Here is a 72089-nt window from a genome sequence, read left to right as displayed (position 1 = left end):
TGTACTCCTCCAAAAGTTTCCTTAAACCTGGGACTTAAAAAACTTTTTGGCTTAAAACACCTCCAGAGGACCAGTGCCAACTTTAAAAACATATCCTAAGATGGTGCTTTGATGATTTACCAAGGATTCAGCCTCCTACCGTTCTGAGCATTTCATCAGCTCAAATTCAAATTAGGGGAAACTCATGAAGAAGGTATCTGGGCTTCCCGGGCCCTCTTTGGCCACAGCCTGCAGCCTTGCCCTGCTGGACATATGTGCTCCTAAAAAGTGACTAAGCCTAAATGTAGAAATCGTTACTGGGCAAAGGCTCTAAAAGTATCTGGCTCGACATGTGATTCAAATTTATCCTACTCAGAGAAATCCTGTCAAACACAGCTTCACAGAGACCTAGTCTGATGACTTGAAGCTCTCTTTGTCCCACTGAAGATTTTTTACGTCTATATCAAAGACTAAGTCCAAAGGTTAAACTTCTGACAGGGTTGAACCTGGTTTCTATATCCGGGCCACACTTGTTCTTCTTTAACTTGTGCCTAGATACCAGCTAATCATAGTCGCTGCTTAATGCTTTTTGGTGCTTTTTTTACATTTAAACTGTAAAACATTCATTAATCCAAAATCACTTCTTGGATTTTTGTTGCTTTGGTATCGCATCATTTATTAAAATGCACTTTATTTTTTTTAATTGGTTTGGGATTTTTCTTATGTTATTTTTGTCATTTACTACTGTTTTGGTACTGCATAAATACTTTCAACATTGCCTCTAATTTACGCCTGCCTGCTTTGTTGCTCAGCTACCAGGGAACTGAGCTGAGGTTAATTTTAGTGACATTAGTGGTTCACCCTGACAGGGAAAGTAATTATTATTTGAGTTGGTAACTCACCCCAACAAATTAATACTCCCAATTTCTTACGGGCACCAGCCATAAAGATGGGGTATGAGTCAGTGTGGTAGGCCTGGTCATGCTGGTGTGTGGAAATGGACCAAGAAACCAGTTTCATCTGGAGTGGTAAACATTCTTAATTTCCTTTAACATCATGAGAAGAAGGCCAATACATTCCACTCAGTGAACGTCTTTTGATCAGATATTCCATCAGGACACAAGACAAAGGAGGATTGACCAGCACCTTTTTTTAAAAAAGTTGTTGAAAGAGATCAAGCAGCTGATTCTTCCAATGCTACTCTACTCACACATCAGGCCCTCCCTTCAGTGCCCTTTTGATGTATAGTAGCATCATAAAATGGTGTACCCAGTACAGTTTGCATAGCATTAGTTCAAATATTTAAAAATGTTCAAATAACAAAATTACAGATACCACTGCAGTAAAGGTTTTACTAATGCGCTGAAATTGTTTAGGGTTTGGCTGTACAATTGAAGTTGTGCTGTTATGTCTCATTTCCTATAATATCAAGACCCCAAAGTAGGAGAAATAGGAGAAAGATTGTTTACTCCAGAGATAGGGATGTTTGAGATCTCTAGAGAGCCAGACCTGTGAGCTCAACAAACTGTCATGTGTTGCATAATGGGGGGTCCCGCTAGAACCTCCTTTAAATTTTGATGATAACAATGAAGATGGCAGAAGTGCTACCTAGCTGAATGAGAAGCCAGGAGTTATAAGAGTATTCAGGGAATGTGAAGCCAAAAGACATGATAAATGCTGCTGGAGGGTTGTGGTGATTAATTAAAGATGCCACTCAATGCACGCTGATGTCTTCACAGGTTTATTTACACAAAGAACAAGACACCTGGCTCCCTCACAGCCATGCACAACTCTCAATGGTTCTTACATTCAAATATGGAACCTTCAGACATAATAAGGAAGTGCTGTTAAGTTACACCAATTTCAGCATGACTAAGATTGGATAATTACAATATGTCACATCTCCACTTTTTAGCATATGCAAAAATGATGAACCTTATTTAAGTCTAACATGTTGTCTAAGGAACTAAGCAGGGCCCTAAATGAGACTACTACCCATGAAACCCTTCTTACAATTAAATAATACCAGACGCAGGCAGACATTTAACCCCACTACCACTCATAACAATTCACGACATATTAGGGCATACACATAGGTTTATACACTTAGGAAGGAGGACCCAAACCCACATAAAACTAAATTAAAAATGATAACAATACAGAATGAACTCAATCCTTACTTATACATATAAATAAATACACCTCTACTCAGTTCTGTGCATGAATTCAAGCAATAGCCAACATTAGATTTAGGATTTTTCTAACATGAATTCAAATCATAGCTAGCATTAAAGTTAGAGCTTATTCTAATAACAGACATGGTCTCCAAAATAATCTAATGTTTTCCTCATTCTACTTTTTCTTTCTGGTCACCCACAATATCTGGTTCACCTCTCTCTGTCATTGTGCTTCAGTATTTGCTTCTGACCTTGTATATTCCTTGTCATTCATGTGCAATCAAGGTGAACTCGTACTCCCACCAACCATATAATTATCCTGTACCTCACCTTGTTTCTGATACAAAGCCATCTTTCTCAGACTCAATGTATGTTCATTGTCCAACCTGACCTTATTTCACCAGTAGCCTTGGTTTTATATGGGCCTTTGACTTTCCTACACTCTGCCAAGTTTTCCCTGTTTAACTTTTACCTAGTCTGCCACTTCAATTAATCTCTTTTGAGCATCCATCTTCAGGGTTTTTCCATCACACAATCTCCAACCCCTTTTGGTGCTTGGCTGTCTTGTACACATCATTTTAATTGGACTTTTACCTGTTCCCGAATGTACAGTAGTGCGATAAGCCCATACATTATCTTGATGGCCTTTTGCACTTGAGGCCCAGCAGTACTGGCTAACTGCATTGTCCCTGTCACAATTTTGTTAATTCTCTCACATAAACAATTACCTTTGTGGTTATACAAAGAAGTAAAATCGTGTCTTACCCCAAGCTTTTAAAAAAACTAATCAATCTTGTGAGGTTCATTGTGTTTAATTGTCATTAAGTAATACAGCTGGAATGCCTTTCCTTCTTAACCCCTCATTCAAAACATTAATACTGGAGTCTGAGGCAATGACCTCAAAAAGACACCCTCCACCCACCTTTATTTTGCACCACCAATACTGCTGCACATCTTACACTGTCCTAAAATGGACCAATAAAATCCAAGCAAATTTTCTCTCAAGTATACTCTGCTTCAACTGCATGTTAAACTCCCTGACACCCACACGTAACCTTTTTTCTGATTCTTTGCAACTTTCACACTTTTCCACCCATTCCATAATTTGCTTATGCATGACTGGCCACCAAAACTTCTCTTTTACTTTCTTGATGGTCATAGTCAAAGCCTAAATGTCCCTCATGGGCAAGTCCAACCAACCTATCTCGAAGCGTTGAGGGTGGCACAAACCATTCATCTCTCATGACCAGCCATTCATCTTGCACAGACAACTCATCAATAACCATAAAGAATGGTCTAACCCCTTCCGGTATAGCACCCTCCTTTCTCACTACACCTGTAATCAATTTTACAACACTCAAGAATTTTATCTTGCTGCATTACAGTTTCTTTGATATCACACTCCTGAGACCTTCCGTAACATCATCCAAATTATCTATAACATCGCCCAGTTCCAAATCAGTGTGTTCTGCCTTTATATCAGGTAGTCTCGAGAGGCAGTCTGCTATCTTATTCTTCAATCCCGGTACAAGCTCTACCCCATAATTTCAATCTTATGGTCTCACGGCTAAATGTGCAACCTCTCTGAACAATTTTTAGGGCCGTCAGGTCCTGGTACTCAACAAAATGGTTAATGATCAGTGCGTAAAGTGATACACAACCTCATAGAAACACACAGAAATACCTAGAAGCCCAAGCAGCAGCCAGTGCTTCTCGTTCTATGACCGAGTAATTTCTGTCAGAGTCAGTCAAACAACGTGACGCAAAAGTCACACATTTTTTCTCTACCATGCATTTGTGCCAAAACTGCACCAATACGCACTGCACTGGCACACACAGTAAGTATGGTTTTCAGGCTAGATTGAAATTGTACTACTACTCCTGATCTAGTAATGTTTTGCTTAACCATATTGAAGCCTTCCTGCTGTAACTCACACTATATATCATCATTCCTTTCTGTGACAGTACTTATCCTAATGTTTTATTATGTTCCTCTTCATCTTTCCGAAAGACTAAAATGTCACTTTGGTAAAAAACAACTCCTGTCAGACCAGTCATGATAGGGGTTATATGATGCTGGAAAACACTCAGAGCCAAGCATAAACCAAAATGTAGCCTATTGAACGGAAATGTTGCTTCTGGTATTATAAATGCTGTGAAATGTTTGGATTGTGGACTAAGCTTCAGCTGATGGTAAGTGCTGTGTGAGTCCAGTTTTGAGAAATACTTTCCCCTGACAACATCAACATAATTCTGTTTATGTTGCGCAATGGAAAGTTATCCATTATCACATTCTCGTTTAGACTACGCAAATCTACACAGAAACATAACAACCCATCAGCCTTCTTGGTGATGACAACCAGAGCTAGCCATTCAGTTGCCTACACTGTCTCAATGATTTTATCCTCCAAGAGTTTCTGGATTATTTCCTTCACCTGCACCCTTGCTTCCTTGGGAATCCTCCTCGCAACATGATTAACTTGAACAGCATTCTCCCTTATTTTGATCTGATGCATGTAACCTTTTGCCTGCCCCAATTTGTTTTCAAATACTGTGAATTCTCGCACAAAATATTACTCAAGTTATTCTCATTGACCACCATGACCTGATGTTCTACTCTGGGATCCAGTTTTATGTGCAAGTCATATTGATGTGCCCATCCTAAATTGGTCAGGTCAACCAGAACAATATATATCTTCTCAACTGTCTGTCTTCCTGTGAATTTAATTGTAGCATTAATGAAACCTATCACCCAAATACCTGCACCTTGTTCCATTTTTAATACCACATTCAATGCAGTAAATTCCTGCTTCTTTTATGTTGCCTCATTGGTTTTCATTGGTATTATGGTGTATAAGGAGACTTTATCCACCATACCTTTACATTTACTTAAGAGTCTGCCTTCCAGCAATTTTTCTTCTTTTTCTGTTATATAGCATCATATTCCCCCTTTATTATTAGCACCTTGTGTTCTGGCTCCTCATCATCCACTGGAGCTATTAATTTACTACTGGGGTAAACATCCTTTACAACGCAACTTTTACCACGCAGTGCCTTTACGACGCAACTTTTACAACGCAAACTATTACAACGCATTGCGCTGGGGCGCTCTAGGATAGGGAATAGGTTTAATGTACTATCCAACACCTTCCCTACTATCCACGGGGACTGGAGTTGGAATAGTCAATAAAACTATTCACTATCCAGCGCCTAAAAGCACTATGCGTTGTAAAGGTATGCGTTGTAAAACTTGCGATGTAAAGGTAGGTGTTGTAAAAGTATGCGTTGTAACGTCATACATCCACTACTGGCTTTGAACATTCAGGCATTCAGGAAAAAGGGTATTTCTTCCCACACTTGTGACAATCTTTTCCTTTTGTGAAACAATTCGTGGAATCTGCTGCATGATAGGTATTGTCAAACCTATAACAAACTCTAGAGGTACTCTTTCCAAAAGCATTACCAAATGTGGTACCCTTTGTACCTTTATGTTTGCTGACAGAGCCTGCTGCAAGTTGATTTTTATTTTTTAACCACATTTGCCAGGTCATCCTCAGACTGCATCACAACTTCATCTGGATTTTGTTTTTGTGACTGAGTCTTCATCTCCCTCATGCATTTTTCAGGCACTTCCATCACTTAGCAGTACTTGCAGCCCACAGCCTTTCCTGTACCTTCTTACTATTGGTTAGGACAATCAACTGGTCCCTTTTCATCTCATTGGTCAATTTAGCCAATAGTTCACACAGTCTGAGCACAACTTCATCCACAGTTTCCCTTGGCCTTTGTGGTTGGGTATAAAACTTGTGTCAACACCACCACATTTTCTTTTTTAGCAAACCATATTCTCAACTTCACAACAGCGTCATTGTACAGATCTTCCACCTCCTCCCTAGCCACGGGAAGGTAATTAAATATGTGTTGTCCTTTTTTTCCTAATGCTTGCACCAATATTGCTTTTTTCCTTAGTACTAACCCTGGGCGTAGTTCACAAAGTAGCGCTACGCGAAGCTACGCGAAGTGCACTTCGCACTACGTGAACTTCACGTAGCACTACGCGAGCTGCGTAGTAGCAAGTTCGCACTGTGCAAGATGCATTTTCAATGATTGCACAGTGCCGGATGCTTGTTCGCACTGTGCAATCATTGAAAACTGCATCTTGCACAGTGCAAGCTAAAGTTTTCTGCCGCTCGAGTAGATTTTTACTCGAGCGGAAGCTTTCTCAACGCGAACTGGTAGTTTCCCATCGCGAGCGGTCGCAAGCATGCACGACCACTCGCAATGAGAAACCTGACCTCCCCGCGTTGAGAGTCTCGCCGGGATGTCATTTTGCTTGCTCGCGGTCGCGAACATGACGTTGAGGACCGCGAACAAGCAAAAAATTACCGCTGCACTACGCTACACTGCGCTACGCGTGTTCGCACTGTGCTACGTGCAGCTCGCGTAGTGCAAAGTTGCGCAAACTTCACAAACTACGCGAGCGTAGCGTAGTGCTTCGCCCAGGGTTGCTTAGTACTGAAAATCAGCTGCCATCCAGAGCCACTATAACAATTTAATAGCAATCAATCCAGTCATCCCATTCTATTGGTGGATCCCCTGCTGTTGCTACAAATGGTGGTGGAATTGTTACTGCTTTGATAACATTAATTTTCACGTTTATACAGTTTTTCCTGAGATTATATGCTTTTGCTTCATGTACCTACAGGGGCCAACATCTCTCCAAAACTCACTCTCCTTGCCGGCTTGTCCTTTAGATACCTCAACCAATAGGAACGGACACTCTATCGTTCTTCCCCCAGACTTCATGTACACGCTTCACAGTCTTAGAGTGTCAGCACAACAGGCTTTATGGCTCCTCGCCTGCTCACACACGGTAAGCTACCCTTTCCAATCCTGCTACATTTCAGCTCTGTACTGTGCTTGATTCTTCTAAGCATTGCTACACGGAAGGCTCATTTGTTCTCTCCCACATGCCTGCGGCTTAACATGTCGTTCTTTAATTGGGGTCACATGCGCTGTTACAGTGAGCCTGGACACGGTGTTTCCTCTGTGTACCTAGTGCTCCCTGCTGCGCGCTTGTCGTGCTGAGAGGTTATGATCTTCAACAGTTCAACTTCTGATGCCTTATCCGCTGTACACTTTCCTTTTCTGCCTGACGCAGCCCCTGTCTCACTTATGCCACAAAATTACACAGCAAATACATCCCCTTTGGGTTAACCAGCCTGCCAGAGACCTCATTTGAATCTCTCAGTTTCCACACATGGTGACCTATGGTGCACTTCGCCTGTCCTTTCAGCCAGTACACATACAGTGCGCCCGTTGCCTTGTAAGTCCATCTTGTAACTTGCAGCGTGGGTCTTCGCACAATACTTTTATTATCAACTAGTGTGCTCCCTCACAACAGTTTGATTCTGATCAATTGTAAGCACATAGATTCCTTTCGGTGTCTTCTCAGTCTTTGTGTCCTTAGTACTCCTGGCCCAATGAATAGTTCAAAAACTTAGAACCTTCAGAGACTTGATGTTGCCTGGAGGAGGGCCCCTTTGAGTATCATACCACCCTTGAGAAGATAAGACGTAACCTCGTAACATAAGGTGTATCTGGCCAAGTAAAACACTGTGAGCTGCACAACATCGGCTCCAGACTGTCTTGTGGGAAGGTGTGAGACCTTCCGAAGTAAGAAAACTCTTCACATCCTAAAAAATACTGTTTCAGGCCTCATTTAGAATGTTGTGTTTGTAGCAAGCCCCACCTCCTAAAGGATCGAGGAATTCATATTTTATTTTAGACCGTGGTCTGTTAAGCAAGATAAGTATAAAACAATATAATGCCCCAAAATGTTATCATAAAACCAACATAAAGTTAAATACAGCTTTACATTTATACACTTCCATACCAAACAACCTATCCCACATGCCACAACAAAGAATCACATTTGATATAATAAAAAATGTGCATAGTTTCTCAAATAGTTACACCATACTTAAAAAGAAACTGCTTTAGAAATCGCATATGAAATCTACTTAAAAAGGTAGTCTAATAAACTATGCTCACTCGTACATTTGCAACCTAAAGTACACATACAGAAACATCTCTTGACTTGTAGTTTGTTTCATAAGGTTACATTTGTGAAGTAAGCATTAAGGCCAATTTGGATTTTGAAAATGTCATAGTACATGTGATAATCAAGCACCTTTGGATATACGTATGAAAAATGTTGACCTTTTACTCCAATGTTTCTGAATAGGGTGATTGAGAGATTTAAGTACAAGCATTTCCGATTCCTTATTTCTGGGGAAGCAGTTATTTTCATTTTTATAATTAGATTTGCAGCATTTTCAGGGCATTTCTGGAGTGTTTACTTCATAACTACTCCTGTGCCCAGCATATTCAATATTTCGTTCAGCAGGGTAGAGTGATTGTATTATTGACTAGAGGAATTGCATGTTCACTCCCACACTTTTGGACTGATGCTGCTGGTTTTTCGTCTCTGATAGTCCACTGAGGCCTGCTAACTAGACCTCAGTGCCAGTGTTCATACCCTTACAAAATGTATGTCGAATTGTCTAACAAGGAAGATGCCACAGAGTGAGGTGTTACTTTCTTGCCCAGGAAGACCATTCAGAGTTTTATCCAAAAAGGCAAGCCTCAAAGGAGAAGCCACCTTTGAAGGGTCACCTGCAATAACACTGCCAAGCAGGATGCCTTTTGCTCCTGCAGACAAGTTGGATACAGGACAGGGAGGGAGAACCCATTCCCAAACCAGTTTTCCCGTTGGCGTGTAGTCCACAGGTAGCCACAACTCTAGGGTGGGCTACCGAGCTCCTCATCACTGAGGAATGTTTCTGACATTTTAAGAGTGACTAGAATAGTGCACTCTGGGATAGGCATCCACACATTGCAGGATACGCGGTACCAGAAGGGAGGGAACCCAGTAGTTCATTGGCTAGTAACAGCGTGGGCCCCTCAAGGCACTTTTCTGGATTAAATATGGCACCCCTGGCACCCTACTCCTCAGATCACATTGGATTTGAAGAAGGGACCAAAGAGCTGTCCTGCTGTCCTCGACTCAGCACATAGAGAGGCTGCACCGTCGAAAGTGCTGTACCTGCTGCAATGTGGGCTAGTAAATTTTGGACGGTGCCTGCAGTTCTTGACCTGTGGAAAAGTTGCATCCCGGCTCCAGATCAAAGAAGTGACTCCAAGAATCAGGTGGCTAATCCGCTGGAACTAGCTCTAGGGAAACAAGAGCTGAAGAAGCCCAAAATAACAAGTCGGTGGCCACTACAGACGTTTGCCGCTACCAGTTGCCAAAGAACCAATTTGAGACAGCTAAAAGTTGCACTCATGTCCTACTGGACCCTGGAGTTCTATCAGAATTCAGATTCATTGTACTCAGAGAATGCTAGTCCCCACTTAAGGATTTCACTCTAACTGTGGTGGAAGGAGAACCACTCTAACTGCGGTACAAGGAGACCAGTAGCTTCGCACTGACTGGCCCATTTCTGCAATGTAGAGGACTTAGAGGGACCCCTATCTCTGTGGTCAAAGTCACCCCTCATCACTCATGGACTCAGGGACCACCACAAAGACACCCCAACCAGAGAGTCCTTGAGCAGGTTTGGCCTGTATCCTCAGCATCAGGTCAACTCCGTTTCAGTGTATGGTGGTCATCATGTAAAGTTTGGAACTTGCCTTTAAAAAGTTCTGGTGGCCAAGTAATTGCACAAAGTATCCTCTCTGGCCACTGGTCACACAAGCAGGGCCAAAGTTACCAAACTACCTTTCAAACTTTTCAAAATTATACAAACTTTTTGTTGACAAATCCTTGCTTGCTTTTTCATTTAAAAAGTATATATCCTTACAAATCTGTATTTCAAGAACCCTCCAGTGGATTGTGATCATCAAGGTCTCTAAAAATTAATACAAATATGCTCCATTTTTATAAATTGTTCAAGTGGCTCTTTTTTGTTGGGTGACCTTTTTTTATCTGTTAAATGTTTTACACTAAAGGCCTCCTTAACAAGAGTTCTGTGCCAACAGAGCGTCGCTTTTAATGATGATCGGGTGGCTCAAGCTTCTCAAACATAACTACAAGGATATATAAATGCCACAGAAAGTCATTCTTTGTGGCTTTTTATGTCCTCGCAGATATGGTGTGAGGCAACATGGTGCCTGGGTGCCTGTGTTTGCGCTAGGCAGCTATTTATGCACCATGGCACTAGAAGAACAGGAATGCGCCCCATCTCATAGATACAGTGCACTCCTGCCCTTTTCTTTTGACATAGGGCAGTGCAGCATGAATGCTTGCAGTGCTGCCCTATGCCAAAAATAGGGAAATGAGGCTCTAAGTTCCTTTGTCAAACCTTGCTGCTCAAAGCCTCAACTACCCAGGGTTGAGCAAAGGTGAAACAAACAAGCCTGACTCGTCCCAAGATAGTTTTTGCGAGTGTATTACATGATAAATCCCCACAGCCATATCCTATATACACCCAAATCCTCAAATTGGTACATAGCGGTGGGAACAAGAAGTTGTGTTTAGTTGTTAACTAATAAATTAGTATCCACTGAAAGAGACTGACAAGTTGTCATCGAGGCAAAGTTGCCAAGTTCTGAAATTCTGAAGGCACCTGTTCTTCAGAGGAAATGTTTCAAGTAACAAAAGTTTGTGTTACAAAGTCTTCACAGATGGAGAGTAGGGAAATCGACATGCCTCCCTGCCCACACTCAAGATTAACACCCTGAGGTCACTGTGCAGGGAGAGATGAATATTCCCAGGAAATGCTGCATCTCAGGACGGACTGGAGAAAGCCCTCAAAGCTTGGGAGGAATCCAGGAGGGGCCAGATTCAATTGGAAGCGGAGATCACCACCAGTGACAGTGGAGAAGAGGGGGATGATGGACATTTTGAGGAAACAGAAGGGAACAATGAAAGTGGATACTCCACGATTTGTTCAAGGGTCAACTCCCTGTCTGGGAGTGAAAGGAGCTCTTTCTCAGGGAGAAATCCACAGAACTTAACAGCCCAGCTTAACCTCCTAGAGATCAACAGGAGAAAGAGTGCACTGAAAGAGAAGAAGGTGGCCCTAGAGGAGAAAAGTGTGAACCTGGGGATGAAACCCCAAGAACGTGATGGCAGTAACGGAGAAATAGAAATGATCCAAGGTGGTTCCTATGATCCCAGGTTACCCAAGGGTATTGCTCCAAAATATACAGAAGGGGATGACATAGACAAGTGGCTGGCGTCCTATGAGAGAGGTCTAAGGATGAGAAGGGTGGGGGCACAGCATTGAGGATACTTACTTTGCAAGCGTACACCAACAAGGGGAGATATATTACTAACACTTGAGGATGAGGTGGCACAGTCTTACACCTACATGACAGAGGCACTCAGTGAACTCTCTGGGTTTACCCCATTTGAGAATAGACATAAATATAGGAGCATACACAAGGGAGCAACACAGACATGAGTGGACTTTGTTGATACCTTTGTGAAGTAACTGTAAGGATGGAATAATGGTAACAAGGTGAATACCTATGAGGGGCTTTCCAATTTAGCGGTAAAAGATCATATACTTGAATGAATGAATGAATGAATGAGTGAATGAATGAATAAAGGTATGGGACACTTATAGAGCGCACGGCTACCTCCAACAGAGGTGTCCCGGCGCTAGCAATGGATCCAGTAGAGGAGGAAGAGAGAAAGAGGGCTAAGAGCTGGTAACAACCAGGTCTTCAAGGATTTCTGAATAGTTGTTCTGTCTCTGCCTTACAAAGGTGGTCAGGCATGGAGTTCCAAAGAGATGCAGTTCTCCCTGAGGAGGTTCGACCACCGATCCTGGCTTTGGCAAGACTGGGGATACTAAGAAGTTGCTGGAGATTGGATCTCAGGGGCTGGTCTGGTGATATTTCTGGAGTCTCTGCCTCAGGTACACAGGGCGCTTATCCCTGGATGCTCTGTAGACAATGGTCAGCACCTTAAACTCTATCCTCCTTTTAACCGGCATCCAGTGTAGGCTCCGCAGATGGAGAGAGAAGCGGTGACGCAACAGCACATTTCTAATGAGTCTGGCCACATCATTTTAAATACCCTGCAGTCTGTGGGTCAGGTAAGCTGGAGGACTCGGGTACAGGCTATTTGCGTAATCCAGCTTTGAGGTAACCATAGCATAGACCATAGTCTTCCCACAGTCCATAGGAAGGAGATGCAGGATTCTCCACAAGGTTCTTAGTTTCCAGAAGCAGGCCAAGGAAACTTGGCAGATCTGGGCTTTGCAAGAGATGAGGGTATCACATTTAAACCCAAGATTCCTAGACGAAACCACTCGGACTGAAGGAGGGTATAGCTCTGCTGGCCACCAAAGATTGAAGGTCAGAGGAGAGGGTTGGTTAAAAAATAATACCTGCATTTTGTCTGCCTTTAATTTCAGGCAGCAATCCATCATTCAGAGATGTTAATCAGACAGTTCTTAAAGTTGTTGAATGCTGCCTCCGAGTGCTCTATAAAATAGAACACTAGCTGAGTATCATCAGCGTAGGAGATCATTTTCACTCCCCATAGCTCGCCTTGAGAAGCAAGTGGGGTCAGATAAACATTAAACAATGTGGGGTTCAGAGCGGAACCCTGGGGAACCCCACACAGAAAAGGTTTGGGTGAGGGATGTGGGGACGGAGCAGTACTTTCTGCAACCAGCCCTCTAAAAATGAGCAGAACTAGGCCAGCGTGGTACCTGACACCCCCAGAAGGTCATGTCTGTCCAGTAGGATATGGTGAGACACCATATCAAATGGTGTGGATAAATACAACAGCACAAGCATTGCGGAGTTGCCCTAGTCTAAGGCTTCACATATAGATGCTGCTGCTTCCAAAAGGGTTGTCTCTGTACTATTACCAAATCTAAATCCAGATTGGGAGTCGTGAAGACAGTTGTTGGATTCTAGGAAATTAGACAGTTGCTTCTGGACTTCCTTCTCAAGGATTTTGGCCGGGACAGGCAGGCGAGAGATAGGCCTAAAATTCTTGATCTCCGCTGGATTGGCGTCAGCTTTTTTCAGGATTGGCAAGACTTAGGCCTCATTCCTGGTTGTAGGGTAAATGCTCGTCATCAGGGAGGAGTTCCAAATGGGGTTGAGTTGCTGATTGAGCCACTCGGCAATCAGTTTAAAATACTTGGTCGGGCAAGGACCACCTGGCGAACCTGATTTACATTTGCTCAGTTCCAGCTTTGAGGCCTCTGGGCTAAATGCACTGAACTCGGACCAGATTCCAGGCTTGTCCTGAGCAGAAATTGCTGTAGTGGGAGACCCAGCTGAGGAGAAAGAGGAATAAATAGATTGAACTTTCTCCTGAAAATAAAAGTGGATAAGTCCTCCACAGAGAAGCCGTGGTAAGGATAGTGCCTCAGGAAACTTACCCCACCATCTGGTAGACTCTACGTTATCTAGCCTTGGAGATCTGTGGAAGATAGCTGATGAGTGGGTACACGTTAAGGTACCCAAGAAGCCCCAAGGTGGTAAACACCTCCAGGAGAATAATGGGGACAAGTTTGAAAAGACAGAGAAAACCAAACAGACCCCAACAGCTGAGCATTGTGGGGAGCCCAAAGCCACATACCAATTGAAAGGGAAGGGGTAACAGGGAAAGAACTATGACCCTACAAATGCTAGGGGTGATTTGACTGTAGACTGTCAGGGCAAAAGAGTGAAGCCCCTACATGCACAAAGAAATCACCCACTGGTGATAGTTCCAAGGGTCATACCAGAGTAGAGATGGGAGTGACGATTGTCCCTGAGAGCAGCAGGGGTTATACTGAAGCCGCACTAGTTTCCCTGGGTTAGAAGGAAATTAAACCTTTGTTTTACTGGCCTGCCAGTATGGTAAAGTACAGACAGTAGCAAAATATATATGGGACAAAAGTCCAGGCCTTGAGGGATACAGGTGCCAGCATCACCATGGTCATGGCCAAGGTTGTTTAATTGAGGTCAAATAATACAAGATGTAGTGCCTCAAATAGTAAACTATGATAATGTAACAAAGTCACATCCCATAGCTGTGGTAGACTTTGAGTGGGGAGGAGTTACTGGCCGTAGAAAGGAGCTGTGCCCCCTGCCATCCCAATGGAGTGTTTTTCTAGGTATTGATTTAGAGGCTTCTGCATGGACAGAAGTGGAGAAAAAGACTCATGCAGCTTTGCATTGTCTCCATGAGTGGGGCTGTGTCTTTTCTTGAGCACAGAAGGCCTTAAGGGAGAGCCAGGGAGTAGTGGAGCCTAAAAGTAAGGCCCAACTCCTGAGTACCAATAAGAGCGATAGGGGCCTGGCAAGGCCATTTCTACAAGTCTGCAGAACAAGAAAGAGCATAACCCTCAGGGGAACGCCTGGTTCCTGAACAGGGGAATGTTCCTCCAAGAGACTTGTTTGACCTGGCAGAACATAGGACACAAAAGACTTGTCCTACTCTAGAGGGCCTAAGACCAAACAGCAGGAAAGTGATACCAGTGGTATCCATAAGGTATACTGATAGGAGGGAATCCTGCACAGTAGGGAAACCCAACACCAGGGGCAACCAGAAGAATCGTAGTCCTCCATCAGTACAGAGAATTCCTCCTTAACATAGCTTATATTATCCCCTTAGATGGACATTTGAGGCAGACTAAAACCTGGCACAAAAAGTGAAGGAGCTTTCTCGCTCCTGTGTTACTTGTCGGGCCAGTGGCAATGCAGTAAGTAAACAAAAGGCTCCCCTGATACTGCTACCTTTGTTGGGGACTCCTTTTGAGAGGGTTGCAATTGATATTGTTGGCCCCCTACACCCACCTGCTGCCTCTGGGCATAGGCTCACCTGATGCTAGTGGACCATACCACTAGGTATACAGAAGCCATTTCCCTTAGAACGGTCAGAGCCCCTGCAGTGGCTAAAGCCCAACCTTGCATTTCTACCAGAATGGGATTCCCTAAGGAGGTAATTTCAGATATGGACACAAGCTTTATGTCAGCCTGAAAGCAATGTGAGATGAGTGTGGAGTGACTTATAAGTTAACTACCCCTTGTTTTCCTTAGCCTACCCCTGCTAATCCTCCCTGGCCCTGTTTATTCTGCTCCCGAGTCCTCCCAGCACCAGGAAGCCGTTTGGCCATCGTGCGCTCAACAAATAATTTCATTCATTCATTCATTCATTCATTCATACCATCACCAAGGCAATGACCTTGTTGACTGGCATGATCATGGGTTTACCTGAGAAACTCAGATGGAGATGCGATGTGCTCCTGCCATCCCTTCTGACTGCCTACATGGAGGTTCCCCAAAATGGAGTTAGTTTCACACCTTATGAACTACTCTTTGGGCACCCCGTAAGAGGTTCTTTATGTTTGGTAATGGAAGGTTGGTAAAGTCCTCTCCAAGAGCCCAAACAAGACATATTGGAATATGTGCTAAGCCCTCGCTCTGGACTGGCTGAACGAATGAAAAAAGCAAATAGGAATCTGAAGGCCAGCCAGGAGCTGGTAAGGCACTGGCATAATCAGAAGTCTTCCACGGTGGAGTACCAGGATGGACAAATGGTGTGGGTCTTAGAGCCTGTGGCACAAAGAACCTTCCAGGAAAAATGAACTTGAACTTACCCTATCTTGGAAAAGGAGGGCGAAGTCACATACTTGGAGGATTTGGGTACCCCCCAAGAAACCCTCATAGGTTGACATTTGTGATTAGGCTCAAGATACATTATGAAAGAGCAGATATCCCAGTGCTCATGGTGATAGATGGTGGAGAAGAAGGGGAACCTCTCCAAGATCTACTGCTATCTAATATCAAAGATGACTCAGTGGATGGAGTAGCCCTCTCTTCCACTCTGACCAAGCAACAGCAAAATGACTGCTGCAATCTGCTCAGTCAGTCTGTTTAACTGTTTTCGTTGACCCCAGTTTTGACAACATGGTGCTCCCATGATGTGATGACACATGATAGTTAAGTTATCAAAAAAATATATACAGATTGTCAGACTAGGTCAAAGCTAGCATTAAAGCTGAGGTTGCAAAGATGATAGAGTTGGGAACTCTCCAGCAGTCCTTCGGCCAGCCCAGTGATTCTGGTGCCAAAACCAAACCCCAAAGCAAGAGAACAGAGTTAAGATTCTTTATGGACTACAGAGGCCTAAATGCAATCACCAAGACTGATGCCTACCTCATGCCAAGAGGTGATGACCTCGTAGGCAGGTTGGGGATGCAAAATATCAGAGTGCCTTTGACCTGATTCAGGTTATTGGCAGGTAGCCCTCACCCAAGGATCCAGGGAGAGGTCTGCCTTTTCAACCCCTAAAGGCCACTTTCAGTTTAAGGTGATACCCTTTGGATTGACAAATGCACCTGCCACCTTCCAGAGGTTGGTGAACAGAATGCTCTCAGGCTTGGAAAGCTTTTGCACAGCATATCTGGACTATTTTTCTGTCAGAATCTGAATTTTCTTTATTTGGCTTTAAACTGCCATAAAAGCATGCAAGATATGTGCAAAAATAACAATAGAATTCATACAAGTTATTAAAACATGCAAGTAAAATGCATAAAACCATCAGAATTGGGATATTAATGACCAACAATCTGGATAAAAACAGGCTGGGATGAACAAAGCTGAGATTAAAGTGAAGTTGAGTACTACTAATTCATCAATATACTAATATTAATCTAAAATCATTGACATCTGGGAGCGGAATGCAGCATTAAGAAACAGAGTCACATAACCGCACGTTTCATCATCTGGTAATGGCAATAATAAATAATATGATTGCATACAAAGCCGTAGATTCCTAAACTTCAAAGATGGTTTGAGGAATTATGTAATATACATTTTATAATATTCACAAAAGAAGAGGAAATGTTCCATCGTTTGTTTGTGCAAATTAGTACATGGGCATTCTCTAGAGTTGAGCTGGGGTTGGTGTTTAGCCTGAAAAAAAGGTACATATTTCACAATACCAGCCTGGAAGCTGAACAATAAAAGCAATTCCGAGATCCTATTAGTTTTCTGCAGATAGACCCGGGATTAAGATATAAATAATGCTTAACACTTGATTTTTGTCTTTGAGCCCTCATCCTCTCTTTTTTGGCTTGCTCTAGCAGCAAGAGCAGCCAATCCAATAGCTTCTAGAGATTTTTTGACATACGGTATCCAGGGGATCAAAAGACCCTTATCACAGGCCAAGCAGTCTAAAGCTATCTCTCAAGTTAATTTTGCTTCTTCTGAACTCCAGATAGAAAGCCACAAGAGAATTGGCGTGCTGCGAATAAAGTCGCTCAGAAAGTCTAAACCTTTTTGTGACAAATAAACCTGGAGGTTGATATGGGGCTAACAATACTGTGACAGAATTATTTTCCTCCCTTTGGAGCGTAGCCGAGACAGCCAGGCCCCATATGCCTGCCCCATAAGTTGCTATATAAACACATTGTGCTGCATATATTTGCAAGAGGGGTGTGAAAATCCTCTCTCCCTTGGGTGATGTCAGACTTAGCATAGAGCCAAAAGCCATAGAGATCTTGGTCCTACTTTGTTCAATTTGTGCAGACCATGTCCCAGATGACCTGGAAGAGAAGGAGCTGGTGCTTGATAACACTTCCTTACCCACCTTCATAGTTAAAGGTGCTTTTCAGCCACAAGTCCTTATAAAAGAGCGAGTGCAATAGTTAATAATATCAGCTTGCCATAAAATTGACAAAGAAGTGCTCTAGATGACACAAGGCTTTGGGGTACAACCAATTAACACTAGGGTCATACGCATACAATAATGCTAGTAGGAGGGCCTCCCTTTAACCATAGGCATGTAGGAGTCACACTTACTGAGCTCAGTATTAAAATCGTTTATTTACAACAACAAAAAAGAAGTGGGGCTAAAACGCACCCCTGGTGAACTACCAAAACAATGCTAAATTCATCAGTGACTTCTCCTTTTTTCCCAAACCTGACTCGAGCCTTAGTGTCCGTATGCAACAAGACCAACAAGTGGACTAGGGATGGATCTATTTGCAGTTTAATATGGGATTGCCACAATTTAGTCCGATAAACACAGTCAAAGGCACTTGTCAAATCAATAAAGGCTAGATATAGTACAAGCTGCTTGGCCACTGTGTATTTCTCAATGATCAAGTTTAAGTTGAGGCATTGATTGATCTTCCCTATGCCACTTCGGAATCCATATTGACATTTATTTAACATGTTATTTTCAGTGACCCAATCTACTACTCTATTACACTGGACTCTGCATAAGATTTTGGCTGGTATATCAAGCAGTTGATTTCGAGTGGTAACATTTAAGCTCTAAATAAAAATCTATTTTGCTGTCTTTAGTTCTACCTTGGAGAATCACTAAGTCCAACTCAAGGAAGTGCTTCAAGCCCATCAACAAGCAGGGATAACTTTTAAGGCAACAAAGTGCCAAGTAGGGCAAGGGTCTGTAGTATACTGGGGCTACAAAGTGGGTGGAGGTCATGTACAACCTGTCCAATCCAAAATCCAGACAATTCTGGCCTACGACTCTCCTAAGACACAGACCCAAGTCAGAGCCTTTCTTCGGCTGACTGGATACTACAGGATTTTTGTAAAAATGTATGGTACTATTGTAGTACCCTTGACAGAATGTACCTCCAAGAAACAACCAAGGATGGTCATCTGGACTGACCAGTCTCAAAAGGCCTTTGACACCTTTATGGGAGTTATGTGCTTAAATTGTATCCTGAAAGCACCTGACTTTAGCAAATAGTTTGTTGTCCAGGCTGATGCTGGGATAGAGACAGTGTTATCACAGCTAAATGACCGGGGTCGGGATCAACCAATTGCCTTTAACATCAGATGATTCCTCCCCAGAGACGGCTTTGGAGTGCCATTGAGAGGGAGGTCTTCACTGTGGTTTGGTCCCTGAAGAAGCTGAGATCCTATGTGTTTGGGACTCACTCCACAATTCAAACTGATCCCAGGCCTCTTAAATGGTTGATGCAGAGGAGAGTACCCCAAATTGTTGAGGTGGTCAATTTCCCTACATAATATGGACTTTACCTTGTAACACAGACCTAGGACTGGCCATGCCAGTCTAATTGACCTTTTCAGGTTCTTCCACTTAGATGATGAGACCTACCAGGATAAGGGTTAGATACTTATCACCTTTCATTTGGAGAGAGGCCATGCAAGGAAATGCCTCTTTTTGCATGTTTATCCCCCACATTTTTGGACTGATGCTGCAGGTTTTTAGATTCTGAGAATGCACTGTGGCCTACTACCCAGACTTCAGTGCCAGTGTTATTACCCTAACAGAGTGGAGGTTGAATTGGCTATATCCAATTGACAAGTACTGACTTACTTATAAGTCCCTAGTATATGGTATCCAGGGTAGGTAAGGCAGTGTGTACACACAGGGCGCATCAGTGTTTGTGCCACCCTGAGTGTTATAAAGGACAAAATGACTCCCAGTCTGCCACTGCAAACTTGAAGGACAGTGTGTGCAATGCTAGTTCTCCTTTGCCATTAAAACCAATGGCAAAGCCACTTCTCCCTTACGTATATGTAAGTGTCCTCTAAGGAAGGCCTATGGAGCCCAATAGCAGGTAGCTGTATATTGTTAAATAAGACATATATTTTTTCATATGTCTTAACAGCAAAACTTCAAAATAGTTGTTTTGCTGTGGAAAAGTTAGTAGCCTCATTGGCTAACACAGGGTTACCAGCTGGCATCCCAACCTGACTAACTTCTGAATGGGACTACCTAACTTGGTACTGTAGGTATCAAATCAATCCTGGCATTAAATCCAACTTGATGCCCACGTTGAGGTTTATATCACTTTTAAAGCTAAGCAACGTTTAGAGAATTGCCACTCTGTGTCCAGCTATTCCAGAGGTGTCACAAAGGCCTTAGCACACAGACAACTTGCTGCTGCCTGGGGAGACCGATGGAACAACTTCCATGCTAAGGAATAAAAGTAGTTGCCTCAGAGTGTGGTGTTACCTTCTCGCCCAGAAAGGCGTCTCAGGGTGTTAACCACTAAGGAGAGCTTCAACGGGAAGCCGCCTTTGATGAGTTATCTGCAACAATACTCCAGAGAAGGATGTTGTTTGTTCCTGCAGACAAGTTGGAGACAAGGACAGGGAGGGAAAACTGGCCCTCAAACCAGTTTTCCCATGGGCATGTAGCCCACAGGCAGCCACATCTCTAGGGTGGGCTATCGAGCTCCTGACGACTGAGTTAGGGTCCAGACATTTGGAGAGTGGCTAGAATAATGCCTCTGAGATCGCCAAATGCCACACAATGAAGGAAACACATCACCAGAAGGGAGGGGGCCCAGTAGCTCATTGGCTAGTGACTGCTTAGTCCTCTAAGGGAACTTTCTTGGGATAAATATGCCACCCCTGGCACCCTGCTCCTCAGATCATGTTGGATTGGAAGAAGGGACCAAAGAAGGACTGTCCTGATGCCCTTGACTCTACACCAAGAGAGGTTTCACCGTTTGAAGGACTGCACCTGTTGCACTGTGGGCTGGTAAAGTTTTGACTGTGTGGCTTCTGACACAGGGAAAAGTTGATTCCGGGCTCCAGATCAAAACATTGGCTCCAAAGATCAGGTGGCTGATCCCCTGGAACCAGCCCAAGGGACACAAGAGCTGCAAAATCGCAAACCAACAAGTTGGTAGCCACTGCAGACGTTTTGATGCTATTAGTTACCGGGCGCACCAAAGGACATATACGAGATAGCAAAAGTTGCACATGTGTCTGCTGGACCCAAGAGGGCTATCAGTATCTGAATTCATCATACTCAAGGACAGTAGCCCCCATCTAAGGATGTCACTCCAACGGCGTTGCAAGACCAGTAGCCCTGCACCAGCTGGCCGGCTAATTCACCGCAGAGGACTTCAAAGGATTGCTATCTTTGTGCCATTAGATAGAGTTCCAATCTAATAGCTTGGGTAATTGCTGCCTTGGGAGTGACAACAGACATTTTAAGCAATGCTTCTCCATTAGGATTCAGCCTACTTACTTTCTAGATTCAATATAATACTTGCAGCAGAATGTTAGCATATTATGCCAGAGTACGAGTAACCGTTGATACTTATAAAAATTATTTTCATCTTTCTGTTGATGACAGTGCTCAAATCTCCCATTTATTCTGATGACATGGCTATTTTAGATTTTTATGAAACACAATCCCTAATTATTTATACATTGTTAATCCTCAATTCTGCAATGACCCATATACCTTATAACATTGCTGTGCTAACATCCAAAAAATAAAGTAATTGTTAATATTTTTAGGAACAGTGGTTATACATGCTTGGTATTTTTTCTAGACCATCTATGTACCGTCCATGATTACCATTTCATCAGCAGGAGGCATGAGTCCCCCCGATGGAAACAAGAGTTCATTAACTCATCTTGAAATGCAGATTTCTCTGAGTGGGCACCTTTAATATCATACTCTACTCTCGCCCCAACTGTCAGTATGTAATTTCCTCAATATTAACAGTAGACCAGAAGGAATAGACATGCGGGTCATTTTTCTCACATGATATGCCAATTTACCAAACTGAATGCTGCCCTGAAATCTACCAAGCAGCAAACAGTCACCTTGGTGATCTATGGATATCTTTGCCATTGCCCAAAGACTGAAGCAATGATCTATAGTCACATGACCCTTCCTAAAGCTCCACATAGGAAGTTGGAGCCATGTCATTTGGAATTGCCATGGTGACCACACACAGGGATATATTATTGGTGCCTGAGCTTTTTATATAAGTTTGAATGAAATTGGATCAATGGCCAGTTTGGGTAACACTGGAGTTGAAGTATGAAGATCAATATTTTTTACCTCCCAGTAAGCCTGGGCATGGATATTCTGTCTCAAGTGCATTGCTTCCTTTAGCCTCTTTAAGCCATTTAGACAGTTTTAACACTCTATTACAATGTGGAAGTGGGTTCTCTGCACCAATTTCCTCACAAATCACTCCTGTATAAATTCACAGTCATACACACTTCTGCACAGTAGAACTATTGCTTCTGGGATTCATTGGAACCCTGAAGAGAGCTATGTTGAAGAGGAAGCATTCTTAAGTGTCTGAATTGCTGTTAATTAATGTGTAAAGCAGCTACTCGATGAGCGGAACCGTGATTTTCATTGCTTGATCACAAATCGCATCCGGTCTATCAGCTAACATCACTGTCTGGGTATTCAACTCACCCAAACACTTGTGGATGTACCATCTCCATCTCACACAAGGGCAGTACATGCTTTGCTACTGAATCATCCTTTGGGAGGGGACTGGGTACCATCAATCCATTGGGCAGAATCTGTGTAGGGCCTGATGTAAGAGGAGGACTGTTGAGGGTCCTGAGAAATGATGACCAACAACATTTTCTTTGCATTAATTTGAGCTCTTTTTAAGCCAGATTCCCTCTATTTTAATTTATGGGTAAATATGGAGAACTACTCTTGTAGGTGAAGTACATGAATTAAATCTACTGTGTTTTAAATTAACATCCATCAAACAATGAACTTACCAGTTCTTATCTAACCATTGCCATAGATCAAGTTATTTCTCTTCCTTTGTTACAATCATGAAATGAGTGGAGGTTTTTATTTTTCCCTATAATCTTGTATCTGAAAATATTAAAGGCAATACTAGGGTTTTAATTAACACAGAATATCAAGGAGGGAGTGTGGCCAGTTGTACATGGCAATGGATGCAAAATTCTGATGCTCGGCACCAGAGGCCCTCTGAACGTCAAATTGCAGTATGCACTCTTTTTCCCAGTCAGACTGAGGGTGGTGTATATGGGCCACTCCCACTTCTTCAATACAACTGCTGAGACATGGACATGGTTGGAAGGCAAGGGCTGCACGATGCCACTTACACAGGAGTCCCAGGAATATGACAGCTGGTGAACAACTATGTCACGACTTGGGTCACGCCGCACTTCGAAGGCAGCCCCAATGAAGGATTAAGGAGAGATTGAGAGGGCGAAAGTGGTGGTGATGTTGCAGCCAGATCATCCTCTCCCCATGAGCAACAGATGGGCAAAGATGGTGCAGTCTACAGAAGGCTCAGGAGAAGGATCCAAAGACTCCCAATGGAGCGGAGACGAATGACCTATGCCTGAGGTGACCCCCGTGATGGTGGACTTGTTGGTGTGAGGGTGGGGATACCTAGATAGACTCTGGGGACTGACGTGACTTCTTGGTCAACAAGTTGGACGAATGCACATGGTAATTAGATGGAATTACAATTGGTACTAACAAACTACTTGTAAGTTCCTAGTATATGGTAGGGCATGTAGGTTTAGAAGGCCAGTAGATTTAATGCACTTAAGTGTGCGCTGCTGTGGTGCCTGCTGTCATTTTAAAAGACAGCCCTGCCTTGCAGACTGCTTTTAAAATAAAACTATGTCAAAAGTCGACTTTCAAATTGAAGGTACTTCCAAAGTCGTAAACTATGTTATTTTACAGAAAGGTCAACCCTAAGGTCCTCCCCAGGTGCCCCCAGGGTTAGGATGCCACGTTAAAATAGGCAGGGATATTGTAAAATATGTTTTATATGTACTGGTGAGGGAAAAACTGCCATTTTATTGTTTCCCCATTGTAGTACATTACCTCTGTAGGCTAACATGGGAAGGCTTTATTTAATGTTAATAAAGTCTATCTTTTGACAGGAGTGAGCTAAAATAAAACTTTAAAGTAAATAATAATTCCAATAAACCCAGCACCTTGCCAAGGGTAGATTTATTATAACTATTGCATGAAAGACTTTATAGAACAAATTTCCTACATTTACCTAAAATCAGCCATGTAGCAGCCTCTTCTGATTGGCCAGGCTTTGACAGGCTGAGCCAAGCTGCTCTGATGAGGTGTGAAGTGGCCTGGGCTGAGACAAAGGAGACATCTGGTGGGAGGAGATATGCTACCTGCAGAGACCAGGACAGGAAGGGGGCTGGGTAGCCAAACTGGTCTTCAAAGGGTGAAAGACAGTTAGGACAGGATTCAGGCCCACCTCCACCTCCTGCAATACCCATCAGATGGTAGCCTATATACTTGAATTAGGAGAGGGGCTTGAAGGGAAATGTAGTTAGCCGCACCTGTGGGCTGAGTTAGCCTGACCTGAACCTCCAGGAGAGATTATTACCATTTTAATTTTTTTTAACTGTGCTTTCTGGTACAAAAATATGCCACACTTCTAAGGAAGTTGTCATCACAAAGAGTGGCACCCTGCACCCCATTGGTCAGGGGCACCTCCCTGCTTGCCAGCCCAGGAACCTGGATAAATATAGGAGAGCAGTCCAGCAACCTAGATCCCTGCCTGGAAATATCAAGAGAAGAAGGAATTCCCTCCTGATCCCTTGGTCTGCACCACAAGAGGATTGCACTCATAAGGCATGTGCCTGCTGCAAACTTTGGATTTTCTCTGCCTTCAAAAGGATTAAGGAGTGGATTTCTTTAAAGAAACAGATACAAAGGAGCTTCAAGAAGTCATCTGATTCAACTCCATCAAGACATGCAGAGCTGACCAGCTTCACATGAACTTTAAAGGATTTTATCAGGTGCGTTGTGGGAATTGTGGTCCCAAACCTCCAAGCGGCAAACCAGAGCTTCCAGAATCTTGGCTAGTGGTGTGACCCTCAGAGACCCAGAAGAAACATGTGGACAAGAAGTACTGCCCTGCTTGGACTGCATAAGAGAGGAATGCAGTCATAAGGACTGCACCTGTTGCACTCACAAGGCATCACAACAAAATAACTTTGCTTGTCTTAAAGAATAAGGAGCGGACACCATGATCAGCAACAGGCAGAAAAGTGCTGGAATGGCTACCTGCAACATCAACAAGGACACCTCCAGCTGACAAGCTTCACCTGGATTTTACTTGGATTGACCAGGTGCATTGTGGGGGTTGTAGTCCCAGGCCCCAGAGGAGAAACCATAGCTTCTGAACCCTTGACTGGTGCGATGGGCCACTTTCTTACATCTATGTATAAAGGTTTTACACTGTGGGTGGTCTGAACTCTTGGCTCCAGTGCACCTTTTTTAACCCTTTATATCTATTTGCTTCTTAGCACTACTTTTACTTTAATCTTTAAAAATTCAAATCTCCTGTTCCCTACATTTAATATTTGTCAAATATTTCCTAATTTTATATATTGGAGTTTTATTGTGTGCTGTGTCTTAATTATTTACTGTATTTGTGTTTTGAAATGCTTTACAGACTTTTCTCCTAAGTTAAGCCTGACTGCTCGTAAGCCAAGCTACCAAGGATCAAGGAATTATTGAGACTTGACTGGGCCTTATGTGCTATTACTAGCTGTAGGTAACAACCTGCACCTATTAATAAATGACCTTCCAACAATTTGCTTCCTATAGTTTAATCAGCAAGGCATACTGAGATGTGATTGCTTCTACAATTAAGAAATTCAGTATTTAGGTTATGCAACATAGTTCCACATGTCAAGCAAAGATACAGTGTGAAATTGTGCAATTGCTTATTATCAATTGCATTTGTTTGTGAGGGTGTTCTCAAGAATTAAAAGAATTATCCTGTTTGGAGTGGTACCACCCACTTTCTAAATTTGACAAATTACTCCTTGTTCAGCGTCTATTGCACTATTTTTCTGACATGGGGAGTGTTTTGCATGTTTTGACAGTCTCTCAACTTTATCATCTGCAGAAGATTTGTTAGATTTTTAACAAGATTTGGGTTTTAACATTTCATTTGAAGATAAAAGGCTTACATTGTTTTTGAGGTAATGTTTGACTGAATTCCAGACTCATATTGTAACAGAACTATGGAAAACTGTGAAAAAAAAGTGAATCATTAAGTCTCCAAGGGAGATTCCAGGAGGTTCTGTGAATGTTCTGCATGCTATGAATGTTAGTGTCGGGAGCTTGTTCCGCACTGAAAGGAGCATGAATGGCACCATGTAGCATACCAGAGGGCTCTGCTTCTTAAGTAGATTTTCTACCCAATCAGCATCTTGCTGATTGTGAACGGTAGCTACCGCCTGCAACCTGAAGGAAGTGGCCCAACTAGGGTCACCCGGGTCACTCTCAACCTCCTCTTGCATTCCAGTATTGAAGAGTCAATGAATACAACAAACTAGCTTATTCACAAAGTACACTGCAGTGGAGTCCAGTCTGACCAGCCTTCTATGATGACCGACGAGGGACTGACTTTCATCAGCATAAAGAGAATAATTATACATTTGAGCATCAGCACAAGACACACCCACCCAGTAACTTTCCACAGAGAGCAGTGAAGAACAAAGGGGCACACACAGATGAGCCAAGAGTCTGAGACCGGGCACACACTATCTCTTTGGTAAGGTCATACAGTCTGTTCTTGTAGCTGGAATAGAGGGAGCACCCTCTATCTCAGGAAAAAGGTATGCGTTAACAAGCAAATTTCTCATGTTTTAGTGGTGCATAAACTTGGAGATGCAAATGTATTCCAGCAGCTTTCTGCTAAGGCAAGCAACTTCAGACAAAAACTTGGTTACAGAGCAAGATGGCGCCAATACGATGGCACCATGAATGCTAACTTAAACAACACGGAATAGAATTTTAGCATAGCAAAGGGAGCATTTCAATTCTGTGCATTACAGAAATAACATTTCAAATCTACCAAACCAACCACGGCCATTCATGTTGGGGAAATTACATTGGATGCCCTCCTAGAGACTGAAAATCATGCTAGGGGACGTCAAATCTTGCTCGCACTTTCCATCTTACTATTGCAAACCGAGCATAAGAAAAAACTCTGCCACACGCCGGTTGGCAAGATTTGGCCGAAACTCCATGTTTCTTGCTTAACGCAGAGTGGCCAAAACTCTATCACTGTGCCGGCAGAGCAACATTCATAGCCCACACCTACTCTGTACATCAATCACATAAAAACTGGATGTGCTGTACATAGTGCAGTGTAGGTCATGGGTGATCACTATGCAGTGCATACATGCAGTCAGTTGTTTGGCTCCTTCACTAAGATGAAAGCATACATAATTCTATTTCATAAAAGCTTCTCATAAAGCATAAACAACAATTAAAATGTATAAAAGCATAGACGGACAGGTGTTCTATGGTCGGCAGTTATCTGCAACCTTTGCTCTCAGTTTAATGGTGGTAAAATTATATCTGGAGGGTTCTGAAACCTTCTCTCACAAATTAATGCCGGTAAATATTAGGTAAACAAACTTGCATAATGAGCCAAGTTCTTCTGAGTTTTAGTTGTTAAAGATATGTTCCAAGCATCCTTGCAGGTGGAAACCTAAAACATTGGCTTTAGTAAAGTGGGTCATGCATTGAGAAATTCCGGAAAGCAGCAGTGTAATAAATGGAGCATGGATTGTATCTTTCAGTTGAAAAACTTGCCAAGGCCAATCCTGTGTAGTCAGTGCACAGCCAGAGCGAAATTCGTTGATACCATCATTATTGTGCATGACATTTTTAGTCTGATCCCACTGCTTAGTAGTGATTTCAGGTGTGATTGTATTGCTGTTCCTCCAAAATATTTTGGAATCTTTGCAGCACAGCTGCATGCCTGAACCTGTTGAGATCAGCCTTCCATGAGAGAGACCGGGTATGTGTCATCAGTACGGATTTTGTATCTGAATGTGTGATTTATGCGGCAGTTAGAGTAGCCATATTCACCTTTAGGTCTTTTGCCACCCTTTTTAGGTACCACGAACACGGTTTATCAGGCTTAGAGAAGATATCCAGCAGCGCTGATTTCAAGGTATCAGGTTTAGCTGTGAAGCAGTGAACAACAGGTGTATTTTGGAAGGTGGAATAACCTTTTGTAAGTGTTGTATTGTAATCTGTCTAGAAGAGGAGCAATTTCGAGCAAATGTCCCTGGTAAGGTTTGATGTCCATTCAAGAGTGTTGGTAATAGTATGGTCCCTTAGACTCAGATTACGGCATCTGCTTATGGAGAATCAATCTGGGGGGCTTAATTCTCAAGGAGCTATCGCCGATTTAACAACACTTTATTGCAGCCAAAGTCACAATAAATGTATTGTCCCATTCACAAGCTGGTGCTAACAGCCCATAGCACCAGTTTACCTGCGATAGCAGCCGCAAAAAACATCACCACAGATGACCCCCGCAACTATCGCTAGTGAGAAGCAGAGTAAGCGTTCCCGAGCAAAAAGCCGCACAAACACCACTCCGCAGCATTCTCAACTACCAGCCAGATCACCGATAAGATCGCAAAACATGCCATAAGGCACGTTAGGAACAGGAAACTAACACCTGCTCTGACCTGGTGTAAAGTCAGAACACAGCAGCCTGCACCACAAAAGGGAGGCCAGCCCAGAGCCACACCTGAAGAACAAAAGATGCCATGGAGCCACTGATCATGCAACCCGGGCACCCAAGAAGGCCACAACACCCACCGCCACCACCCCCAGAACCAACCCGCACCCCCCGACCTCCACCGCCTCCCCGATCAACACAGAGGCAGCACAAAGTCAGCAATCCTCCAAAAATGCACCAACCTCACAGACCCAACACCAGAGAATGTCTTAGCCCATCACAGGCACAAGAGATCAACCATCCTCCGCATCCTGACCACCATTGCACACAGGCTGACAGTACCAACACAGCATACAACCAACATCCCACCGCAGACAAAGCTGCTAGCCGTGATGCACCTGTTGGCCACTGGTACCCTCCAAACAACATCCGCACGAGTCGGAGGAGTCACACAGCCAGCCAAATCCAAGTCCCTCACAACGGTCATGGATGACACCATCAGCTTGGTACCCCACTATCTATACTTCCCACACACTGCGCAGGAACATCTGGAGACCACAGCTGTCTTCTGGCATGTGTCAGGTGGCAATTGACTGCACACATGTCCGACTTGTGCCCCCTGGCAACACTGCACACAATATGCGCAACACAAAGTGCATGTATCCCACCAATGTCCAGGCAATATTGGACTTTGAGGAATCCCCATCAACATCGCTGCCAACCCTCCAGGCTGTGTGCATGAGACCTACACCTTCTGACAGTCCATCATCAACCTGCGCTACCAGGATGGCATCCACGGAAATCCGCTGCTCGTTGGCCAACATCAAATGAACACACGACAAACCTCAACTCCACAATCATGCAATCCACAACGCAGGAAATGCACACGTCACAAGCTCATATACAACATGCACACACCAGCCACAAATGCCAGAACCACTTACTGTGGGAACCTGGGCCAGCTGTGTACATTAGCCATCACCGGCATGGCACCTCAGGCACACAATAGCAGGATGTGGGAAGAGGTGAGAACCAGGCATGTGCGAAGGAGGAAAGTGACCCATGAATGAGAATGTACACAATGCCAAGTGTGGTGCGGATGTGCTGGACAGACTGTAGTATTCAGACCACACAAATATCCATGTCGACACACACCTCTGGTGTATGGAGTGTAATGGACAGTGGGCGGAACCATGTCACCCCAGCCAGTGGAGAGGAACGTTGAAATGTAGCTTGTTACAAACTCCCGTAAGCGTGAGCAGAGTGGGCTGGCCTGACGTATGCCAGGCCAGCGTAGGGGTGTGAATAAAAGGCACGTAGCTCTAGGTGTGGCTCTCTTCCGGAATGCCCATCGTCTGTGCCAGGGAGGCGCCCCTCACCCCACCACGAGGCCGAGGCCGTCGCCATGACGGAGTTGATATCGATCCTGTGGCGTGCTGCACCCCGGGATGCTTGGAAAGGGGAAGACAAGTGAACCCTACTCACAACGGAACCCGGGAAGTTAGTTTATAACAGGAAAACAATGGTTTCTGTGGAATAGTATACAACTATATAAAATTGTATTTGTGCGCAATCGCGATTAAAGGATTATATTGATGTCATAGAAAGAGGGACCAGACACACTACTGATTTCGTTTATACACATATGTTTGTATTATTAACACAATATATATCAACAATTTACAGCAAAAAAGAAGTAAAACACAGTTGTGAATAGGTGTCCCAAGTGAGGCATGAACCTAACAGTTTAGTGATAGTATTTACAAGGTTTCACTTAGTTAATTACTGAAAACAACCATATTTATAATTTCCTCTGAAAAATCTACAGCAAATTTAAATAATAATAAATGCTGTGATAGAGGTTAGCTTTAAAAAAAGTGTTGACTGCGTGTCGACCCTCTCTAGGATGTGGGGGTCTCATCAGGACCTGTGGTACTGAGAACATCTGGGAAAAAGAGTGAGAATAGTGTAAGAAAAATTACGGGTATCTTATCATATCGTACTAATAATTGCTAGGGGTATTCATTAAACGGACTGTTAACAGCACAGTATACGTAATGAAAAAGAAGTGCCAACCGTGAATAAATAGGAACAAATTACTTAAAGGGAAACCTAGCCGGGTTCTGTAGTGTATAGAAAAGAAAGAGAGAGTGGTTAGGGATAAATGGAAGGAAGAATGCTCAGATAATTAACCATTCATCGAGTGGGGGGCACTTACCCATGTGTGTGAGTAGTAAACCGACAGTCTTGATGAGGGAGAAAATTGTAGGTCAAGGTCTGGGGTGGGTTTCTGCGAAAAAGGATGGATAGTAAATGGTCGTGCTTTAGTAGCAGGGTTAAAGGCTAATGGTGAGCAGCCTATATTCTTACCGAATTGAAAGCTACACGGTCGTGACTAATGGGGGGAGCGGGCCAGCATAGGTAGGATATCCACTTAATAGTCTCAGAATTATATCTGAAATGAGAGGAACCAGTATGGTTAGCTGGAATAAACGTCCTGTATTAGCGGAGCAGTGTCTGTGGCAATTAGTCAGTGTCCTACCTAAATAGATGATGAAACCGCAATCCAAGATAGATGAGTGTTGACGGCAAGGCAGCAAGGTCCATATGCCGTGGTACAATGACGCCGAACCGGTGTACACGTGGGTTTTAGTATCGGAAGAAACGGGGAGGCATGCACAGGCAATTAGAGGATTGCCGTGAGTAAGATAATCTAGTTCTCGGTAATGTTGTGGGAAAGATCGTCTGTCTGCCTGATTAGAAGGGGAGGAGAACAAGGTAGTGTCCAGGATAGAAAAGTAAGAAGAGCGACTGGCTGGTCTGGTGTATAGTTAGGTTGGGACCACAATTATGTTTATGTCAGTTTGAAGGCAAGGGCATGGTTCAATTCACCCCGGGACGTGGTCCCCGAACAAGTCGTACCCGTACCTGCGCACCTAGGCCTCAATGCCCTCCTGCTGACACCGGCGTGTGTCGAAGAGGGCCCACCACGTGCCGGTGCAAGCTCCAGACACGAGGCCCGCGACCCTGGCAACATGCTACGACCATCACGCCCTCTGCGAGCAAGTCCCGCAGTACTCCTTTCTCGTTGATGTACTCTACAGGCATACACAGCATACTAGTAGCTCACACATTTGGAACTGATTCTTGATTACACTATGGTTGATGACGATGTGCATGGCTGAACTGAAGTCACTATACTCCCCTCGATGTGGTACCACCAAGTCTGTGCATAGCATTTCAACCACACGTGTCTGTGGTCCTACGCGGACTACTTCTCTCGGGCCACACTAAGCTTGAGTAGGTCACACATTTGGAAGTGAGTTTTGATCATGCAATGGCCGGGTACACATGGCAATGTAGACAATAAATCACTATACTCCCTTCGATGTGGTAACACCAAGCCTATGTATAGCATCACAACCACACGTTTTTGTGGCCCCTTGCTGGAAACGCCTACCGCCTACTCTGCGGTTGAGTTGGTCGCACAATTGGAACTGAGCATCGATTTTTAAATGGCAGAGTACATATTACACGCAATGAGAGGTGTAAGAGCATGACGTGTTGCAGTCAGGAGCAAAAAAGGATAATTGTTACGAAGGTGATCAAACACTACCGACAACTGCCCTGGTGTCACTAACACTGCGCATTGCAAGCCAATGACAGGTGGCTGTGGGCCACTGCTGACCGCTGCCTCCGGCCTACACTGCGGTCAAGTAGGTCACAGAGTCTTGATTTAGCAATGGCAGAGTTCATATCAGTGTACCGGCATCATCGCAGACTGCATTCCCTCTCAGCCCCGGTGCCACTAAGTCTGTTCCCCGACATTCATGGACACTCACTGGTCGTACATTGGTGGCACCTGAGTCTATGGACTGGGGGTAGTTTCATCCTCATGTAGCTGAAACTGAATTGTTTATGGCACTCCACCATTTGCTGCATCATTTGCTGTTTCCAGATAAAATCAGACCTTCCGCATCATGCCCTGCACAACACCTCCTACTGTCCCCTGCAGCCCTCCGCCACATTCACCTTCAAAATCGATGAGGACCCGCCCAGTCCGCGTGACCCTACCTCACTGCACAGCAAGTCACCGTCCCGTGACAGGGTGCCTGTGCCGGCCTCTGTACATCTGGGGCCACTAACTCTGTGCTGGTCAGGTCCGGGACCCCTTCTTCAGATATTGGATGACCTCTGAGGCGATGGCCTTGGGGTCATCAACACCATGTGTCTGTGGCCCTGCCCTGTCCGCTGCCTCTGGCCTCAACTGCAGCCCACCAGGGCTCACACATCCAATCGAGTCCTGATCAGCCCGGACGTCGCATCAACGTAGGAGGCACACTGCACCATCGCCAGGACCACCTCCAACGGTGGTACTGGCAGACTGACGGAGTTGCTTGCACCTGTTGTGGATGTCATATTCTGCCTGATTCCCCGCAGCACTGCAGGTGCCACTGACTCAGTGCACCGCAACCCATGGACCTTTACTGATTGAGTTTTGTGCTGTGGAGAGGTTGCGCAACTAATTCACCTCAAGCAGTGTGGAAGACCTGGGACGTTGATGAGGACGGAACACACCCCACTGCATCTGCATCAGGAATATCCCAAAGGGACACAGTCCTAGACTTTTTCTTCACATGAGCTCGCTCAGCTCTAGTGCCCCAACCTCAGTGCACTGCAACTCACGGACACTTCTGTTTGAATGTTGGGTGACCTCTGGACTTGCTCCAGCTCCCTCCATGTTGCTCAGCAGTTGGCTATGTTATGCCAGTGTTTTCTGTTTCCGTTGCCCTGGTGTTCACTGTTCAAGTTGTTGCAAGCACCGAGCACTCTGTACGGACTGGCTTACACTCACCCCACACACATCCAGCACATGCGTCACTGTACATGTGACCCTGCCAATAAAGGAGCTTGGCGCACGTGCCTGTGGCCTGTTCAACATTATATCTGCATTTGCCCCTGTGGTCTTGTTGTATGCATGAGGGCCCTGGGTCCCACAACACTACATTGTGCTGCGAACAGCGGGCGCAGACATGTCATTGCAGTCAGCGGGTTGGACATGTAGCTTTGTCGTCACCCACTCAATTCATAAGGGGAGTAGCCTGGGCCATCATACGCAGAGCCAAAGTTGGTGTCTGACTGCTATTTGTGTGCCCCTGGGCGTGGTTCTGTACTGTGAATGTGCATCTGCATGTGTCTCTATGGCAGTGTGGGTCTCCTTTGTGGGGTGTAGGTGGTCCCTGATGGATAATAGACACCAAAGAATGTGATCTACTTCGCCTTCCATGTGTTTGGACCCCACCCACACCTGTTTGGCCTCCTCCTTTTGGCGTGCTGACACCAGGTATTGTGCCATGTGTGGGTGGGTGAAGTCTTGTGCGCCAGCTCTGCTTGCGGATGCTTCCTCCTCTGTGGTCTGTTGGGGGGCCTGTGTTCTCCTCTAAGTAGTTTGGTTGCCCGAGTCCTGGTGGTGGGTTGCGTGGGATGTCCATGGGTTGTTGTAGGGCGTTGGTGTCGTAGGTGTGGTGGTCCTCGCCGGCATCACAGATGTGTTGTCTTCTCTGCTACGCTGGAGGTATTGTGTGCCCCTCTGCAATGTGAAAGAGAGATACATGTTGACATTGTGTTGACATGTATGTTGGTGCATTGTTCTAATTTACATGCAGACTGTATGACAATGTACATTGTGACTGTTTGTGAGGTGCTGAATATTGTAACAGTGTACATTTGGACTACATGATGGATGTGAGGTCGTACATGTACATTTCCATTTCACAGTTTCCATCTCTGTCAGATGAAATAGGCATGTTTCTGTGCGTGAGCGGAGCCAGTTGTGTCCTCTGTTCTGCAGTGTCGACTTTGTGCTTTTTACCATGTTGTCGCCAATGTGGGTGTGCTGTTCTTGCTATGTGTGTGCTCCAGTGTGCCACTGTGATCAGGAACATGATCCAGGTTAATTGTGGGTGTGCAGTGTACTACATCTCGCTGTGCATGAATGCCATTGTGCCCATCTCCCCCCGTTGCCCCAGTCGCTAGTCGTCACTCACCCTGTTGATGTTGTGTCAGGTCCTCTCGAGCTGTGTACCTATTCCCTACTCCTTGCACCATCTCCACACTAATGATTGTGGTCTCGGTTTCCTCCAGCTCTTCCTGTGGCGCAGGACTCCCACCTCCTGTCGCCATTGCAGCCTTCCTGTTGGCAGCGGGTTTGTGCCTGGTTGAGGTTGTCACATCATGCCAGCACCTCTTGGCCTTCTCGCCACTCTGACTGCATTCCAGGAGGTCTACTTGTGGGTCTGATGATGGTAGTGTTCTGTCACCTCTGTGACGCTGATCTGGTTTTGCTGCACTCCCTCTTCTCCTTGGCCATCCCCGTTGTTCCTTGCTGGTGGTCTGTGGGGGTTGTGGGGATCCCGATGGCCTCTGAGGTCGGTTAGGGTGCATCCATGTTGCTACTCGCTTTGGATTGTTTCTGGTGTCTTGTTTTTGAAGTGTTTATGGTGCATTTTCCTGCCAGACACGTGGGATTTGCAGGCCTGTCGTTTAATTTCGTTGCTTTTTGTCCCGTGACTGGCCTCATCGCAAGACTTTTTGTGTTCGCGTTTTGCATTTTTGCGGCATGGAGTTGATTTTAACACAGACATTTGACACGTTATCTGGAGACTATCACCATGCCATCCCAGTTTAGACTTGGCCATATACAAATCAGTCTTGACCCTGTGCCTCATGGGAACAGTCCAGCCCGAACTGCTCAGCCAGGTTCTCCCAGGACCGGAAACTAGCATCCTAGGACTCGTTTTGGGGATTCAGCCCTCATCAGCCAGGATAACTTGAATCCAGTGGCACAGTGAGCCTGCACCCAGGATGCTTGTGTCCAGGGAGAACCAGGCCTGCCAGTTCGGGCTGGACTGTTCCCATTGGGCGCAGGTTCAAGACTGATTTGCATATGGCTGGGTCCAAACTGGAATGGCATGGTGAGCAAAAAAACGATGGATTTAGGCCCAGATCTCTGTACTGGGGTGAATCTATGACATTGTTCTGCATTCTGTCCATCAATTGTTCTTTTTGCATTCATCAAAATAGTTGTGGCTTGTTGGAAGTCTAGATAGGCCAATCCTTTGTGGAATAGTTGTTGCCTTGGTGAGTGAGCGTCGTAAATCTGCAGTGTAAACGTTGAGCAGCACAGATGTGAAAACAAACCCTTGTTTTAAGCCTCGATTTAATGTGATTTCAGCTGTGGCTAAATGCTCCCTTCCTTCTTAATGTGGACCCAAGTATGTGTGTATAGGGAAATGATTGCCCTTAATAGCATAGCAGGAATTCCCCATTCCACTAATTTAGCCGATAGTTGGTTACGATCAACTCCTTTGAAGGGTGCTAAGTAGTTTACAAAGCATACATATAAGGCCGACTGAAATGGTCCAGAAGCCTAATGAAACAGAACACCGATATTATCCAGGGTTGAAGAGTGGCTCTAATTCCGATTTGATAAAAGGGGATAATCTTTGTACCACTGGCCCACTCCTCCAAATCCCATAATACGATTTTAGCACATACTTTCGCCTCTACATCCAGCAGTACATTTAAACGATAACTGCTTGAGATCGTGGGGTCCCCTCTTTTTAATAAATTAGGTGAAGAATAGATCCCTCCCATGAGTTGGGAACCTCAGCTCATGGAAAGTAGTCTGAGTAAAGAGAGATTAGTAAATCCACACAGAAGTCAATCTCCGATTAATAGAGTGATCCTGGGAGGCCGTTAGAGACTGATGCTACATTTTCTCTAATTGATTTAATTTGCACACACCTCACTTATTGACAACCTTTGTATGGTGCATATCAAAGTCAGTTTTGAGGATCTCGTGTCTGCAATCACTATTTATGTTTCCTTGTGAATCTTCTTCTGTATATAGCATGATGACATGCTTGATCCATTTTTCTAGAGAGGCGCCATTTTCTCTAATGCAGGATCTATTGCTCAAGCAATTAATATAGTTTGCAAACCTGTTTTGATTCTTGTGGGTTAGGAGTGAGTGCACCTAAAGCAATTCTGATTCTGTGTATCTTAATTTGGTGTTCCCAACAAAAGTGCTGTGGAATTGTCTTATTTTACTAAATTGTTGTTTGGTAGTCAATTTAGATTTTGTTTGGAGAAAATAAAACTTGTATCCAATGTTGTGCCTACTTTGATTAGAAGACATTTGGTGCAAATCCCTGTCAACCTTTATGAATAGATAGGGCTTTATATATAGATTAATGGGAGGCACAGTAGCGTGTAGCTTTATTTAGAATTACTTTAGTGCTATTTTCCCGGAAAAACAGGATTTTCATTGGAAAATAAGTCTCAAATATGCAATCTGCAGTAGTTTGCTGCACTTTTGTGACACAGAGCCAGTGCAAAGTGTTAGTAAGTCTGGGCTCTGTGGCTAATAATATTTCACTGGACAGGTTTTTCACCTGCTTCCTGGGCAGGCAAACACGATGCATTGCAGGCCATTAAGACTGCTATTCCGAAAATGTCACAAGAAGTATGGCACAAGCACAAGCACAAGCCATCTTCTTTCATCCACATTAGCCAAAGCCCAGATTTAATCTTAGACAAATAACACCAAGACCTAAAACAACAAAAAGCTGCTAAAAAAGACATCAGCAAATTGCCCTTTTTAATCTATATATAAAAAAATGAATGTATGTCTGTCCTTTATGCATTACTACACCATTCATCCGATCGCCATGAAACTTTGGGAAGTTGTTGAGTATACTCCCGCGAAGGTTTCTGGCATAATTATTTTTTAAATATCGCCCCCCCCAGAGCACTCATAATCTTTCGAATACTGATGTAGACAACAGACGGAAAAACAACAAATCGTGTATCCACAAGCACTCAAATAAATAAATAGAATTAAAACACCATTCACCCCATGGCCATGAAACTTTGGGAAGTTGTTGAGTACACTCCCGCAAAGGTTTCTGGCACACATTTTTCTTAAATATCAGCCCCCCAGGGCCCTCATAATCTTTCGAATACTGATGTACGCACAAGATGGAAAAACAAAAAATCGTGTATCCACAAGCACTCGAATAAATACATAGAATTAAAACAGCATTCATCTGATCGCCAGGAAACTTTGGGAAGTTGTTGAGTACACTCCCTCGAAGGTTACTGGCATAACATTTGTTTAAATATCGGCCCCCCCAGGGCCCTCATAATCTTTAAAATACTGATGTACGCACCAGACGGAAAAACAAAAAATTGTGTATCCACAAGCACACGAGTAAATAAATAGAATCAAAACGACACTTTGAAATGTTTTCCATATTAAAATGAATACGTTTCAATAGAAATGACACAATGTAATTTGAATGTTATCATAACGAGTTTCCTTGAATTTCCTTTCTTCGGAGATCGCAGCAACGCGCGACGAGTAAGCTAGTAATTACTAAAATTCAGGAGCTAATTACACTCAACACTCCATGCAAGTGCAAAAGGCAATTTATTAGGACAAGATTGCAATATACTCAAAAACAGTTCAACATTGATTACCTTAAACATCTTGAACAACATCTTCTCATTTGCCCGTCCATATTCTCTCTTCATCCCAACTTTTACCCATCACGTTGCTTCACTCTTCATCACTCCTCTTACTCCGTGAGCACTTTCCATCCCAAGAATCATTCTCCCTACTTTCCCCCCAGCATCCTTCCTTGAAATACTTCCTGGCCTATCCCAGGGCATAATGCACACTGTCATCCTTCGCATTTGTACATCCCCTACCTCCCCTCCCCCCCAGCCACCCCCGAGGGTGGGTAGGCCCTCATCTGACACCCCACCCCCTTTCTAAATATGGCAACCTAAGGTCTATGCAAAGACCCCCACCCAACACTGCAACCTTCCGGTGGCTGGGTGGTTGGCAACAGCTGAGGCCACAGGACAAACAGAATGAGCTAGAGAGATGCTGGCCCCCTCTATCCGTTCTTATATAACTAAATCCTAACATAAAACCCTTCCTGCCCACAACCTACCTATGCGTCCTTCCCTCGTCATCCCTCACACGAAGTCCCATGGGAAGACTAGGCTGCGCCCTCGCTTCCCATGGGACCGTTCATCAGTGACAATCAGATGTTTCGCATAGAACAGGCATGCCTAGTGAGATTCAGCAGTGTGTCACTGTTATAAAGGCAAGTCTAATGCTGCAGGCACAGGTTAAACCCCATATAAAATGGATGGGCTAACATTCATTTGAGCCTCCTGGGCACGGGGGCAACATCCAAAAATAAGGACTGAGGACGAAGAAGGTAACAATGTCAATGTCCCTGAGGAAAAAAGGAAATTATACTGTTTAAGTGAGGTCTTGCATCACAACATCAGAAACAGAATTGGGTAATGCGGTTGGGATTAAGCAACATCATGTAATGTTTTTAAAATATTCAAATACAAAACAGTCATGCTTTCTTTAAGCACACTATGTGATGCAAAAAACAGACATGCTTGTCTATTTACATAAATAGAAGCAGAGGTGGTGCGCTTATTACTTTGCAGTAAGCTCCCCATTCTCGAGCATATTTGGTGTTGTTGTTTGACAGACCAGTGCAAAACAAATTTACCATCAAAACTTTAGGAAGAAAACAATTCGACGGCTATGGTTGATACGGCTGTAAGCAGAAAAGTTAAGGATTTGTTATTGAATATAAGACATTCAGCAAGGAAGGCGACGAAACAACTAAATGAAAATGTCTGCCCAGGGCATCCATTCCCTTATTTATATTGCAAGCACATAGTGCTCGTTCTCTGGAGCACAGACTTCAAATAGACGCGAGGCTGCGCTGGAATTGTTAGCTGAAAACCACATTCGTTATCTGATGAGCAGCAGCATTCCTTTTAGCAGCATTATTTTTCTTGGTATTACATTTCTTTTTATACCATTGAAAGCTGCAATGATTGTGGAAGAGAGTTTTAAGAAGGACACATTTATTTTTTGTTCCTTTGTAATGCGCACATACAGCTTAAAACAGCTGCGTCAAAGCATGTTGGAGGAGAGGGGTGGGAATTGATCAATGGGATGGATGTTGCAACCAGAAGCAGACAATATTGAAGAAGGCAGACAAGTGGTAAGCTACTTGTACAAAGAGCTTGCAAGTACTATTCAATAAATATTAGAAGGGTATATGCAAACTTGCAGGTCTGCAGGTAGAAAGGTATTTTAAGATCGGAGCTAAGAACGAGAAACTTGGTTGCTGATCATATGGTTCAAACTTAATGTATACCTTCCTACTTTGACAAGGACGTTCCTTTTCCGGTTTAATAAAACACAGAGCAGGGTAGAGAAGTGCCACAGCTGACTCTTGAGAGATCGACTACCCTGTTCAACTGGCCTTGTTAGCAAAAGGCCAGTTATGCTGTAAGATTTCTAGGTAGGAGGCGATGGTAGTTGCATGATGTAGCAAGGCTGACATGTGACTCCTGTACTTAAAGAAGTAGAGACAGTTATAGGCTGGAACTTAAAAGTGATTGTCAATAGCAGGGTAGATTAGCCAGCCATGAGGGGTGAAATGTAGGATCCCCTTCTTTATTCCTCTAGGGTAGTTTTATTTTGAATCACTGTGCCTTAGATCAAGTAAATGAATTTAGTGAGGAGTGCACATGTCAACTTTGTGCTACTGCTTTCTTAGTTGTGTCTCAATCATCTTGCTTACTATGAGATGAATACCATCAACTTTCAATAAGGGCCCAATTACAAAAAACATTTATGAGTATGAGAAGTAATACTAGAATTCTTGTGATTTAGCCTGAACATCCCAACTTCCTGTTAGAAAAAAGAGTGAAGTGGGCAGAGTTATTTTTATTTGCACATTTTGTATATGAATATTTTCGGAGTATTCCCATTTTATTGCCAATGTCAAATGTTTTGTGGCCAATTCACCAAGGCATGTAAAAGCATTTAAAGAGTACTACAGGAATACTACTTTGTGTACTTCCAAATACCTCTCAGAATGGACCTCTTGGTCTTCAGGGTGAAAGCTCTTGCTTATTTGACCTCAGGCACATGCTGGAGGAGATTAAAGAGATGAGTCCTTAGCAACTTTAAATTTTAGTTGGCTTTGGAAAAATAATCGGCACATGTTCACTTGTTGTGTTTGTTTGTATTAGTAATGTGGGAGATATGGTGTGTTTTGTAAGTAGTCTACTCCCCCAAACATCGCAAATGTTGGTACTCTTGACAAAAGTCATTAATTTATTCATTTTGCTTTTTTTTTTACTTTTTTTTTTTATTTTTTTTTTTTTTGAATACCTTTATTCAACAGTTAAGGAGATACATGCATTGGCCCACGACCATATCGGTCGGCCGTAAAAACAATCAATGATAAACAGGAGCAAATCAATCCAATCAGCAAATATGATACGATAAGGTACAACAAAAGTGGTTACGGGGCCTGTAGCACCGGGTTGAAGGTTTCCATTTTTAAATTGAAGAAGGGGGGAGGCTGCAACATCAAGGACACAGCACCTCACATAAAGAACACAAAGAGACAAAAGGAACACACCCCAGTTGAAATTCGAGGCAGGCTATGACTGTAGGAACTAATAATCAAAGCAACCATGATAGGAATTCTAAATAACATGTCATAATACAGTAAGCAATGTTCCCAATATCACCTCAAAGAGCCCGCCCCAAGGAGGCGGAAAACAGGAGCTTTGAAGATGTCCGAAGAAGGACAGGGTGCAAGACCAAGAGACAGCCAACCCTACTAAAGAGGAAAGAACCCTCCCAAAGCCAGAAAAGAGCGATAGAGACCATAAAATAAAACAAACTAAAACAACAAACCCCCCCCACACCCTCCACCCTGCACCCCTGTAATGGCTACGGCCAACCCACTAACAGCGTGCCTGTCGCCCAGAAACGACCCCACAGAAAAGAAAAATACAAGAAATGGAGTAGGAGGAAATGAGTAACAAAGGAGGCAATATAGATTCGTTAAGATGACATATAGTCCGACCAGATAGCCGAGAGGGGGAGCCATACAAAGGATTATCTACAAATGGAACGACAACAAGCGGGAATTTGACGTGAACTATTACGAAAAGACACACAAACTCGGAATTGCATTAACGCACCATTCAGTGCCACGCCCAAGCGGAATATCACTATAGGAATCACATTCCAGCCTGTCCATGTATATCAGGATGTAAGAGAGTCAGCCTGTAGTATAGTGAGAAGAGTCCAGTGACATGCAATAAGGCAAAGCCACACGTGGAGCAAATCATGTAACAAACTATTCGCCCCCAAACAAGGGTAGAAGTGGAAAATGAAAACAGGACAAATAAGCATCCAACGGCTATGCACTAGAGATATTAACACTTCCACGGAATCAATAAACAATGCGAAAGAACAGGAACACAGGATGCAAAACCCCACCCGGAAAGGACAAGACCTGACCCACATCAAAACTCCGCTAACCCAACCAAGCACAGGACAGCCGCCATTAAGTGAGCGTGCTATAGGGAGAACAACAGGAAAACATAAGTCCGAAATGCAATCCCACCAAACCATAGTGACCCGCCCGTAAAGTAAGCTATATTAACAAATTGCATAAAACATGAAGACAGAAACAATAAACCTCCCAAGGAACCCAAACCCCTACTCCCAAGAGAAATAAAACCGGAGGAGGGCCAGTATTATGCGTCTGAAACATCAGTCAGGATATCCCCGGCCGCCCCACCCCCGACCCCGAAGCAAAGCATAACCATCTCCTAGCTCCCTCGGCCACCCATCCAGCAACAGTAGAGCAAAAAACAGGAAGCAGAAAGAAAAAACTTTTTTAGCCTTGTCCCTTTCGATCCAGCGGGCCAACAGGGTGCAATAATAAAACAGCTTTCCGGAACGACGCCAACAGCCGCCAGGACCACAACAGAGCGAGGCATCGTCCACCAATATCCGTCCAGGACAGAGTCATATAGTCCACAGATGAATAAAGAGGGCCAGTACTCATCCGCAATCTTCCAAAGTCAAACAGTCGAAGTAAAAGCAGCAAGCCCAGGACTCCATGGTAAGATTCACCAGCAGATCCCAAAAAAGTTGCAAGACATGGCGCCCGGAGGCGACCGCCCAGCCGCTGCAGCCGTCCGGGAATCCCACACTTCTCAACAGGAACTGCAGACAGGGTCGCAGTGGTATCAAGGTCTCTCACCTCCGGCGCTTCCATGCATCCCTGGATAGGCAGCTCACAATAATCGAATCCGGGGTGTGGCGAAGCGCACTGCAGTAGGACGCCATCTCGGGCAGTCGAGGATAGTGTGGTCAAAATGGCTTCCAATCGACCCCCTAGGTCCCGGGCATTATCGCACAGCACGGCTCGCAGGGCAGCCAGAGCGTCCAAAACCTCGCAAGTCTGCAAAGGCATCTCAGACATTTCACCCCGTTGCAGTGCAGCGTCGGGCGTTGTAAACACCCACAGCAGAAGGGCAGGCCAACAGATGCACTCGCAGATCGCTTGAAGAATGGCCCCCCTCACCGCACCGGAGAGTGAAAGGTTGAAAGAGACGATCAGGGTGAAGGATACAAATGTATCTCTGGCAGCTGCAACGTCGAGCCAGCGTAGAGGTAAAAAGGAGAGAAGGCGCTCTGCTGCGGAAAACTTGAGCGACAGCCGTCCTCCGCCGGCCGGGTCTGTTCTGCCTTCAGTGTCCGTCGTTGCCGTAGGCGGGGCCGGCCGGCTCCGAGAACAAAGACCCAGTCGCCGCCATTACACACCGGCGTGGAGACAAGGACGTTCTACCCTTCCTGTCACAGGGATTACGTCGGGGAGCACATCGGCGGATTCGGCATCACTTCCCACATCCAATACCGCGTCGTGAGTACAGGAGAAAGAGCAGGATGAGCAGCGGTATGGAAGGAAGACGAGCGGGACAGCGGAGCCGAGGGTTCAGGCGGCCATCATGGTTGCAGGCTAGGCTCCTCCTCTCATTTTGCTTTTTAAATATCTACTTTTAGACTACCAGCAAAACATGGTGCTACTCCTATTTCTTGGAAACTCTGTTCTTTTTAGAATTTTCATGAAATCGAATTCTACCCTTCTATGGAGTTGTTAGATTTAGTATGACCCTATAATCAAGCCGAGCAGCGATTCCACAACTGAATGTTAAAGCGTGGGAACAAGATGGACCTGATAAGTCACCCAAGTTCAAGAGTCCTCAAAGTAGTTGAGAGGTGCCACTTTAATTTTTATCATGTACTTCAACACTGGCGGTACGAAAGTTCATGTTGTGAGTTTTCTAATTTCGAATTGTAGTTTGCAGTCTGTGATATAATCTACACCCAGGGATATCTTCTGAATTTTCTGCCAAATTGCCAGGAAGAAGGGCAAATAATCCTCTGTATTGTTGTTTGGGGGTATGTTTTTAATTTTTAATTTTAATTTTATCATGGCCAATTTGAAATCAGTTATTTATTTCCGGGTACTTCGTTTTTTCAGAAATAACTGCCATAAATTCATCATAGGTTGAAGATTGTTTGTCAGCCACTACACCTGTTTGATGTATATTAGGTTGAAAGGATGTGGACACATTTTAAATGTCCTCTCCATTATCCATATAGCACTATATTCCAATGTTAGCAAGTTCTGTAGTGTTGAAAATATCAGTATATCTTTTTGGGAACCATGGTTATTGAAAAGGAGAAAAATAGTAATTATTAAAAGCTTTTTGAAGGTGCTCAGTAATGTTAATATCAAAAAAATGTTTGGGCTGCAAAGGTAGGTCTCTATTTTATTTTCAATGCCTATTAAATATTCATTTCAGATTGTGTATAGCCGGCATTCCAGCATCAACGTGTAGGGGTATGTTTGGGGATATGCTTTTTTTAATAGAACTACTTGGTTTACGGAAAACACTGGCAGGATTTCATTACAAGACCGGAGGCTACATTCTGCATTATCTTTTTAATGCAGTCACAAGCAGCCGCACTACATCATAATAAAACAATTCTAAAATGGAATAAACATAAGGTATTAAAGGCATATGCCACAAACAGACTGCCTCTATTAAATGCGTCTCACAAGCAGATAAGTTCTCTTTACCTTCTTTACTCTCATTACTATTGCTAGAATGTAATATTATATATATATATATATATATATATATATATATATATATATATATATATATATATATATATATATATCTATTATCTATTGTTGATATCACCCCTTGATTATTACTTTGTTTTAGCTCTCTCTAAATAGCCTTATTTGCTTAATTCCCTATGTGGGTCGCTTTACCCCCCCTTCCCCTCCTCCCTCCCTCTGATGTCCAATCTTTGGTCATCAGCCTACCCGCCCACCCCCCTCCCTCCTTCGAGGGTTTTTGCGGGTCGGCATCTCCTTACTTTCACCCCGAGTCCGCGGGCCGATTTCTCCTCCATGTCCTGCTGGAAGCCTTGACGCACACTCGCCCCACCTTGAAGCACGTCTTGAAACATATCCGTTTCGATGTTATGGTTGATTGACTTTTCTTAATTTTCTGACCGCTACTGTCTCGAGCGTCGGACATCGAGTCTTTACAAACTCGGAGGAGTGCCCCTTGGCAACAGCGACGCCACGCGCTCGCGTTTCCAAGGTGCATTACTCTCACCCCACACGGCTTCAGCTGCTCGAGCACTCTTGTCAGTTACTCGATTGTAGCTGACGCTGTAATTTTACCAATCTCTTGGAGCTTTTAATAGTTTGGCTCTTTTGGCACAAAAAAAAGGGGGAGATAATCAAATTTACATATATTATGGGCCATTTCTTACTATAACAAAAAAAGGAGGAGAGATAGTTTGAGCAAATTATTGAGATTATCTAAATTCATTTATATAACTGCCACATTACAAGACAACTAGAGATTGGTTCCTTTTTTAAGGAATCCTACTCCCTTATTGTCAGCACTTCAAAGTGATTAGAACTCCTCTGGGTATCACTACTTCCTTCCTCTTTTAGCAATCATGTCAGATCTTGATTCTGATGACGCTGCTCAGAGCTCCCCGAATATTACTGAGGATTCTTTGAAAAGCCTTATTCAGAAGGAGAAGAGGGCCGTTATGATGGACACTCTTAAAGAGGTTATGTCCTCTAAAAGGACCCTCTCCTTTGATCAGGGCGAAGCCCGTGAACACCTCACTGCCAACAACATCTCCTACGGGAAAACAGCTAAAAAATTGAATCATTCTGAGCCCTTAAGGAGCGCTATCGGAGGTCCTGCCACCTTAAATGCTTTGGGAGGTCCTTGCACCTCAAGTGTTCAAGGAGGTCCTCGCACCTCAATTCCTACTGGTGTCCCTAGCGGCACAATTTATCCTGATGTCCCACATGGCACAAATACTACGGCTGCCCTTCGCGGAACAAATAAGATGTGTGTCCCTAGCGGCACCAATTTTGAAAGCTTTCCAGACACTGATTCTGAAGATAAAAGGAATTTTCATAACCCGAATGACGAGTTTATACTCAATCTGGACGATGAGGTTGTAGACTTTGATACCCCTGATGACCAAAATGCATGCTTCTCAAAAGATGTTATCCTCAACCCTCTGGGTGAAGAGATGTTCTCTCCCCTCAATATCTCCCACCCAGAAGGTCTCAATGGTTTCCACAGGAACATGTGGTGAAGTTTATTCAGGGATGGATCAGAAATTCTCTAGAAAGGGACACTCGTAGTACCCATAGATCTGAGTGCCTTAGACCCTGATTTGATTAAGTTTCAATTTAAATTGGGTAGAGACCCGAGAAAAGGTTTGGAAAAAACTTTTAAAGGCTGTCAGGATCGCCTTTTAGACGTTCTGGGCCCCTTAAGCAGAATCTTGTATTTGGCAGAAGAATGTCATATCAATGACACTCCCCTTGATGTTGACCTTCTCAGAGGCTAGAGTCAAGGAGCTTTAGTACTACTAGGTAACGCTAATTCTAGCCTCAACAGTGAAAGACGTAGAGCCCTACTTACAAAGGTTAATCCAAAATTAGGCAACATGGCCGAAAAAGAACCTTCCATTAACCCTAAAGTACTACTTTTCGGGGAAGACATGATTAAGTGTATTGGCAAATATGTTTCCACTTTCACTGCCCTTGATAAGGCTCAATCTAATATCAAGAGAGTTTTCAACCCAAACCTTTTTGGACGAGCAAGGATTCGCACGTATAGCGCCTTGCTTGTATTCAAGAACCTCGAATAACCCTAAATAACTAACCAACCTGTTTGTCTTATTAATTTACTACGCGGGAATTTCTTCTGCGCATGCGTCGGTCATACCCATGTGACGTGACGTACTCGCAGTTCTGGTGGGAAGCCCTTTGAACTTGCGCAGTAGAATTAAGATGGCTGCTCTGTGTTCTCACATGCCTGAAGCTTGCATTGCTGCTTTTGCTATGCTGTTCGTACCGCTTAACCATTAAGGCTATAGTTATTATAAAGTAATGGGAGTAGTATAGTGATTCATGGTATACAGTTCATTCATTTTTTCTGTGTTCTAAAACTGTTTCTTTTCCATTTCATGGTACATTACGAAATATGGCCTGATATCCCCTGCTGTACTCCATTTTGCTTGAAACTGAGTCTGCGCAAGATCTGCGAGTCTCCACAGCAATGACCCTTGGAATTTTACCAAGTGGCAGTCCCAGCCAAGATGCGCCTGGAAAGACGTTTTCTCACCTAGTCGAAGAAGCAGAACTGTACCCAACAAAATACAATGTATTTAAAGATAAATTCCCCATTGTTATGTGTAAAGCATATGTCATGTGAACCTAGAATTCGATGGGTGTGTATAAAAATTCAAATTATGAGCTTGAGAAAGTCAAATCCTAGGAGGTGTTATGACCTGTCCTTTCTTTTGTCCAATCGAAATTGGGGATCCATACACTTGCATTATTTGGGGGGTGGAACATTGACCTGAAAACCATATAACCAGCCTAGGTTAACTAGAGAAATTGTCCGACTTCTCCGAATAGCTGACCTTTCACTGACCCAACGCACTCAATAGCTGATCGAGAAACAGGTGCTGTGGAGCACTCTGTCAGACAGATTCACAGACCCAATCGGGGTTTTTTGGGAACCTTAAAGTGCTGGCGAAGCACTTTGCTGGGGAATTCGAGAACCCAATCGGGGTTTTGACTATTAGCTGCAGAGAAGGTGTAGCGCAGGCGTTGCAACTGAACTGCGGGTGCTGGTCTCAACTTTGGTGGTCCTGTCCTGATCTTAATCTGGTTTTCCTGTCCTGGGTTTCCATTCTGCACCTGCTGGCCTACTGGCAACTGCATTTCCTTGGGGTTCCTACTGTCCCTAACTGACCCGTGGCCAGGGTTGGTCTCCACACCTTTCTAGGTAAATATAAGTGTGTGTGGCAAACACACTTGCGTTCTTTTTCCCTTACCCTTTTCCTTTGATCATTGCAAAAGTTATAATTGCATATGTTCCTTTTTTCCCCTTCCCTTGTGACAAAAATACCAAAGTCATGAAAGTGCCTTTTTGAGCATGTTCCATTTTTTCCCTACCTTATAGTTGGATACTAAAGTACTGTCTCTAAATAAATAGATGTTCCTTTTCTTTACCTTTCCTTTAGCTAAATATAAAGTGGTTGCTCTGAATTATTAGCGTGTTCCATTTTTCTTACCTTCCCTATAGTTACATGGTTATTTCAAAATGTTCGTCATTAAAAGTCAAGTTCCTTTTCCTAATTCCTATTTAGGGGTACTCAAACTGTGACATTCTAGCATGTTCCTTATTTTTCCCGTTCTTTAGACACCCATACCAAGTCTGATTTCTAGCATGTTCCCTGTTCTTACCTTCCCATTAGAGTACTAAATGGTTGGCATAATCTATTTTCTGCATGGTTATACGCTCTTCATGATTCTGGTCATTGATAGTTTGCTCGCTGTGAATTTCATGCTTTCAAATCTTGATGATGAATAGATAAAGGTTTTCTTATCTTCCTGAGTCTGTGGTTATTATAAAGAGTGCAAATCTTATTATAAATGTTATTATATTGTTGGTGACTGCTTATCTTTTCGGCTCTCTCCCTGATCCATTGTGATCATAGGTACGAGTGACAAGGATTGGTAAGTCGAGTATAATAGGTAATAGGTAGGAACGAACTGGGTTACTGGTAGTAGAGTGTAGGTTACCCGATTAGAACAAATATGGTAAATTAAATTTATGGGCCCAAGTGTTCATATGGTAAAATTATTAGTCGGGTGACCTGCGCGCTCTATCAGTAATTTTCTGGTAGCAGAGGCATGGTTAGGGACTAGTTAAGATAGGTAGGTAGGTAAACTGCTACTAACTGTGAAAATCAAAACTTGCTGCTAAATAAAGAATCGATCGATCAAATGAAAAAGGTATTTAATTGTTTTTTGAAATGTTATTAAATGTTTTAAAATTTTCTCTGATATGCTGCTATAGTGATATATGTATTAACCAAACTCGTTAGTGATTGTTATATGTTTGTCTGGAATCCCCGGGGGCAGAATAGCGAGTGGTAGAATAGAAGCCACGTCACATAGAGGTCACTTACGTTGAGGAAAATTGGTGCAGGTTGGGAAGAACTGGAAGCACTAATTAGGGTTTCTGTATAAATGTATGAATAAATGATAGCAAAGAGTGCGCTGGCAAAACTTCTATTGTGATATCACCTAGTAAGGGTCACACGGAAGGAGTAGCAGGTTCGTCTAAGCTTGATTGTTAGCAAAGGGGTTCGCTGGTGAAACTTTTGACTTAGTATATATCCCAGAGTGGATGAGTCGAAGGAGTAGCAGGTTCTCTAATGCTTGTGTGAAGAGTTGGCAGAAGGGATCTACTCGCAGTATATGAAAAGTAAACAGAAGGGATTTACTTGCAGTGAAACAAATCTTGTTCTTTCTAGATACTCGAGTACAGTGGTGAATGTTTTGCGTTGTAAAATAAACAGAGCACTTGCACTTTAAATAAAGAATTACATTTTACGATACCTTGTGAAGGAGGGAGTCAGTTGCGGAGCTGCGCTGACGTCACTCAGTGCCACGCTGTTATTGGTCGAAACAGCGGGCGTGTAGCTGAGATAGTATTGCAAAGGAGGGGTGAGCACAGGAGCGTGAGAACTCGTTTCACGAGAAACGCCGCGCACCCATTGGTTGAAATTGGTTGAAACTGCGCATTTGGTTGGTTGCAGAAAAATAAAAGACGTGCTAGTATTGGACGTGATTTTGTAAACAAAGTAATTTGCGGAAAAGGTATATGTGGTATCCAACTCATCCCGAGACTAGACCTGACCCGAGATATCAAGGTTTTGTGAGGGATCAATGGAAAAACGCTAGATATAACATTATGTATGGAAGCAAGAGGAAAATGACATTTGTAGACAAAGTAAAGAATTATTTCAAGAAAGACAAGCCTATCAAAACTAGAGAAGGAGTTATCATTCCACCACCTAATACTCCTGCATCATTTATGTTATTCGACAGAGGCTACCATGCTTGTGTATGGTTAGAAAATTGGGTGGAATATACTAAAGATGACGGAATTTTAGCATTTCCCTTAGAAGGTACATTTAATGGGAGAATTCTGTTTAATTTGAGGACCCAAATGAATGAATTGCATCCCAGACCTAGACTAACGCAATATGAGGCATTAGAAGAATGGGAAATAGAGGCTTTTGAGCGAGACAAACAGACCCAGAATTGACAAAGGGTTAGCTAAATTTTATCCGAAGGTAAAGAAGGAAACCCGAGAAAAAAAAATGAAAGAATGGAGACAGAACATGATGGTAGAAGGACTGTACCCTGTATTAACAGTAGAAGAGCTCATGGGAGGAAAAAGGACAGAGAAAACAAAACATTTAATGACCACGGGTGATTCGGATGATGAGTATCTGGAGGATTTGTTAATGAAAAATCCACCACCTTATAATGAGGAACCAAGATCTCTAAGTACGAGAAATCCATTCCTGAAACCTAATTATGGCGAGGGTCCAAGTATGACAAATCCAAGTGCCCTGAGTTATGGCCCTCCCTTAATTCCGCAGATAGTACATGAAACCTCCATGGATAAGGTACTGCAGGATAGAGAACGAGAGGCTTTAATTAAACAAAGGCCAGAACTAATTCAGAAAATCTCCCAATTGAATACCAGTCCTGAAGCTTTGACAATCCCAGTAACTATTGGACCAGTTGTTCCTTTGTACGGGGATAAGCAAAGTAGTCCGAAAACTTCAATTATAACCCCATCTGTAGTACAGCCGAGAAAAGAGCCCTTGATAGTAGATGATCAGGCAAGTGAATGTGAATCTGTGATTTCCTTGATGGATTTACCGATAAGGGAACCAGAAGGGAGTTCTCAGAGAAAGAACACTCTTTTTACCTCGAGAGAAGTTCAAATTGAGCCATCTTCCGGCACTAGAAGTGCTATGGTAGTGACTCCTGAAGAAATCGACAGATGGACCCGAGAATTAGAGAAACCAAATCCTCAGCCAAAGCCATTGGATATATACAAACTGAGAATAGAATTAGAGGAACTGATGGCTGGGAATGTGGGTTTGGATAGACTGAACACCCTTAGTGAAGATGAATTGTTATTTATTTGCAAAAGTATTACCCGTAATACCAGAGTGTATCATGAGAAAATAATGGACACTGCTGCTAGTATGGGAATAGACATTAGCCGATCTAAAGTGTTGCAAAAAACCTATAGAACAGAATTCTCAGACAAAGATTTGAAAAACATGAACGTGTCAGGGAAAAAGGTGCAAATAAGAGAATTGCTAAACCTGTTACAGAAATGGGGAGATTTAGAGAAATGGAAAGCCAGGTGGGCCAAGAAAAAGGAAGATAGTAGATCAAAGCAAATGACTTCTCAGTATGTCTTGAAAGAAGCAGAAAAAGTGGAAAAGTCATATCCTATGCGAGAAGTGCCAGGTGGAGGATATGTACATGTTCCATGGTCCCGAGTGGATATTGTGTCCTTTACAAATGACTTACCAAAATTGCGAGAAAAACCTGTAGAATGGTACAGACAGGTCGAGAGGTTTGTGAAAGTCCAAAAATGCCTCCTGAAAGATCTAGATGGTTTCTTTGACATTGTAGTCCCTGTAGATTTATGGACAGAATGTAAAATTGCTGTTGATTGGCCTAGGGAAGAATTCCCGAGGGACCCAAAGACAGGAGCTCATTCAGGGGATGTCATGAGGAAGTACAATCAGGTGATGTTGTATCTGAAAGGAAAGGTGCCTGCGAAAGAAACTGATTGGACCCGAATAGATAGAACTACCCAGAATCGAGATGAAACTGTACATTCTTATTATGAACGACTGTTACAGGTGTTTAAAACGTACAGTGGCTTGGATAACATAGAAATGAAGGACATGACTCATTTCATATATCGATTTGTGTTAGGGTTAAGGCCTGAAATCTCACAGTGGATCAAAGACAATAAAATTTGCTGGCAAGCCAAACCAATTGATGAAGTCCTTAAATATGCTAAGTACTGTGAGGATGAGCTGGAAGATAAACAAAAGGAATTGAAAGAAAAGGTCATGTGGGCAAAAGTAAAATTAGCAGAGCACTAGGAACAGCAGTTAAGCAAAATGACTAATAAACAGAGTCAAGGGCCCGGGGGTGGGGGAAAGCCGAGAGTAAAAATGTGCAGAGAAGAGGCAAGGAAGAAATTCCCCTTTCACGGGTGCTGAAAGATAGGACACCAGAGGGACGAGTGTAAGGCTGTGCAGAATGGTAATGTGCAAATTAATGATTTGAATCCACAGACGCAGAATGAGACACCACGGAAGACCCAGCAGCAGGTAAAACAGAATCAGTTGCCTCGTGCACCTAGGCCAAATTATAGGAGCAAAGCACAACAGAGTGAAGACACTGAAGTTTGGGAAGGAAGGGAGGATAGAAATGCAACAACTTCTACAATTTTTGTTAAATGCCACATTCCTCTGAGACGATACTTACTGACGATGCCTGAGGGGGGAGGACGAGGAGTGCGTGCTTGGCGCCTCCTTGCCGGTGGACCAGTCAGGGCCATACATTGAAGGAAAGGTTGAAGGAAATGACGTCACCTTTCTGTTGGACACTGGTGCTACCCGTTCTACTGTAAGAACAGCAGACGTTCCAAACCTATCCCTCTCGGGAGAAGCGATCCAAGTAGTGCGCGTTTCTAATCAGCTAATCAGTACCCCAGTTACAGAACCTATGGAGATTAAAATTGGGAATTTTAAAGAAATGCATAGATTTGTTGTTTGTGATTCCAGTCCTGTAAACTTATTCGGACGAGATTTGTTGTGCAAAATGAACTGCACTATCTTTTGCACTCCAAATGGCGTCAAAATTCAGACCCCAGATGAGGACGGAATATACAAATTAATGTTAGCAAGACCCGACTTAGAAATTAAAAGACTGACAATACAAGACTTACTTGAAGAACTCCAAGAGACAGTGAAACAAGAGGTATGGGATTTTACTGGAAAAGATGTGGGATTAATGGCAAATGTAGACCCAATTATAAATAGCCAGAACAGAAGATGCAATCTACCCGAATACCAAACAGTACAAAATGAGTGCAGAAGTGAAAGCAGGAGTTGCTATTGAAATCAAACGGTTGCTAGAAGCAGGCATTTTGCAAGAAGTATTGAGCAGTCCTTGTAACTCACCGATAATAGGTATAAAGAAACCTAGTGGTAAGTACAGGGTTGTACAGGACCTGGGCAAGGTTAATAAAATCGTGGTTCCTTGCTGTCCTGTTGTGCCAAACCCTGCAGTGATTCTATACCAGATACCTTGGAATGCTGGATGGTTTACCGTCATTGACTTATGTCATGCATTTGTTTCAATTCCATTACATCCAGACAGCAAATTTCTTTTCTCATTTGAATTCGACAGCCATGTCTACGTCTAGAATCGTGTTCCTCAGGGGTACACGGGAAGCCCTTCGATCTTTAATCAAATTCTCAAAAAATGCCTTGAAACTCTGGTATTGACCGGAAATTCAGTCCTGGTGCAATACATATACGACCTCTTGGTGGCGTCTAAGAGCAGGAAAGACTGTGTTGTCGACACCATTGCCTTACTGAACCATTTAGGTGAAGGGGGACATAAAGTGTCGCCAGAAAAACGACAGTTTTGTACCTCGTCTGTGAAATATCTGGGGCACCAGATAGAGCGAGGTATCAGGAAAGTTAGCACAGAAAGAATTAGAATAATTCGGAACATGGAGTTGCCAAACACCCAGAAATAAATCAGAATGTTTCTTGGAGTTGTAGGATACTGTAGGCAGTGGATTGTGGGATTTGCAGTCCTAGCAAGACCATTGATAAAAATGACAAAGAAAGGAGCAAAGAATTTTGTGGAATGGGATGACGAAAGCATGACTGCTTTTGTAAAATTACGAGAATGTCTATGTACAGCTCCTACATTGGGAATGCCTGACTATTCAAAAGATTTTGCACTTTTCTGTGACACACAAGATAATTGTGCACTTTCAGGCCTGACCCAAATTCATGGTTTAACTCGATGTCCAGTGGCATATTTTTCTTCCACATTGGACCCAGTAGCAGCTGGATTACCTGGATGTCTGAAAGCTGTAGCTGCAACATGCACAAGTTTAGAACAAAGTGAGTCCATTGTGATGGGACATCCAGTAACTGTATATGTTCCACATTCTGCTGTGATTCTGCTGACAAGAACTATAACTCAGTATCTCACACCAAGTCGGCTGACTAAGTATGAGAGAATCCTTGTAGGTGCAGGAAACGTAACCATTGCTAGATGTAATATTCTGAATCCAGCTATCTTACTGCCTAATTCATTCACAGCAGAAGTGAGGGAAAAAACTGAACATGACTGTATTGATTTGACTGAATTTAGTACAAAACCACACCCAAACATAAAGGAAGAGCCTTTGAATTACAAAGATTATGAGCTGTTTGTAGACGGCTCATGCATGAGACATGAGGAGGGAGGCCTAAGCGTTGCCTACTCAGTGTGTACTTTAGGAGGCCCAGTGGAAGCATCATATTTACATGGAGTCGAGTCTGCACAAGTAGCTGAATTGGTTGCATTGACAAAAGCTTGCAAATTTGGGAAGAATTCGAAAATAACCATATTTACTGATAGCCAGTATGGTTATGGGGTTGTGCATGACTTTAGCCAATTATGGATGCAAAGGAAGTTCCTGACTTCTTCAGGCACCCCTATCTGAAATGGAAATTACGTGCAGGATTTACTGGAAGCAATCCAGTTACCAAAATAATTGGCTGTGGTCAAGTGTGCTGCTCACAAATCTGGCGATGACAAAGTGACATCAGGGAATCGATATGCTGACCAGTTAGCCCAACATTGTGCAAGATACTGAATAGCAATCAATATAAAGGTTGGGGGAAACGGAAACAGGTGCCAACTTATGATGCTAGAAGGAATAAAAACATGGGAGGAAGTGAGAAACTTGCAGGACACAGCAGAGCCACAAGAGAAAGAAAACTGGAGAAACTTTGGCTGTCAGAGGAGGGTGGAAGACGGTGTCATTGTTTACTTGGATGGTATGCCTGTGTTGCCAGACTTTCTGCTTGCTCCTATGGCTAGGTTCATACATGGAGACACACATTTAGGAAGAGATGCGATGATTCGCATGTTCCAACAAACATGGTTCAATTTGAAATTCAGAAACATAGCAGAGGCACTCTGCCAAAGGTGCCTGATTTGTCAGCAATTTAACCCCGGAAAGAAAACTGTAGTGTTACCAGGAAGGATTGGAAAGGCAGAGCGCCCCTTTATTCGACTACAACTTGACTTTATTCAGTTGCCCCCTTGTCGAGGAATGAAATACCTACTTCTCATTGTCTTCCTATTTTCAAAATGGGTAGAAGCTTACCCTGCACGCAGGAATGATAGCCTCACTGTAGCTAAGTTGTTACTTAGGGAACTTATACCTCGGTATGGTTTTCCAGCCACAATTGAATCTGACAGAGGAAGTCATTTCCAAAATGAAATATTAAAGCAGATTTGTGCAGCGTTCAAAATCACGCAAAAACTGCACTGTGCATATCGCCCAGAGGCTTCTGGAGTGGTTGAACAACTGAATGGCACTATCAAGTCAAGATTGGGAAAGATGTGCGAATTCACTCAAATGGAATGGCCAGATGCTTTGCCCCTTGTGTTGATGGGACTTAGAAGTATTCCAGATCAGAACACGGGCTTGAGTCTCCATGAGATACTAATGGGAAGAGCAATGCGGCAAGCATGGGTGCCAGGATACAAACTGATAAGCATATCTGATTATTTAGTACTAGAATACTGCAAAGAACTGGCTGACCAAGTGCGTTCTATCTCTCACCAGGTTGGGGAAGACGCTGTCGCCAGACCAACGACTCCAGCACATTACCTGAATCCAGGTGATTGGGTCATAATAAAGAAACATACTCGGAAAAGTTGCCTTGCACCAAGGTGCGGAAAGCCACGACAAGTGATTCTGGTTACCACCACAGCTGTGAAGTGTGCAGGAGTACCTCGCTGGATCCATGCCAGCCATACGAAGAAAGTGACTGAACCTGACGAAACTGAGGCTGAAGGTTGTGCAGCTGAGGGGTCCCAAGAGATCGATCCTGAAGTAACTGAAGAAGAAGAGCAACCGAGCTCCAGTCAAGATGATTGGATCCCAATAGTCGACCTGACTATAGATCCTGTGAGAACAAGAAGACAGACTTATTTAGATAGACAGTGGGATAGTGAGGACGAGACAGGTATAGAAGAAGGTACTCAGATCATCGAAATCCAAATCAAATCTGATTCTGAGGAGGACCAGATAGGGAAAGAACAGGTAATTGACACTCCACCAAGAACACCTGAGCCAGAAGAGGGACAGATAGAAATTAGGGCGGAAAGTTCAAGCGGAAGTAAATCAAGAGTTCGAAGAGCTTGAACAGGACCAGATAGGACTAGACAATTGTGTTCAGGAAGAAGAAAACGAAACAAACCAAAGCCAAAATCCGCATATACCTGAACAAGGCCAGATTAGAAACCAGGCAGAAGAAACTGATGAAAGACCTGGACCTAGTCATTTAGGAAGAAATACTAAAGACGAACTTGAAACAAATGTGCCACAACTGAACAAAAATAAAAGAGTGTTTGAGGAAAATCAAGAGACAGTGCCAGCTGTGGTAAAAACAAAGCAAAGGAGTGCCCGTATAAAGAAACTGAATAACAAGTACCAGAGTCCTGAGTGGACTTACTTTGTATTAGAAGAATTTGAAAATCTGGAAATAAGTGACGAAAGTGATGAAGAATTGATCACTGACCAGGCTGAAGAAGAAGCGAAACCAACCTGAAAGTTGCTCGATTAAGCAAATTGTGCAGAGTTACAAAGAGGGGTTGAAGCTTCTTTTGAGTCAAAATGTCTGATTCTTCTGTGAATAGGAGACCGAGACGAAGTTTTTTAAAAACATGCTGCCAAGTATGTTTATGTAGTGTAGCAATAGTACTGATACTTTGGATAGGACTAACAATAGCTATTCCTTCTATGATGAGTAAATACCCGAACCTGTACCCAAATAATCACTTACCAGAGGACCCTGTAGAATCACAAACTAGAAATACAAAACAAAGAATAGATACACCAGAGAAGACCCTTAGCCTTAAACAAACAAAATTTGATTGAGAAGCACCAGATGAGGAAGGATTACATTATAATAAGATCAAGAACAAAACTCATTTAAATGTTTTCGCAAACCTGTTAGTACATTATGTAGAAGCTATGGAAATAGATGACTGTTATGTCTGTATGAAGCTGCCTACTTTGGTTGCTGAAGGTGTGACATATCACCACTTGCCCGTAACCTATGGAATCTCCTATAGTATACTAACTAGTTTATTTTATAGAAGAGGACCTTTACAGTATTATTACTCAAATTTTGATGAGATATTTTCTGAACTTCCTGTGCGAAGAAACCTAAACCCTGTACATACAACTAGAGATGTAGCTAAATACATGAGTGACTATTTTCTAACTGTAGGTAAAATAAATATAGATGACGCACACAAAGATAACTTGACCTGTTCGTTACACGAAAAAGAGAAAATGTTCCTAAATATGGTAGAGAAAAGAAGAGAAAGTTTCCAAAAGAAAGCAAAAGACAAGAATCAGAAAACCCTTAAATGGGCTGAAAGCATAGGGAGCACCTCAAATGGTGGGGCTAATGCTGCTATGTTGCTGGATTTCGAAAAGAAAGGGAAACTTGTCTTCAAAGAGAAAGAACCAGGTATTATAACAATATCTTCATTGGTTCCAGTGAATGTGAACACAATTATAAGGTAATTGGGGGTTGGGGTTTCAAAGATGGGTCAGAGCCTGTGTTTCCTGGAATTTATTATATATGTGGGAACAAGGCTTATTTCAAATTGCCCGACCATTGGTACGGAAGCTGTTATTTTGGTATTGTCTTCCCAAAGATATACCATGTGAGGAAAATCACTGGAAGCACTGAAAGAACTAAGTAAGTAAGTAAGTAATACTTTTATTTGATTTAAAAAAAAATCATAAAAGGGTGGAGCTTACCACCATTTGGTCAATATTTACATTTTAAAGCAGCACAAAATCAACTTCAAGTCAAAATGAAAACGAAGAAGAGAAATTAATGAAAAGAGAATGTAAAATTACACGTGCTTTTTGGAAAGAAACGGGAAAGTGTAATTTAGGGAAATGATAAAAGTTGGATCAGGGTACACTTTTCTAACATTAATTGGAATACTGGAAAATGGGGAAAAAGACCATTAAGAAAATGAGGGGTACACTTTTGTGACATGACATTAGTAGCTGGGGAGTGGAGACTGAATAATACATTGAGGGAATAAAAGTGAGTCCATGGCCGGCTGTGTCCAGACCTGTTATCCTGAGATCTCTTTGCTTGCTGCCATGTTTCCCAGTTCTTTGGCGGCATACTCCAGAAATTTTATAGTATTGCAAGATAATTTTATCGAAGATCCACTGAGGCATATGATGACGGCCGCCCTACAGGTTCTCACCTGGGCATCTCTTAAGAGTGGTAACAAAAGAACTTTCCTTAGATTCTGAAGTGCGGGGCATATGCATATAAGATGCAGTAATGACTCCGCACCATTGTCACAAAGGCGACAGTTGGATGTTGGCCACGACCGTAGCCATTTCGGGGTGAGATCTTTGCTCGCAAAGCAGCCCAACCTTAACAGGCTTAATTTCCTTTTGTAATAGTCCCTAAAACAGTCTTGCAAATATGGATGGGGTTTCAAGTGGATGTATGATGGCAAAACGATCCAGGCGTGGCTTTTGCCAGCCACTGCCGCTTTGTCCATTAGTAGTGATGCTTGTTTGATTGCTTTGTTGGTACGCAGTTTGAAAGCAGTGTAAGACATAGGTGCAAGCCAGGTTTCTTCCAGTACTAAAGATAGAAGCGCTTGCCTGAGGGACTTGTATGTAGAGTTGGGAAGACCTGCCTGTTTTTCAACTTCCAGCCAGCACAGATGGGCCAGGGAATGATCTTCTGCGTCCCTCATTCGCCAGAAGTATTTGACTAGGGCTCCATGTCTTGCCGGGAGCTGGTTTGTAAGACCGTATTCCAATCATATTTGGGATTGCGAAATATAACGCGGGATTGAAAAAAGGTTTTTAAACAGGCTAGATTGAGCAATGTTTAACACTGTGGAGTCCCGGGTTGCCATCATCTCAGAGCCGTATGTAAGCGATGGCAGGAATTTGGCAGCTACGTTCTTTAATATGTGGGCAGTAGAATTTCCGCGTAGGTGTTTTTGGACAGTTTTGAAAGCAAATTGAAGTTGTTTAGCTTTTGATTTCCCCTGTTCCAAGTGCTGTTTGTACTTTAGTTGATAGTCCAATGAGATGCCCAAGTATTTGTATTGGTTTACCTGTGTTAGTGCGGTAGAATTTATCTTCCAGACAAATTTTTTTCTTTTCTTGCGAGTGCCAGAGAAACATAAGACATTAGTTTTTTTAAGATTTATTGTCAATTGTGCATTCGAAAGGTACGACGCAAGCTTAGAGATCATGCGTTGCAGGCCGAGAGGTGTTTGCGACAGTAACAAAATGTCGTCTGCATATTGTAGACTCATTATGGGTAAATGACCCAATTTTGGTGCGTCTCCCTGAATGGAGCGTAAATCGCGATCTAGGTCTGCGGTGTAAATGTTGAAAAGGCAGGGGGCCAATACACAGCCTTGTTTTAGCCCGTTAAATGTACAGAATTTCTTTGTCAGGCATCGGCCGTCTCCTTTTTTCATTTAGACCCAGGTCTGTGAGTAAAGCTCTATTATTGCTCCCATTAGCTTTGGCGGCGCACCCCAGGCTTTCATTTTGGCCCAGAGTTTGGATCTTGGCACTTTGTCAAAAGCTGCTTTTCAGTCCAAAAAACAGGTGTACAGCGACTTAGAATTGTCAATTGCCCTTTTTGCTAGTAGGGTTATCGCAGATAAGTTGGTGAGGGTGCCCATTCCAGGGCAAAAGCCTGTTTGAGTCAGGGGGATTAGCCCTGTACTGCTTACCCAGGCTTCCAATTCTACCAGTAGATTTGACGCATAAATCTTGGCCTCCACGTCTATTAAGGCTATCAGTCTATAGTTGTTGGGATCAGAGCGGGACCCGGATTTATGTATCGGATGTAAAATGCTACCCCTCTACGATTCGGGAATGTTCCCAGTTTTTACACTATGACAAAATAAGGGGAGTAATTGACTGGCCCAAAATGTAGGGTCTTTCCTGAATAGGGCGTTTGATAGACCATTTGATCCAGGGGCTCCATCTGCTTTCAACGATTTTATGGTGTTTAAGACCTGCGTTGAAGTCATCAAGTCGGTGTCTCCAGTGTGCTTTGTTATTGTTGGTTCGCAGGTAGCTTTGAGGTCAAACGGCTTTGAGTCTGTCGTTGTTCTTAGGCTTGGCAGGACACACTCTGGGAGAGGGACGACTGTATTATCTAGTGATGTGTCGTGAGTGGAGTTGTATAATGAAGCGATGTGGCTGCTCCAAAGCTGATCAGTCCTGTCTGAATTGAACTGCAGATGTTTACCGTTGAGCATGAAGTTTATTTTTGCCCAGAAGTCTTTTGAGTTCCGCAGCTTACTAGCGTGGAGTATGGTGCACGCTAGTTTCTCCCCGTGCATTCTCTTGGCCAGATTGGTCTCTCTTTTTAGCTCTTTTTTTACGGCTACGATTGTTTTCAAAGTTTGTTGGGAAAAGTGAGAATCCTTTTTGCGTTCAGCCCTGAGAAATGCATTCAATTGCCTTTTTAATTGTCGCAGCTTTGGTGTATACCATTTCCCTCCTCTGTTTCTTATGGCTTTTTGTCCTCTGTGATTACACTGAAATTCCTTATTGATGTCCACTACAAAGGACTCCCAGATCTTTGTTATGTCCTTTGATATGTCAACTGGTGAAAGCAGTGCGTGGCATGACGCCATTAAAATGAGGAGGTTTTCTTCATTCCAGTTTAGCCGTTGTAGGTTAAAGATTTGGGTGTTCAAGGATAGAGGCAGCGCTTGCTCAGGCTTTTTTAGTTGGATCGTCAAGATAAAGGTCTGTCGGAAATGGTCACTTTCTCCACGTTCTTGGATATGGAAGTCTCTGATGTAAAGGAATAGGTCAGGGTCAGCCAGGGTATAGTCTATAGTTGATCCTGAATTCTTAGGAACCCTCGTTAGGGCAGCCGGTGTGTCCAGATAGCCCCTTCCATTTAAGGTGTACAATTGGAGGGCTTCCAATTCCTTAGCACATTTCCTTCCCATTGCGCTTTGTCTGCAGTGGTTGCCCGGCCGTGGGACAATGTGGGTGGGGAGGGTTCCCTCCTGATGTTGAATTAGATTCATGTTAAAGTCTCTGGTTATGAGCATGTTTTCACTTGGATAGGTGGACTTTAGTGTGTTAATTGCAGTGACTAGTTGTTTTATCCTCTTCCCTTTATGTTTTCCACCGGGGTGCATATAAATGTTTTCAATCAGGCGGCCCAAGTTTGTGGAGATATCGATTTTAATGCTTTGCATCCATCTGGATTCTAGGTCAAGGCTACTAAGTTGCCACGGGAGGTCCGTCGATATGAAAATGGATAGGCCTCCTTTTGCCCTGCCGGAGCGTGCCTCCTTATGTGCTGGTGTGAAGAATTCTATATATCCCACAAGAGGCGTGTTTTCGGTCTGCCAAGTTTCCTGGAGCATTACTATTTTAAATTGAGTAATAGACTCTATAAAATCTTCTTCCTCCAGCTTCGCTTTTAGACCGTTTACATTCCATGAGCAGAACGTACAATCCTGCTCTTTCCCAATCATTGGTCTACTGTTGGTTCAGTCTATGTTCCTATGGATTGATGCCGGAGGGGCATGTTGGAGCCTTTCGGGCAGGTCATTCACCTGACGGGCAAACGTAATTGTAATTTGCCTGAATTGGTGGCCTTCGTCTTCTATACTGCCTCTTAGCTTTGGTCCTTTGGCGTTTTTTAGGAGGCCTTGTTTTAAGTTTTGTTTCCGCAGCGGGCTAGGATATCGAGCAGGCTCCACTTTTTTAGGTCAATGCCCCATGAGGCAAAATCCTCCCAATAGGTCAGGATTAATTCTGTGACAATGTGATCAGTCCATGTTGTTATTGTGGAGTCTGAGCCTGGTTGGAAAGGGTTTGGTTTGAACTCTACTAATTCCAAGTAGCATGATTTTAAATGACTTAGGCCTGGTAGTTCCTCTAGGAGTCTTAGAATTGCCCCTCTGTTCAAGATGTCATGGACCCCTCTTGAACTGTATTTCGGGATTAGCTCGATTTTATTGCTTAAAGTGAGCCGCTTTGGGGTTTTTGGTCGTCTATTCTCTTTGAGAATTGAGAAAGACATTCCTTCCCGGTCCACCTCTGGCTCTAAGGTGAGCCGATTGGCTAGCTGTGTACTGCTTATAGATGCTTGTCCGTTGAGGACTAGGGCTGGTGCGGATTGGGTTTCTCCGTCCTGCAAGTCTCGTGGATTTAATTCCTTGGTCTTAGCGGGTTTATCTATACCAAGTTGTCTTTTGTTTTCTTGTGCTTGAGAGGCTAAGTTGGTCCCCTTTGGGCTTTGTCTTTGTTAGATGTTTGTGTTGATGACTTGCTCATCTAAGTGTGGCTTGCGTTTTAACTTTTCTCCAGGTGGGTTGAAGATGCTGAACGCTTTGATTGCGGTCTGGGTTGAATTTGTGCAATCTGTGGCTCTTTTTGGGCTGGTTATTTCCTTCTCGGGGGGGTAGGGCTTTTGGGGTAAGCCCTTGCTCTAGAGTTGTTCTGATTTGAGTTGGGGCACCCTCTAACTGCTCTTCACCTTCGATGTTGCTAGGGTCATTGTTGGTTTTTTGGGGAGCTTTGATGATGCGCCTCGGCTGCATGCTTTTGCTTTTCTAGCTTTCCTTAGGCGCTTCCTTTCCCTTTTGGTTAGCACATGCGCCTGAATGGGGATGTTGGAACTAAGTGCCGCGATTTGTGGGGACACCTGAATTGAGTCTGCTTCTTCTCCGTGAATGACTGAAGTTTGTTTGTGTATGCTTACTGGCGTTATGGTTTCATTTGAGGAGAGGGGGTATGAATGGTCTTGAGAATCCGAGCTTGTTTTGCCGCTGCTGACCTCTGGCGGCCTGCTGGATCCTCTTTGGCGTGCTGTTGGCTAGTTACTTGACTTATGGTTGTGGTTTTTGCCATGAGTGAATCCGTTGAGGATGCCGTAACTGCCCCCAATATCTGCGTCATCAGACTGGGAACTGTAGCCAGTTTATCTATCATGTCTGAACAGTGGCAGGTATAGAAAGTGGAGTCCTTGTTAAGTTGCACCTTCGTGATCATATTATTTAGGTCTTTTAAGTTTGATACAATGCCCTGAACGTGAAAGGCCAACAGGTTAAGCAGGTCGACTTGCGTGTCCAATTTGTCCGCATGGTAGGACATGGCGGCGCCGATGGTTTCCATTGTCTTTAGTAGTTGCAGCCAAATGGAATCCGTTTGGGGGCTCTCTGATGTTTCCCCCTGAGTATGGGTAAATGTGGGTAAGGTAAGAGGATGCGCAGAAGCGTCTGATTGATTGCGATACTCGCGCAGTTGCGCACTCCTTGACAATGACCTTTTGATGTTACCTTCCTCCTTGCCAGGGGTTTGGTCGAGTTGGGCTGCAGACTGACGCATGCTCCGTTCCAGTTCTACGATCTCACTTGCAGTTACATTGTCTTCTTGTGGATATGATGTCTTGCTGTGTTTGATGACGTCGGTTTCTCCTGTTACTTGTCCTGCAGGTGGAGGGCAATGCGTTTTATCTAGTAGCGATGTGGACTGGCAGCTCGAATTGATGGAAGGATTTACCGATGGCAGAGGGTTTTGAGTGCAGTTTGATGTTCGTGTTTTTAAGGGGCATTCCTTGATTGCTATCGGAGTCGTTTTCTGAGTGAGTTGTGGGCTTTCCTCTTAAAAGACGAGTCATTGCTTGTGTCCGGGGTCCAATGGACTAAAGCTCGAGCCGGTGATGTATGAACTGTTCGTTGAGGCTTGGAAATTGAGTGCCCCCTGGGATGGTCTGGGTCGTTAACTTGTTGTCAAATAATTTGATCGTGCGACCCAGAAGGACCAGATCCCCCCGCTCCCAGAGACGCTTCTTGTTTTAGGATTAAAAGCATTGCGAGGTTCACTATAACACCTTATGTGAAGTGATGGTAATAATGGCGGTAATACGCCTTTGTTCGTGCCCTCCTTGAATGCTTTATGTTGAGTACTATTGGATTTAGAACTAGCATCATGCAGCGGGAGTTCCAATCCATTCCCAGTAGAGAGTCTTTGACAGACTTTTAAAAAATCTGTAATCAAAGCCCGTTTGCTTGTTTTGGGTGGCGGGGCTTGGACTTGAACTTTGTAGTTCGAAGGTAGCATGGCGTTATAATCCAATAATTCCTTGTTCTTGGCTTTGGGGCTAACTGTGCTGACCTTGTGGAGCCCCTTAGTTCCCACGACGGGGCTCTGCGGCCCAGAGTTGTCATGTTGGGGTGTTGAGCCGGGATGAGGTTTTACGAGATCTGTCGAGCTGATGCCTTGTTCCTCTGGGTCTGGCTTTTTGGGGCTTTTGCCCCCGCCTGCGGCGGACACTTCCTCTGACTCGTTGGTGGTGCCTGGAGGATCCCCCTTGGCCCTTTTTGTCTTTGCCTGTGGTTTTTCGTCTAGGTTTCCCTCGCCTCGTATCTTCCCGGATCTCATGATGATACTGCGGTATGATTGTTCCTTTGGGTTGAGGGGCAGCTTGGGCTGAGGGCTCCGTTAGTGTGCCGTCAGTAGCCAGAACTGTCCCCCTTTTTTTTGTGGGGTTTGTATAAGTTATAGCAGTGGGTTAAGGTGGTAAACCGAGGCGTTGAAATGCGCCTGCGCCTGATGTATCCCACGGGGGGTGATTCAAATTACCCCTACCCGTGTCCGTGTCCTTATCCTTAGCCTTATGTTGTTAACTTATTGGCTTAGCTTATTAGCTTATTAGCTTTGGGTGGCTTTATTTATGAAGCGAGGTGCGGGCTTGATGCAGTTGTAGGCTCGGTCTGTTTTAGCCCGTTGGGGGGGCAGCAAGCGGGGCGACAAGCGGAGCACGCAGGGGGACCGTGGGCTGAAAAAACCTGGTTAGACAGCTTCCCTCGTTCTGCCCCCCCGGCTCTTACTTTGCAACCGCCTCTAACGGCGGTCGCGCTTGTGTTCACCCCTCCACCTCCTCCGCCTCTTACCTCACCAAACTCCAAGACACCAAGGCGAGCCACGCCGCCAAGATGCCGCCAAAGCTCCTGCTCCCGATCGTTCAAATCCCTAAGCCAGAGGACACTGAGACCTTGGAGCTTCGGGGCTGGATGTCGGCGGCTTTTGTGCTTCACGGCTTCCCGCTCCCTCCGGCCCTCTCCAGCCCTCTGACTCCGGCTCCGGCTCTGGTTCTGGTCCTCGAAGCTCGAAAGCTGCAGGAAAGGGATACGGAGGGGAGTGGCAGGAGAGCGGCAGGGGGCAAGAAGTAAGAGGACGCCAAGAACGCCAAGAACGCCGAGTTCTCCTCTACCTCACTTTCCCGCTTCGTCGCTTCGCTTCTACCTGCTACTGCCGCGCCCCTCAGCTGCCGAACTCCTCTGGCACTGTGTTCACCGTGCTTTCTACTGCTCTCTGCTGGGTTGAGCTGGGTGATCGTGATTGTAATGCTTTGGTAAGCTGAAAGAACTAATGAATTAGTACTTAGTAAAAGAGAAAGTGTTGGTGAAATAGTAGGTGATATTTTTAGTGCAATGATACCTACAGTGGGAGTGGCTCTGAATACACACAGAATTTGCAAATTGTCACCAGTAGTAGATCGGTTATCAACTGACACTGCTGGAGGTTTCCTGATGGTCAATACTGAATTGGTTGCGATCAGATCAATGGTTTTACAAAACAGACTTCTCCGCCTCTTACCTCACCAAACTCCAAGACACCAAGGCGAGCCACGCCGCCAAGATGCCGCCAAAGCTCCTGCTCCCGATCGTTCAAATCCCTAAGCCAGAGGACACTGAGACCTTGGAGCTTCGGGGCTGGATGTCGGCGGCTTTTGTGCTTCACGGCTTCCCGCTCCCTCCGGCCCTCTCCAGCCCTCTGACTCCGGCTCCGGCTCTGGTTCTGGTCCTCGAAGCTCGAAAGCTGCAGGAAAGGGATACGGAGGGGAGTGGCAGGAGAGCGGCAGGGGGCAAGAAGTAAGAGGACGCCAAGAACGCCAAGAACGCCGAGTTCTCCTCTACCTCACTTTCCCGCTTCGTCGCTTCGCTTCTACCTGCTACTGCCGCGCCCCTCAGCTGCCGAACTCCTCTGGCACTGTGTTCACCGTGCTTTCTACTGCTCTCTGCTGGGTTGAGCTGGGTGATCGTGATTGTAATGCTTTGGTAAGCTGAAAGAACTAATGAATTAGTACTTAGTAAAAGAGAAAGTGTTGGTGAAATAGTAGGTGATATTTTTAGTGCAATGATACCTACAGTGGGAGTGGCTCTGAATACACACAGAATTTGCAAATTGTCACCAGTAGTAGATCGGTTATCAACTGACACTGCTGGAGGTTTCCTGATGGTCAATACTGAATTGGTTGCGATCAGATCAATGGTTTTACAAAACAGACTTGCTCTTGATACTTTATTGGCAAAAGAGGACGAAGTCTGCAGAATGTTGAAAGTGCAACATTGTTGCACTTACATACCTGACAAAAGTGTGGAGATTAAAGGGTATGTGTGGAACATTACAAATTTGGAAAAAGAGCTTAAACCAGTGGAGGTTGATAGTGCATGGAAGAGACTTACTGATGTCTCTCTGCTGTAGGTAGTTGGTTTTCTAACCTAGGTAAGAGTCTTGTGAGTAAAATACTGATGCCAATAGCGGGAATAGGTCTAGTAGTGTTCATAATAGTAATTTGCTGCAAATATCGAAAACACAAAAAGAAATATACTGTGAACAAACGAGGAGTGAAAAGAAATGTTGATGAGCTCGAATTAGAAGAATTGAATAATCAGATTTACAAAAGGATGAAAAATTCTCACCCTAATAAAGAGACTGAGAAAAAGCTAAACAGAATGTTTGAAGAGATTGAACTGGGTGAAATGTGAAAAGTTGGCATCTGGTTCCATTAATTTGTGATGATATAAAATATCATCAAAGAGGGGATTGATGGAGCAAGGAATCGCAAGTATAGCGCCTTGCTTGTATTCAAGAACCTCGAATAACCCTAATTAACTAACCAATCTGTTTGTATTATTAATTTACCCCTTATTCTGACATTTTGGGTATCCCAGTGACGATTGCCTATGTGTTTATTAATCCTAATACGCTTGCTACTTAAGATGGCTGCTGCTACGCAGGAATTTCTTCTTCGCATGCGTCGGTCATACCCATGTGACGTGACGTACTCGCAGTCCTGGTGGGAAACTCTTTGCACTTGCGCAGTAGGATTAAGATGGCTGCTTTGTGTTCTCACATGCCTGAAGCTTGCATTGCTGCTTTTGCTATGTTGTTCGTACCGCTTAACCATTAAGGCTATAGTTTTTATAAAGCAATGGGAGTAGTATAGTGATTCATGGTATACAGTGCATTAATTTTTTCTGTGTTCTAAAACTGTTTCTTTTCCATTTCATGGTACATTACGAAATATGGCCTGCTATCCCCTGCTGTACTCCATTTTGCTTGAAACTGAGTCTGCGCAAGATCTGCGAGTCTCCACAGCAATGACCTTTGGAATTTTACCAAGTGGCAGTCCCAGCCAAGATGCGCCTGGGAAGAAGTTTTCTCACCTAGTCGAAGAAGCAGAACTGTACCCAACAAAATACAATGTATTTAAAGATAAATTCCCCATTGTTATGTGTAAAGCATATGTCATGTGAACCTAGAATTCGATGGGCGTGTATAAAAATTCAAAATATGAGCTTGAGAAAGTCAAATCCTAGGAGGTGTGATGACCTGTCCTTTCTTTTGTCCAATCGAAATTGGGGATCCATACACTTGCAACATTTGGGGGGTGGAACACTGACCTGAAAACCATATAACTAGCCTAGGTTAACTAGAGAAATTGTCCGACTTGTCTGAATAGCTGACCTGTCACTGACCCAACGCACTCAATAGCTGATCGAGAAACAGAGGTGCTGCGGAGCACTCTGTCAGACAGATTCACAGACCTAATCGGGGTTTTTTGGGAACCTTAAAGAGCTGGCGAAGCACTTTGGTGGGGAATTCGAGAACCCAATCGGGGTTTTGACTGATAGCTGCAGAGAAGGTGTAGCGCAGGCGTTGTAACTGAACTGAGGGTGCTGGTCTCAACTTTGGTAGTCCTGTCCTGATCTTAATCTGGTTTTCCTGTCCTGGGTTTCCATTCTGCACCTGCTGGCCTACTGGCAACTGCATTTCCTTGGGGTTCCTACTGTCCTTAACTGACCCGTGGCCAGGGTTGGTCTCCACACCGTTCTAGGTAAATATAAATCTGTGAGGGAAACACACTTGCGTTCTTTTTCCCTTACCCTTTTCCTTTGATCATTGCTAAAGTTATAATTGCATATGTTCCTTTTATCCCCTTCCCTTGTGACAAAAATACTGAAGCCGTGAAAGTGCCTTTATTAGCATGTTCCATTTTTTCCCTACCTTATAGTTGGATACTAAAGTACTGTCTCTAAATAAATAGATGTTCCTTTTCTTTACCTTTCCTTTAGCTAAATTAAAGTGGTTGCTCTGAATTATTAGCGTGTTCCATTTTTCTTACCTTCCCTATAGTTACATGGTTATTTCAAAATTTTCGTCATTATAAGTCAAGTTCCTTTTCCTAATTCCTATTTAGGGGTACTTAAACTGTGACATTCTAGCATGTTCCTTATTTTTCCCGTCCTTTAGACACCCATACCAAGTCTGATTTCTGAAATTTCTTACTAGCATGTTCCCTGTTCTTACCTTCCCATTAGAGTACTAAATGGTTGGCATAATCTATTTTCTGCATGGTTATACGCTCTTCATGATTCTGGTCATTGATAGTTTGCTCGCTGTGAATTTCATGCTTTCAAATCTTGATGACGAATAGATAAAGGTTTTCAAAACTTCCGGAGTCTGTGGTTATTATAAAGAGTGCAAATCTTATTATAAATGTTATTATATTTTTGGTGACTGCTTATCTTTTCAGCTAGCTCCCTGATCCATTGTGATCATAGGTACCAGTGACAAGGATTGGTAAGTCGAGTATAATAGGAAATAGGAAGGAACGAACTGGGATACTGGTAGTAGAGTGTAGGTTACCCGATTAGAACAAATATGGTAAATTAAATTTATAGGCCCAAGTGTGCATATGGTAAAATTATTAGTCGGGTGACCTGCACGCTCTATCACTAGTTAACGCTAATTCTAGCCTTAACATTGAAAGACGTAGAGCCCTACTTACAAAGGTTAATCCGAAATTAGGCAACATGGCCAAAAAAGAACCTTCCATTAACCCTAAAGTACTACTTTTCAGGGAAGACATGATTAAGTGTATTGGCAAATATGTTTCTACTTTCACTGCCCTTGATAAGGCTCAATCTAATATGAAGAGAGTTTTCAACCCAAACCTTTTTGGACGGGCCGGAAGCAGGGGCCTTTCTTCTGGCCGAGGTAATCGGAGGCCCTATTCAAAATACAGAGGCTCAGGAAGAGGCTTCTACACCTCCAACTAGTTTTACCCTCAAAGAGGAAGATGTTCGCGCTATTGAGGTTCAAGATCGCGCGGATTCTCGAACAACATCACCACCAATACACAAAGTAAGTACTCCTCTGCCCTCTTCTTCTTCCCCTCCAAAGGTAGGGGGCAGACTTCAGTTCTTTTATCACATATGGGAATCTCTAACTCAAGATCCCTGGGTTTTGGAAACCGTTTGCGGTTTCAAGATAGATTTTATCAATGTCCCAACGCAATCTTCTCTTCCGAAAGCTTTACCTCTTTCAGAGGATCAACACAAAATCGTAGAGGAAGAGATTTTCTCCACGCTCCAGAAGGGTGCAATCTTAGAAGTTCCCTGGAGTTAAGAAGGTTTGTAAGCACACTCTTTCTTGTTCAAAAAAAGTAAAAAGGGTGGAGAACGGTAATAAATCTACGAGAATTAAACAAATACCTGGTCTACAGACATTTCAAAATGGAGGTAATTCGCCTCCTGAGAGACCTGCTCCTAGAGGGAGACTGGTTGGTGAAACTTGATCTGAAAGACGCCTACTTCACCATTCTGATGGCCAAGGAGCATCAACCTTTTCTTCAGTTCACTTGGAACAATCGTCTTTTTCAGTTTCAGGCCCTTTCTTTCGGTCTTTCCTCTGCTCCTTGGTGTTTCACCAAGATTATGAGAACTATCGCCTCTCTTCTAAGAGAAAGAGGTATTTGCTTTATCATTTATATCGACGACATCCTAATTATGTCCCAAGACCATTTGCAGATCTTGTTGGATCTGAAAACATCTATGGACCTCATAGAGAACCTAGGCTTTATTATAAATTTGGAGAAATCCATCCTGACCCCCTCCAGATCCCTGGAGTTCCTCGGCTTTATCGTAGACACATCAAAATGTCTTCTGTTACTTACCCCAAAGAAAATTTTGAAAATTGGGAAGGAGATAAGATTTGTCTTCAAACAATATTCTCTTTCCCTGAGAGAGTTAGCCAGAATCCTATACCTACTCTCTTCCTCCATTCAAGCCATCTTCCCTGGTCCTTTCAATTACCGAGCTCTTTAGAGGATAAAAGGGAAAGCTCTCAAATCTGGCCTTTGGTACGGAGATTTTGTAACATTGGATCAAGAAGCGAGGTCGGAACTATCCTGGTGGCTGGAGAATTTGGACGCATGAAATGGGAGAGCAATCCTTGGCTCTACTCCAGAATTTGTTCTCGAATCGGATGCGAGCCTTCATGGTTGGGGTGCTCGTTTTCTCAACCAGAACACTGGTGGCGTTTGGTCTCTCTCAGAGACTTCGTATCATATAAACTACCTAGAACTCACAGCAGGCCTCTACGCTCTAATAAGCTTCAGACATCTCTGCTGTCTCTTACATCAATCGCCTTGGTGGAACAAAATCGGCAGACCTCTCCAAATTAGCCCAGAAACTTTGGATGTTTTGCCTGGAACACAAGATCTCCCTGAAAGACGGAATATCTTCCCTGCAAGTCAAATATTTCCACAGATTGGAACTCAAGGTTCCTTTTAGATTTCAGCAATTGGAAACTCAACCCTTGTGTTTTCAACACCCTAACTCTCCTTTGGGGTCCTCTAGATGTGGACCTATTTGCGAGCAGGTTAACCTACCAGCTAGAGAAATACTTCAGCTGGATGCCAGATCCGGGGGCATTTGGAGTGAACGCCTTTCTCCAATCCTGGTCAGACCTTCGGGGCTATGCCTTTCCCCCCTTCGCAATGATCCAGAGAGTTCTTCAGAAGGTCAGACAAGACCAATGCTCTCTGGTTCTCATAACTCCATTTTGGCCTTCCCAGGCCTGGTTCCTAACGACTCTGGAACTGGCCTGCCAAATCCCTTTCTTGATTCCTGCGGTCCAAGGCCTGGTTACAAAGGCAGACGGGGAAGGTCACCACCTAATTCTTTCCGGGAGTTTGAACCTTCTTGCTTGGAAAGTGTCAGGAAATCCAATGAATTGTCTGGACTTTCGTCATCAGCTGCAACTCTCCTCGGAGAATCATGGGCTCATGGAACGCACTATAGGTACAACAACATTTGGAGAAAATGGCTTTGTTGGTGCGTGGAGAGGAACTTGGATCCCGTGGAGGCTCCTGTCGTACATATAGTTAATTTTCTTGTTGAACAATTTGATAATGGGCTTTCTTATAGATCTATTAATTGTTATAGATCAGCAATTTCTGCCGGACACCCCTTGTCAACGGTAAGACGGTAGGTAAAAACGTTATCATTTGTAGAGTGATGAAAAGCATCAGACTAAAGAGACCACCTAGGCCTAAAAACCAATCCATGTGGGATGTTAAGGCTATTCTTGACCTTTTTGTTTCTTGGCCTGATAACTCCTTTCTTAAAAGGAAATGTCTTTCTATCAAACTTGCAACACTCTTATGCCTTATTTCTTGCCGTAGAATCTCTGATATCAAGTGTCTTGATATTTCTTATATGTCTTATGTTATGCATGTTGTTAAATTTGAAATTGTTAGAAGAACCAAGACTATGTCAGA

Source organism: Lissotriton helveticus, chromosome 2_2, assembly GCF_964261635.1.
Source record: "Lissotriton helveticus chromosome 2_2, aLisHel1.1, whole genome shotgun sequence".
Taxonomy (NCBI): Eukaryota; Metazoa; Chordata; class Amphibia; order Caudata; family Salamandridae; genus Lissotriton; species Lissotriton helveticus.
This window is presented reverse-complemented; position numbering follows the sequence as displayed.